The following is a 58114-nucleotide window of genomic DNA, read 5'->3' as shown; positions in this document are numbered from 1 at the left end:
GTCAAGCATATGCTGTTGTACTGAGCTCCACATAACTTGAATTTTAAAATTTGACATATGTTATCATTCTATTTCTCTATGTGGCATGTATCCATGATATTAACATTCTTGAGCCTTCTGAGTCATTGCATTGCAGGTGCATGAACTTTCTCCTGTCTGTTACATTTATTTTGATTTTGAAATGAATATGAGTATTTATCTGAATGCATGAATATGTACCATGTGGGTACCTGATACTCACAGTGATCAAAAGATGGTCTCAGTAACCCTGAACTTGGAATAATGGATAGATATGTTTCCTCATGTAAGTACTGGCAATTGAGCCCACCTCTATGCAAGACCAGCAAGAGCTCTTTACTAGCTTGGCATCTCTCTCGCATAATCTGTATTGATTATTTATGGTCAACACTTATGTGGGTAATGCTTTCATCTTTCCCTTTATAACTATTTAAACATGCACTACTTTTTAGTAAATTTTTACTTATGTTATAGTTTGAATTGTGGCACTTCAGCATTCTTGAGACATACAGAACTAAAATAAATGCTTAACTCCTTGTAGGAACGTCAGTAAAAACTTCTTATTTCTTTCTTTCTTGTTCTGCTGACATTTGCTTGGGAGACAGGGTCTTAATATGTACTATAGGCTTTTCTAGACCTGATTGCATAGACTAGGCTGGGATTTAACTCAGACACCAATATACCTGCCTCTGCCCCCTGAATCCTGCTGTTAAAGGCATGAGCCAATACACCATGATTGTCCATCTTATTTTTCTTTATATTTACTAATTGCTGATACAATTTCTCTTGTGTGTACTCTGTACTGTTGATCTGTTTACTTCTCTCTATATATTTGTTAATAAGCATTTCTCTTGCAAGGCGATATCCCATTCAAAGGGTACAGAAATGACAGAAGTGATCCTCCTATTCAGCTTCCTTCAAAAGGGACTTGTTGATTACATATAATTTGTATGTCATGAAGTAAGTGTGGGGAGCTTCAGAATTATATGACTATACTCTCAAAGAAGTATACATTTACAATCTTATAAGTATTATGGTTTCTCTTGTACACGTGGGATATTTTAGAATGCAGTGACCTATGATGATGTGAATGTCGACTTCACTTGGGAAGAGTGGACTTTACTGGATCCTTCCCAGAAGAATCTCTACAAAGATGTGATGCTGGAAACCTACAGGAACCTCACTATTATAGGTAAGATAGATTTTTCTTCACATATTAAAATGAGAGGACAACTGTTCTTAGGATTTGGATACTTCTGTGTAATTTGATTGAGAAATAATATTAGGTGAATAAATCAGTAATATTCTAAGTTTCATTGAAGATAGTAACATAAATTTTGGACAGTTTTAAAGAAAATAACCTATTTTCTGGTACTTTGTCTTACAATACAATTGGGAAGACCATAATACGGAAGAGCATCTTCAAAGTTCTAGAGGAGATGAAAGGTAATTTTCTTGTGCAAGTTGATACAAATGTGCCTCTCAAGAAATTAAAATGTATCCTGGAAGTTTTAACCAAAAGCAACAGTGTAAATAATCACAGATTAAAGTAGAGCAATGATTATTAAATTTTCAGAAAACCATATATCTCTACTTTAAGTTATTGAAATAAATTTACAAGGCATTCTTAAAAAAAAGACAAGGGAACAATGTCTTAGCAGATATCTCGATTTGAATCATAGCACCATGGGAAATATGCTATAGAACTGGCAATTAATTCATTTCATACTACTCATATTATAAAATTATACATAGTGAAGAGGTGATAATTATATTTTTAAAGCTTTTTAATAAGCAAATAGTGAATAGTAATGGTAATGTAGTTTGTAAACTTGTTGTGATTGTGCTGCTAAGAGAAGGGGCCGTTAGAGTCAAGAGTCTACTGTCAGTTATTGTGAAGAAACCTTAACAGTATAGGAAAATTTATTAATGCAATGCAGATGATGAAGCTCTGTCACTTTCCAATTTTCTTCAAATATATGAATAACTTCATATATAAAAATATTCTGTATATGTGAATCATGTAATAAAGGATATTCCCAACACAAGTATCTTCACAGATGCAAACCAACTCTTAATAAAGTGGAATAAGATGAGTGTGAACAATGATAAAACCTTAATATCTCATTCTTCTTTACAACTGAACAAAATTGTAAAATTAATTCATACAGATATAAAGATTAAACAGTGTATTAGATGTGATAATGTTTTTACATGTCCCATAATTTTTGCAGTCATGAACAAAATCAAACTGGAAAGAAACATACTATATACACTCAATGTATTAAAGATCTTTTATATCCCAGTACTCTTCAAATGTATGAAAAAGAAGATACTGGAGAGAAACCCTATGAATATAATCAATGTGGTAAAGCTTTTGAATTTCAAAGCCATCTTCAAGAACATAAAAGAAAGCATACTGGAGAGAAACCCTATGAAGGAAATCATGGTGATAAAGCCTTTTCATGTCAAAATAGTCTTCAAATGCATAAAAAAAACCTCATATTGGAGAGAAACCCTGTGAATGTAATCCATGTAGTAAAGCCTTTACACAATTCAGTAGTCTGCAAAAGCATACAAGAACCCATTCTGGAGAGAAACCCTATGAATGTAATTTGTGTGGTAAAGCCTTTGCACAATTCAGTTATCTTCAAAGGCATACAAGAACACATACTGGAGAGAAACCTTATGAATGTAAAGAATGTGGTAAAGCCTTTGCATATCACAATAATCTTCAGAGGCATAAAAGAACACATACTGGAGAGAAACACTATGAATGTAATCAGTGTGGTAAAGCCTTTACAAGTCATAACCATCTTAATACACATAAAAGAACACATACTGGAGAGAAACCACATGTTTGCAATCAGTGTGGTAAGGCCTTTGCCCTTCACAGTCATCTTCAAAGACATAAAAGGCCACCTCCTGGAGATAAACCATATGAATGTAATCAATGTGGTATAACCTTTGCATGTCACAAAGTTTTTCAAACACATAAAAGAAAACATACTGGAGAGAACCACTATGAATGTGATCAGTGTGGTAAAGCCTTTGTACAGCAAAGTCATCTTAAAGAATATAAAAGAAAGCATACTGGAGAGAAACCCTATGAATGTAATCACTGTGGTAAAGCCTTTGCCTGGCACAGTACTTTTCAAATGCATAAAAGAACACATACTGGAGAGAAACCCTATGAATGTATTCAGTGTGGTAAAGCCTTTGTAATTCACAATCGTCTTCAAATACATACAAGAACACATACTGGAGAGAAACCCTATGAATGTAATCAGTGTGGTAAAGCCTTTGCATTTCATCGTAATCTTCAAATGCATAAAAGAACACATACTGGAGAGAAGCCCTATGAATGTAAAGAATGTGGTAAAGCCTTTGCATATCACAATCATCTTCAAATGCATAAAGTAACACATACTGGAGAGAAACCGTATGAATGTAATCAGTGTGGTAAAACCTTTGCACATCACAGATATCTTCAAAGGCATAAAAGAACACATACTAGAGACAAACTCTATTAATGTAATTAGTGTGGTAAAGCCTTGGCATGTCATTACAATCTGCAAAGACATAAAAGAACATATACTGGAGAGAAAACATATGAATGTAATTAGTGTGGTAGAACCTCTGCACAACTCAATTGTCTTCAGTATGAAATTTCAATATGCACCTATATGAAAAAGTTATGGAGGCCATCTGCTTATAAAGTATTTGTTAAGCCTTTAGGCAACGCACATATAATCAGTTACAGAAGAGTGTGTTTTAAATAGAAAAGTATTTGACAATGTCAAAAAATGTTCAGGCATTATGGTGTCTGCTTTTATATTGTTTACAGCAAAACATTCATGGAAAATTTTATGAATTTATGAAACCTTTTGTATAGGGTAAATGAGGCAGCCACTTAAACAAACACTGACCCTGAAAATAGGGCCAGGGAATGACACACCTTTTGGCCCTGAAATCAGAGTGAAAAACATCCTGACATTAAAATCAGAGTCAAAGAAACACACTTTGTTCCTGAATCCAGAACCAGTTATAACAAATTGAGTTGTAGCTGAGAAGAAACGGACATCTCTGTTAGAAATTCTAATAAAGCACAACAGAAAATGAATTGACAGCTCTGCTGAGAAACTCCCTCAGGGGAGTGGAGAACAGCAGCAATGGACATCTCTCATGGGAAACTCTCTTAGCAGTGTGGAGCTGAGTTCAACTGTAAGGCCTCCCTGTTCGAGAGGAGCAGGATTAGTACCTTTTGCATGGACACTATTTTCCACTGAAGCACAGCATCAAGTGTAGTCTGACTTTTCAATATTCAGGTTACCTTTTCCCTCACAATAGGAGGTATCCAGGATATCTTCCCTTCATAGCTCTAGTTAATGGCTGACTTCTGACAGTTGGGGTATCTTTCCTTTCAGAAGTGTAAAAACTTGCACTATTTTTTATTTTTTTTTGATTTTTTGAGACAGTGTTTCTCTGTGTAGTTTTGGAACTTGAACTACAGATTTAAATGATAATGTAACCATTTTAGATATTGTCCTTCTCTTAAATTTCATTAAGTAACAAATTCAGGTATAAAAATTTATGTATTTGTATTATTTCCCTTTCTGTTGTGATATAATGTCCAGATTAACTTATAAACCAGTATAATTTGGCCATTAGTTTCAACAGGATACAGTATCAGCAAGAAAGTGTATGGCAGTAATTGTCAGACATGGCAGCTAAAGCAGGAGGCTATGAACTCACATCCTTAAACTGCAACCTGAAGCAGAGAATGGGACCTGGAAATGATGTGTGGATATAATTTCTTAAAGCCTAACCACACTCACATGTTTACTCCAGCAGGGCAGCATTTTCTAAAAAAATTTGAAATGTTACCACCAGCTTAGAAGGATTGATTTCTTTGGCTTCAAGCCTACATGCTAGATTTCTGTTACATAGACAAATTCATGATAAAGAAAACTTTGAAAGCCGTTAGATGCTTCAACACCTTTTATAGTAATTAATGCTTACAAGAGAAAAAAAACCCTTCATTTAAAATTGTTTCTTTAAACAGTTGTTGTACCTGTAATTATGTGATGTGTCTGTGTTTGTTTGGGTATGTGATCATGTGAACTGGTTCCTGAAAATGTTAGATCATTGAATCTCGGAGATGAATGACAGGAAGTTGTCAAAAATCAGACCTTGGTCCTGGGAATGAACATTTCTTAACTGTCCAGTCCTATCTCTAGTGCTGTCAATTTTTTAAAGTCTATTTATATCTTTTTGAAGTGTGGAAATGAGGACAAACTCATACAAGAGAAAAACCCTATGCGTGTAAAAAATTTGGTAAAGATGTCACAGTTTTCTTAAGCTTCAAGAAAAAAAGTCACGTTTCATTTATTTTTCATCACACAGTTGAAGGAAATAAATTAGTTACCATGTTCACTTAGGACTAATGGTGGAGATCACTGCATTGTGATTTCTATCTTGAAACTTTTGAGGTTGATACTAAAGTGTACTGTATGTGTGAAAAGTACATTTAGTGATGTTTATTTTGTTGCCTTTGTATTTTTTCTATGCCTTTTTTTCATTTTCTATTGTACGTTTCTTAGTGATAGGTATTTTTCTGCTGAAATGTATAGAATGGTATACCCATAATCTAAGTGGTCCACTGTTTACTTAAATATCATGCAGTGTGTGATCTTACTTTTCAAGTAAGGTTGTCTGTAAAATGGTGGTGGGTTTTTGTTGTTGGCTTTGTTTTTCATATGTTCACAAATTCCCTTGAGATATGTGCTTGTAATTCTGTTTGGCTTGAATGTGAGTAATGATTCAGGGATACATTTGAACTCATGATCCTTATGTGTCCACCTTCTGAGTACAAGTCCAAAGCTAGATGATGTACTCCCATCATGTATGCTTTTTTCAACCCAATTTAACAATGTTAATGTTAAAATGCTTAATGGAAGAGAATATAAGAAACATTAAGTACCTCATTTGTGTATTCAAAGCAGTATTTTCATTTATCTGATAAAGATGTAATAAAGTAGGATAATCAGCAATCCACCATGCACCTCATAGCATAGCTTGCTATATTATATATGAATATTTATATAATTTGATGTTTCATGATTGTCCCATCCACATGAGTTAACCATTTGGCATTTCATCTTCAAGTACTTCTTCCTTCATGAGAATTATCCAGAGATGCCAGGTAATGTAATATCACTAAGATTTCTCTTGTACGAACCATTTAATGGCGTGTGAAATGATTATGGGTCATAGACTCATGGCAGATATGTGAAGACCAGAAGACAGCTTTGTGGTCCTCTTAATAGGGTGATCATAGTCTAGCTTCCAGTACTGTACATCAAAGACTTTACCAATGAGCCATCTCACAGGTTCTCAAATAAGATTTGTAGAAATACTTCAACATTAAATTATTATCGTATTTTCAGATTGTCAACGTAATTTCATAGAGGGATAGAAGAACAAAGAACAATTTGAATAATAAATCTTCTTTGCATATTAAAGTATTTTTGCGACCATATATTTTTCAAAATTTATCATGGGGACTAAGCATTTTTTTATAATATTATCTCAGAACCACAATTGAATGCCAGAGGACTGCCTCAATTTGTAAAACTGTTTCTGCTAAGCCTGAGGACATGAGTTCTACCTCTGGGTGATCCATACTACTCCTAGAACTTTTTTTTTCTTATTTCTATACTTGAGCATTGACATATGCACACTCCTACATCAGGACATATATAAATTATTTTTAAACCTGAATACGTGTCATTGAGGTCATTTGCAACTAAATGGCTCCATAAGTTTCATCACTAGATCTCACATAGGGGAAGTAGATAAAAGACAAATGTAAGTTGTCCTCTCAGGGCTACATACATTTCCTCACACAGGTGTACACACACAAATGCAGTTCAAACATTTTTAAGTGGATGAAAATACCAGTAAAGAAAATAACCCAATTATTGAGAACATATAAAATGATTTGCCCATTTAAATTATAGAATTAAAAAAAATAATTCTGTTCTTCAAAACATTTGTTGTTCCTTTTTATGCATGTGTTATCCTTTCACTTTCTGATTCCATTGTAGGTCACTTAGAAACCCATATTTCTGGACTTAGAGGTACATGGATGTAATTCCAGCACAGGGAGAATATGTTCGGACAATCTCTGTGATTTGGAGGCCAACTTGGTCCCCATGGTAAATTCAAGGGCAGCCTATTTGGACACATCCTGTCTCAAAAAAATTCCAAAAGAAAAAGCATATCTCAAATTATGGGATTTTTCATGATATAATCTGGCTGGACTGTGACAGGTTTCAACAAAAGCTTTACTTATCTTTACTCACATCAAGAGAAATGTGTTAACAATGAAAAAAACAATATAGAGAGTCCATTCATAGAAGTATAGAAATCCATTGAATCCTTTGACAACCATCTAGAGGGGACTTCCTTCACCCTCAAGTCACAGGAGACAGAAAGAGCTGTAGGACATCTTCATCACCATAATTATGACATATTTGTGACCTGAAGATTTGGCTCAGTAGTACTGCTCCTATTGGGTACCCAAGCTTGATTCCAAGCACCTAAATCAGATTTTTCACATCTACCTGTATTTCCAAGGACTTGAGTGCATTCACTTTGCCTCTTAGGAAACCAGATGTGCAAATGGTAAAAAGACAGTTATGTATGTGATTCCATAGTGTAAGAAAGTCTTTATTTATGTGCCTGTTATCTTAGAAAAGTGTGAAATTTAATTTAAGTGCATAAGTTTTGCAAGTTAGTATACCATGTTCATACTAGGTACCAATGATGACCAGAATGTGGTGTCTGATCCCCTGTGACTGGGGGTATTGTCAGTTGTCAGCTGTTTTGTGAGTGCAGAGAATGAGAGTCAGGCCCTGTGCATTAACAAGTAGTGTTCTCAGTGCTGAGCCTTCTATCCAAGCCAATGAACATGCCATTAATATAGTAAGGTGTGGATGGATGATCTAAGTTCATCTTTACCTCAGCCCAGGTTACCCAGAAGAAATATAAGATTGATAGCACCCAAAACTATTTTAGAGTTGGTGCTCCAAGAATTTGTTTTTACTCTTCCAAAAAATGAGATTTTAATGGTTGGGGAGCAGAGTACACAGACATTTCAATTCTTGAAATATACTCAAACTCTTAAGAGTCATACATTGTGTTCATGTATCCAAAAGAGCCATGTGTTGTTTTTCTTTGAACTTATTCTAGTGATGGTCCATCCTAAACTTGGCAAGTTTTCCCTAAGACTTCACATAACAATCAAATGCTTACAATTATCAATTCCACTGACTCAGTTTTATGCCACATAGAGTTCAAATTCAAAATTTCTCATAGCACATTTTCACAAACGATAGAAAAATGGACTGCATAAACAGAGAAAGTTCTGACAAGGCAAGGACCAAGGAGTGTTTTTTTAGGAAACATTTCTACTAGAAATATACCTAAGGATATTCTGGAGACAAGTGTATGACCGAGAGAGTTCAAATTTTATTTAGAATCCTTTGTGCTGTAGGATATAAAACTAGCTCCCTATACCAAATGTTATGGGGACCCCTGAGACAGTCACATCCTCTCCAGATTCACTATCCTGATATTTTCTGATTGTATTAAAAAAACAAAAACTGTCAAGTGTTTTACCTTCATTAAAAATCATTTATACTTAAAATATGGGATGAAATGGGATTTCCCCCTCACCATTTAAAAATGTTTCTAGAGCTACTAAAAAACACATTTACAAAATAGTTGGTTAAAATATTCCTCTGGATTTTACAAGTAGCGAGGCAGGGATACTGACAGACATGATGGATGGTTAGTCAGACTTGGCTTCTTTCTCTTCTACTTCAGAGACTGGACTGTTTTTCAGTGTCTCCACTTTCCGCTGGCAGATCTGTAGTTGTTGGTCAGCCACTTTAGCCTGTTGCCTTTATTTTCCTCTTCCCTTTTTTGCACTCTTCTGTGTGATCGTTTATCCTTTCCCATGGACCTTTCCAGTGTTGCATCCACCATAGCAGAGTCAGGTTTGGATAAGAGTCTCATGGAGCATCACTTGGTCTCTGACTTCACCACTCCTTCCTCTTTGGCAGTGATTGCGGTGTCACTGGGTAGAAGGAACGTGTGATGTTGAACCTGTCATGGTGCTGCACTGCCTTAGCTGCCACCATATGAACTGCAGGGGCAGTGGGAGAACTGGTCCAAGAGTTTTCTAAAGCCAAATCTCCACAAAATGAGGGGGAAATGCAAAGAATACAAAGAGGAGAGGAACTGACAATAAAAGTCTTTAAAAGATGGTTGACCATTTAATCCAAGCCACAAGAGTGAGATTATATCCAATGTGGTAAATAGGCAGCAATTGGAGCACAGAAACTCACATGGCAGGTATTCCCCTCCCTGCGTTTATTCCTCCTGTAAGGAGAGAAAAGGAACTTGCAGGCATAAAGTCTGACTTGTCTGAATGGGATCATTTTCTGCTTCCCTGATGTCTGCAAAACATTCAGTTTGGAGCTCTGAATGATGGTGACTCTATAAGACATCCCTGTTATGGGGAGATCCTGAGACTTGAACTGAAGTCTGTCTAAGGCTAAGGCAATCAGGCATCTACAAAGAGCTGTGGCATTTTGAAGAATTTTTAGGGATGGAACTTCAGGTGTGAAAGCCCAACGTTGAAATGCCAGAGCAGTGCTTGAGGTGTACCTGAGGACAAGCTGGCATGGACTGTACTCAACAATCACTCAGCTGTTGGAGTGAGCTACCTCCATATGCTGGAAACCATGCTTGCTTATAACTCCAGTTCCAAGGGCTATGATTCCATCTTCTGGTCTCTGCAGTTACTGCACACAGACACAAGCAGGTAAATACTCCTATACATAAAACAAAGCTTAAAAAGTGAAATTCTTGCTGGAAGTTGGTGATGCACATCTTTAATCCCAGAACTTGGGAGGCAGAGGAAGGCAGATCTCTGTGAGTTCAAGGTCAGCATATTCTACAGAGTGAGTTCTAGGACAGCAAGTGCTACACAGAGAAACATGTTTTGAAAAACTAAAAAAAAAAAAAGAAATTAAAAGCCAGGTTCTGGTAGTTCAGGCCTTTAATCCCAGCACCCAAGAGGCAAAGGCAGGTGAATCTCTAAGTTCAAGGCAAGCCTGATATACAGAGTGAGTTCCAGGAGTGGCACTATAGCTACAGAAAACACACAAAAAACGAAATTCTGTACAGTAATGTCATAGCCTTGAGATAGACAGCAGTCAGGGCTTAGTTAAAATGAACTTGTTCTGGTCCTTCATAGAAACATTTGTGGTCTTCTGAACCAGCTTACTTGTAGGCAAAAGAAGCCTTATTCTCAGGTTAGAATAGCTTATAATAGCTGTTCATTTAAGACCACCATTCACAGTATGAATAGGTAACTTTCCCATGCCTGTTTTTGTATTTGTGTTCTGTCCTAAGTGGCTAAACTTGCATTCTCCTGGCCCTATTTAAATTGTTCAATGTGCTACCCCAGGCCAGAACTTAAGAGAGACTTAAGGATGACAGCACAAGTGGCATGTAAAATCTGTGCCAGACTGGCTTCTCTTTTGACATTAACCACCACTTGATGCCTGTTGTTATTTAAGATATTCTTGTTCATTAAACTTTTAGGTGTGTGGAAAAATTTATCCCTGGGGAGGCATATTCTCTAAGAGCAGTACTTCCAGCCTTGTAAAAAATTTCAGAGACAAACATTCTTATGTTGGATCAGGTAGCCATGAGTACAACATATTTCATTGTGTTGTCCTTATGATTAAACCACCTACAATTTTAGATTGAAGAACTCAATTACCACTGAGATTTTAAATTAAAAATTTGTATTATATAGTCAACTGTGGGTGTAGTTTTTCTGCCTGGCCAACAGTCAGGACAAATCTTTGTCACTCGCCAGTCCAACAGCCGCTCAGACCCAACCAAGTAAACACAAAGACTTATATTGCTTATAAACTGTATGGCCATGGCAGGCTTCTTGCTAACTGTTCTTATAGCTTAAATTAATCCATTTCCATAAATCTATAATATGCCTCATGGCTTACCGGCATCTTCACATGCTGCTTGTCCTGGCAGCAGCTGGCAGTGACTCCTTCTGCCTTCCTGTTCTTTCTTTTCTCCTCTCTGTTAGTCCTGCCTATACTTCCTGCCTAGCCACTGGCCAATCAGTGTTTTATTTGTTGACCAATCAGAGCAATTTGACATACAGACCATCCCACAGCAGTCAACTGTCCATTTGAATAAGAGAAAAGAGATTTTTGTGTGCCCATATACTAGAATAGAAAGAATAATTTATTGTGTACACTGCTGGGTTTAACATGGTAGGCAAAGAGCTGCAGAAGTCACAATTCTGAAATAGGACCTGATTGTGGCAGGATCAGTGATTTTTTAATTCCCCAGCATGTATTGATCCATGTCATGTAAGTGAAGGCAGGCTAGATTTTGGGTGTACAATATCGGAAGGTTAGCATGAGCCCATGAATATTGAATTTTGAACAAAGAACTCTCCTTTCCATATGCAGATATTTTCAATCCTGCTTGCCATGATTTTTTCCATTAGCTATAGCTGTGTGTGCCAGGTCACAGGTCTCAGCAGCTAACTTTGCACATAGGGGTGTGGCGATATGATATCTTATTAATACCATTCCCTCTACCAGAGAACTGTGTTCTCTTTTTGAAAGTCAGTAGAGCCTTGTGTTTTTTTCAATTCTGTTTATTTTTTAAAAAGACAATTATTTGTTTCACTGTTAAAATTTGATTTTGTTTAATGCATCTCTGCTCTAATCTCTTATTTTCTTCTATTCCCCATTTTTTTCAGGTCATTAATAATTTCTTTCCATTTTTCTCAAGTGAGTTATTTCTGTTTAGAGCAATGTCTCTTGTTACTTTGGCTTGCCTCATACTATGCAGTTGAGAATTGCTTCGAACATCTAATTCTGCTTCTGCTGCCAAGTGTGGGAAAGAAAGTTCTGCAAACTGCTTCAAGACTAGACCTAACTGGTCATTGTGAAGTAAAAATAGACTGGTAAATGAGTGTCCTCCAACATCTCTTGATTGTATTGCAAACTTCCATATGAAAAGGGACCTGTGTAAGAATTGAGTTCACTGACCAAATTTAAAACAGGTGTACTGTCCTTACAGAAAGGGATGGGCTAGAAGAAGCATCAAAGGTCTTTGCCTTTGACTGTAGCTCACATTAGAAATAAGTAGTGAGGTGATCAATTTTATGTATTTTAGATGATTATTAATTGTTCTGACTGGCCATTTGCATCCACAGAACAGGAAATCAAGAATCTGGATAAAGAACTGAACTTATCACAAAACCAAACTACCGTACTTACACTAGTTTGACCAAAATAGAACTGGATAATATGGTGTAGCCCTGCCTAAAGTACAATTATTTTACAAGTTTAAGATGAACAACCTGAGAGAAAATGCGTGACTAATACATATTGTGCTCTAACACAAACCCCTAGTCTCTGAAGCACATGGCCATGTAGCTTGTTTCAATTTTTTAAAATAATTTTTGGGGATTATATTATATCATTTGCATTATTGCTTTTCTACTTCTAAGCCATTCCATAGACACTTCATTGTTTTTTAATTCGTGATCTCCTTTTTCTTTAACAGCAGTTCTTGTTTTATATGACTTAGGTTTGGCTACAGAATTTCTGAGCTATGAAAGAAATGGTAGCCTGCACTAGCCAGTGACTGTGTAATAAAACGCACACCTCTTGGAAGAGGAACAGAAAGTGCTCTGAGAGACTGGAATAGTTTCTACTAAAATACATATTTCCCAGACTAGAGCCCTGTCTCTCCCTAGGGTAGAATCCAGAGCTGTGAAGCCCTGTGCTGCCTTGGTCATTTGATCTCTGCTCATCTAGTAGAGGAGCTGCTACTGTCCTGAAGCCCTGTTGCAGACAAGCTATTAGCAACTTTGGGCAAGCCTAGCAATCAGGAGCACCAGTGAGAGGTAGATTATGAGTTTTTTCCAGGGTTCTCCTCTAATTAAGATATATGGAACCATGAGGTAGACCATCAGCAATGCCATGGTGAGTAGAGGTACTTTGCCTTTCATGCAGGAGGAGCAGGATGTCTGAGCTGTCAGATCTTCTGGGAGTTGAATGGATCGTGTGACAGACTGCTTCTGTTGGAGAAGCAAAGAAAGAAAGGAAACTGTCACCATGAAGCATTCTCAAAAAAATAGAGGGTTGGCTGAATGAGAGTTTTACTAGCATGTGTGCATCCTATATTCAACTTTATCATGAAAAGGTAAAAACAAAAATTTGAGCTAGTGAGATGGCTCAGTATGTGGGTAAAGGTGCTTGGCCCCCAATCCTGCATCTGCAGGACCAGTGTGGTGGAGGGTGAGAACCAATTTCCATAAGTTGTCCTCTGACAGCTCTATGGACATTTTGACTTGAACCCTGTCCCTAATAAAATAAAAATGTCATGTCTTAAAATGTCACCACAAAACTCAGTATTTGCACAATCAATGCTAATTAAAATGGTTCAGCAAGGTGATGGTTGCACATGCTTTTAATTCCAGCTCAGGAGGAAGAGGCAGACAGATCTCTGAGTTTGCGGCCTGGTCTACAGTCCAAGTTCCAGGACAGTCAGGGATACATACAGATACTCTGTCTTGAAAAAAAAACCAAACCAAACCAAAAATTAAATCCATAAAAATAAATGTTTCCAAAGCATATCCTTAATAATTTCAGAGTGAAAATACCATGTTTTGTAACCAGAAACCACACCTAAATATCATGCATGAAGCCCTATAGGAAACTGGAGAATAGCAATATGGTAAGGCAGGACATAGTGTTCAGGGCCTCGATGACGCTCAACATCAGCACACCCTTGACACTGACTCATGATTTCACAGAGTCAAACCATGGGAAGGTTCTGCACTCTCACATGGAATATGGATGGCCTGGGTTACATCTCCACAGGCCTGTGAACACCCATGACCAACAAGCAGGGTTGAATATGGTAGCCCAAGACCTTAATCCCAGCCTTCAGGCAGAAAGAAGCAGATGGACCTCTGAGTTCCAGGCCTGTAAAGACTATGTTGAGAGACCCTGTCTGGAAAAGAAAAAGAAAACTGCATAATGGAATATTTGTCTTTTTGAAAGCAAATCAAGAAATTCTGCTCATCAAGAAACAACTGCCGGTTGCAGCTGCTGGCAAATGGCTGTAAATAAACCCTCAGACAGTAGTGAGAAAATGTCCAACTTAGAAAATATTTGAACAGAAAGGGCAGCAATGATATGAGAATATAATGACCAATAAGTGGAGCTGTGAAGACACTCGGAGGGTTTGAGCAGTCACTCTGCAATCCTAAGGACCTGAGTGTGAATCCTCAGCACCTACATAAAAACAAATCCTGGAATGTCGTGGAAGCCTCTAACCCCAGCAAGGGATGAAGGACATAAAAGTATCCTGAGAGCATATGGTTCAGTGAAACCCTGTCACAAAATGAAGATACATGTTATTTCTCTCTGGTATCCATGTTTGCACATAGGGTTATACAATCTGGCATGGTCACACCTGTGTCACACACACAACACACACACACACACACACACACACACACACACACACACACACACACACACGACAAGCAATGGGTAGAGGGCAATGCCCACAATCAACTGATGTGGCGATTGAAATTAGAGGAGAAACTGGAGCACCTGACCAAGAGGACTGCCCCAGTGTACCTGAGGGAAATGGGAAATGTTGTGGCAATTTGAAAAACCACTGGGTAGGTTTGGTGGCAGCCAAACATGGGTCCCTATGAGGCAGCTTCTGGGAGAAATGGAAACATAATACAGGCTGAGCAACCTTAATCCAAAACCTGAAATCTGGAGTTCGAGAAACTGAATTTCAGATACAAGTGTCCCTGTGCCTCATTATCGTAATTAATTGTCCTTTGTTTATGACTTCTCATCAGAAACTGCCTGCCCAGGCTCAGGAAACTGAAATTGAGGTCTCATCTGTGAGAGGAGATTGATCAGCCTGTTTGAGCCTCTTCTTGCTCCTCTGATTCCCCCCATGAGTAGTGCATGAACTCAAATCTTGGAGATGTTTCTAATTGGTAAAAAAAAATTCATCATCAGGGTAGGAGACTATCATGGAGACTCATTGGACCAGGATGCAAGAGTCTTTTGTGTGATTTAAAATCTTAACATTAACATAGGGGGTTTAAGCCAGAAGTATAGCTCATCAGGTATCTTCTAGTGGGATAAGAAAGCTGGGTCCCATTGGCATCTAAGTGAACTTGCAGAGTTGGGAATAGCCATGCAGACATTGTTCTAAACAGAGACCATTTTCCCATTACCAGTGGCAAAATGAGCCTCCCCTTATTTGGTTGTGGTAATCTGCAAGCTTGTCGTGGGTTTGGTCCAAGGGCTGACAATGGCACTTTAGCATCATCAGTTTAGTGGTACCCAGACAGGAATTATCATTGAGTTAAGGCATCAGTGATACAAGAGCCAACAGCAATTAACAGAAGCAGAAGGGCCAAAAGCCTTTGATGGTTGACAGACTTCCTTATCGAGAAGGAACTTGGAAATGAGAATGAGCATCAGTTATTATTATTATTATTATTATTATTATTATTATTATTATTATTGGTTTTTAAAGACGGTTTCTCTTTTTAGTTTTTGTGCCTGTCTTGAATATTGCTCTGTATATCAGGCTGTCCTTGAACTCACAGAAATCTGCCTGGCTCTGCCTCCTGAGTGCCAGGATTAAAGGTGAAGATCAATAATTACTTTATCTCAGGTTCCATATGACAAGAAATTACCTTTAGCTGTAACATTCCAAGGGGAGAGGTTGAACAAGGGCAATGTATTGGCTCATATAATTACTTCCTGCTGACACTGGCACATTATTGTAAGGGCCTTGGAAGGCTAGAATGTTAGTCAAAGGTAAGGAGGCAATTTAGAAACTTCTGGTTCATTGAACAGCTGAAGAAACAGCATTTGCATCAGTTGGATTAGTTTATATCAGCTTTCATGAAGTTCAGGGCTCATACTCATGTGGAGCAGGTTGTCATTAACAATTGATGCTTGGATGTGTCTGTCAGCAAAGTGCAAACCTGTGGAGACAGATATAAACTAGGAACAGAAGTTAAAATTTATGACCTTATTTGGAACTTTTAGACCCATATAATGCAAGCCTTTATGTCATCAGACCTTTATATTTCTCAGACCCTTGTCAGGACCATCCAACCTGTCAAACAATAGGAGAGTGTGGATTAAGAAAAGACAGAAAAAACAGAGACATACAAGAAACACAGGATAGATCTGGGAGGACTGAATAGGAGAGTGTGGATTAAGAAAAGACAGAAAAAACAGAGACATACAAGAAACACAGGCTAGATTTGGGAGGACTATCACTGAATACTGTTGTATCCAGTTTATTCTACCCAGTGCTTATATACAGTTGAGCAGTAGACAAGGGAGCATCTGCAAAGCATATTACATTGTTACAGACTTCTTTATCTGAAGGTTCTTTGGGTTCAAGGAGCCAAAGAATAGGAGAGTGTGGATTAAGAAAAGACAGAAAAAACAGAGACATACAAGAAACACAGGCTAGATTTGGGAGGACTATCACTGAATACTGTTGTATCCAGTTTATTCTACCCAGTGCTTATATACAGTTGAGCAGTAGACAAGGGAGCATCTGCAAAGCATATTACATTGTTACAGACTTCTTTATATGAAGGTTCTTTGGGTTCAAGGAGCAGTTAAGCCACTTCCCTGCAACACAGATCTTAAAAAGTTTTATTAATAAAAACGAAGAGCCAGATATTGGGGTAAAAGCTGAAAGATTAGAGAGGTAGAAAGCAAGCTACTACATCTTAGCCCTATGAAATCCTCTGCCAAAAGAGAGAGTTAGCTTCTCTATGCACCCTGCCTTATTACTTCCTCTCTTCAGAACCTCTCGAAATAGTTACTGAATCTCAGTATGCAGAAAAAGTGGTTCTACATATTGAAACTGCAGAATTTATCCCTGATGAGACAGAATTAACTTTGTTATTTATTCATTTACAAGATATAATCAGAAACAGGAAGTATCCCTTATATATAACTCACATCCAATACCATATGAGTCTGTCAGGCCCTTTAGCAGAAGAAAATGAGGAGATTGATCAACTATTGATAAGAAATGTACAGGAGGCCTCAGAGTTTCATAAAAAAATCATGTCAATAGTGAGGTTTTAAAAAAGGAATTTTCCATAACCTGGAAACAAGCTAAGGAAATTATATGGAAATATCCTACTTGTTCATTTTACAATCAGACTCCACTACCCAAAGGATGTAACCCAAAGGGCACTCAGAGGAATGAAATCTGGCAGATGGATGCATTTCATTTTGTAGAATTTGGAAAATTGAAACATGTGCACCACACCATTGATACCTACTCAGGATTTCCATGAGCAACTGCTCTGAGTTTCAAAAAGGTTGATTCTGTATTCCAGAAGTTGCTAGAAGTTATGGCCATCATGGGTATACCTATATATGTTAAACCTAACAATATCTAGCCTATGTCTTTGGTAAAATGAAACAGTTTTTTGCTTATTACAATATAAAACATATTACAGGTCTACCATGAAATGCTACAGGAGAAACAGTCATAGAAACATCAAATTGAACTCTAAAGGGTATGCTAAATAAACAAAAAGGAGCAAAAAAATCCCCCAGAAATAGATTACATAATGCTTTATTAACTTTGTATTTTCTCAATGCTAATGAGAAAGGAATAATAACTGCGGAGAGACATTGGACATTAAAAAAAAAAACTACAGAGTTAAATCAGCCTGTATATTTTAAGGATGTGCTGACCTCAGAATGGAAACCAGGATATGTGTTACGTTGGGGATGAGGTTTTGCTTTTGTTTCTATCAGAGAAGGTAAGCTATAAATACCATCAAAATTGATAAAGGGCTGGGCAGTGGTGGTGGTGGTAGTGGCGGCGGCGGCGGCGGCGGCGGTGGCGGCGGCGGCGCACGCCTTTAATCCCAGCACTCAGGAGGCAGAGCCAGGCGGATCTTTGTGAGTTCAAGGCCAGCCAGGTTTACAGAGCGAGATCCAGGAAGGGCATAAAGCCACACACAGAAACCCTGTCTCGAAAAAAAACAAAAAAAAATTATGTGATCAGGGATTTAGCTCAGTGGTAGAGTGCTTGCCTAGCATGCACAAGGCCCTGGGTTTGATCCTCAGCTCCAGAAAAAAAAATTGATAAAATTTCAATTTGAACAAGACAGACCTCTTAATTAGAAGAAGTGATAGTTTCTCAACCAGCATGACCATCCAATTGAAAGTAACTTGGCCTATTGGTATTACATCACACATAAAATTCATAAGTCTTCCTAAATGTTTGTTTTTGCTCTTCTCTACAAACACTTATCACAAATGGTGTTTATGTAGTCCCAGATCAATTAAAAATTAAAGCTGGCTTTGGAGTTAGATAATGACTCTCTCCTTCTTTAAAGCCAAGCATGTTGTTAAAAAGAAAATGCATAATCTCTGTATCATGTCAGAAGAATCAACTGATATGGGGCAGAAGAAAGCCAAAATTAAGGGACGATTCTGTTGCCACTGTTCTCATAATACTTTGATGCTATTTTGATTCTTTAAACTTTCCTTAAAGTATGAATTTTATATATGAATATGGCGATTTCTTAGAAAATTGGGAATCAATCTCCCCCAAACACAGCTATATAACTCTTGGGCATATACCCAAGGAATGCTCAATCATACCACAAGGGCACATGCTCAGCTATGTTCATAGCATTATTATTTGTAATAGCCAGAACCTGGAAACAACCTAGATGCCCTTCAACTGAAGAATGGATAAATAAAATGTGGTACATATACATAATGGAGTACTACTCAAGAGAGTAAAACAATGACATCATGAGGTTTGCAGGCAAATGGATGGATTTAGAAAAATAATCACCCTGAGTGAGGTAACCCATACTCAGAAAGACAAACTGGGTATGTATTCACTCATAGAAGGATAATAGATGTAAAACAAAGGATGACTAGAGTGCTACTCACAACTCCAGGGAGGCTACCTAGAAAATAGGACCCTAAGAAAGACACAAGGATCACCCAAAAACAGAGAAATGAATGAGGTCTACATGAGCAAAGTGAACGTGAGGGGAGTTAATGAAGGGCAAGTGTCGGGAGAAAGAAAGCTTAGGGGAGCAGGAGGTCCCAGCTGGATCAGGAACAGAGAGGGAGAACAAGGAAAAAAAGATCAAGATAAATGGAGACCCCATGGGAATAGGAAGAAGAAAAGTGCTAGAGACATCCCCAGAAATCAACAAAGATACCTCCACAATAAACTGCTGGAAATGGTCAAGAGAAAGCCCAAACTGACCTTCTGAGGTGATCAGATGGCTAAACACCCTAACTGTCATGCTAGAACTCTCCTCCAATGACTGATGGAAGTGGATGCAGACATCCATGGCCAGGCCCCAGGTGGAGCTCCAGGAGTCCAATCAGCAAGAGAGAAGAGGGATTGTATGAGCAAGAGATATTGAGACCATCATTGGAAAAAGCACAGGGACAAATAGCCAAACTAGTGGAAACACATGAACTATGAACCAATAGCTGAGGAGCCCCCAACTGGATCAGGCTCTCTGGATAAATGAGACAGTTGATTAGCTTGAACTATTTAGGAGGCCCCCAGGAAGTGGGACCAGAACCTGTCCTTAGTGCATGAGCTGGTTTTTTTGGAGCCCAGAGCCTATGCTTGGACTCTTTGCTCAGTCTGGGTGAAGGGAGGAGGGGACTGGACCTGCCTCAACTGAATCTACCAGGCTGAGCTGAATCCCCGGGGGAGTCCTTGCACTGGAGCAGATGGGGATGGGGGGTGGATTGGGAAGAGAGCGAGGGGGGGCCCATAGAAGGGAGGACAGGGGAATACATGGCTGATAGGTAAAATTAAATTAATTGTAAAATTAAAGAAAATGAAGTGCTTCTTCCATCAAAGTGCTAAAAGAAAAAAATCTGTTTTGCAAGCTTTGCTGACTCTGATGTCTGCCCCCAGCATGTAACAGGATCCTCTTAAATTCTGATTTTTTTTCCAGTGGAAAAACTTTTACAACTCCCAAACATATTCTGTTACAGTAGTTTATTTAAAAATTTAAATTGGGGCGGTTCACTTCCACTCAAACAAACAAATGTTTCAAATAAGAATAGCAAGACAGAGAAGAAAATATTAATAGCTGTACTCAATATATAATACATGAGTTATAGTAAGTCACCAAAATCGTTTATGTGCTTTTATTAAAATACAACAATGGGCACAGGTGGCATTTATTTGTTATTAGATTAGCCAGATAAGGATTAGAATTCTGAGATTGGAACAGGCAAACACAACTCTATATTTAGGATCAAACATGTTGATTTCTACCTTCCCTCTCCATCTTCTTTACTTTTAGCATCTGAAAGTGGCTAATCAATAAAGAATAGCTAGCTGGTGAGTCTTTCCAAATGGCAAAGGACAGGAGCCAAGGACAATATTTGGTAGTGGTCATGAAAAGAAGTGTTATTTTTTTTCAACCAAGTGAAGTGATTCTCTGCTCTAAAGTATCATTTTCAGCATTTTTGCAAGTTTAATATCTGATTCCTTTGTTCCCAGAAAAAGATGTTCTCCAGAAATAGATGTGCAGCTTAGGTCACATAAATGCTATCTTGTAACTCCACACACAAAAAGAAACATGAAAAAAAACAAAGTCCCACTGATGAAGGAAGTGATTTTGTAATTCATGCCTTGTGACAGCACCCATCTCCATGGTGTATCTCAACCCATCTTTCTCTAGGTAGAAGAAACTGGCATGCTGAGAGGCTAAACTGCCAAAGACATAACCAAGAATTTCCTGGGTGTGCCTGCTGTCCTGCCCTTGTTTTGCACTCTGTTCCTCAGACCTGCATTCTAAAGCCTTACCTGTGGCTATTTCAGACCTTATTCTCCTTGGATAACCTTTCATGTAGCTCAAAAGGGCCTGTTTCATGTCCTAGGAGGAGAAGAAAAAAAAATCAAAGTGACTTTCCACATCTGATAAGGTCTATTTACTTTGAAAGGAAGAAATTTATCAAAGATCCGTTTACAGAAACCTTCTTGAAGAGGCACAGAAGTTAGAGTGATACCGACAAGTTTTTACAGGGATCTACATACATCAGCCCTGGAGTTAATCTCCAACATAAGGTAACTAGTGGACACATTGCCAGTCATTACTTACACCCCCACTTACCTGGAATTTATGGTGCTACATTGCTCTCAGCTTTAAGGAGCCTCTTCTGACCTTCAAGGAAGGACATAGCATAAGATTGAAATTCATTGTCAAGGCAGTGAATTCAGACCCAGTTCCCCATATCTGAAAATTCCAATGGTCAGGAAATTCAAGGAAAAATACATTCATTGAAGTGAAGCTTGTATATAACATACTAGAAGAATTTAGCATGGTACTTGTTATGGCAAGACAATATCAGGGGACACTTAGTGACAGGATGAAGTGGTTTGTGAGTCTTTGGGTGTCTCTGGGTCTTTGTAAAACTGTGACAGGGAAACACAGGTTGGGTACAGGAGGAAGTAGAATCTCTTCTTCTGAGACAGATAAGGTGCTGTTCAGCATTTCATGAAACACATATCTCACTGACTTGTGAAAACCCCTCTGTCATATAGTGCTTTCTTAATATCTTTGTTACACTGAGTTATCAGGCAGAGCAACTTCGAATGGGAAAAATTGATCATAGCCCACAATTCCAGGTAATAGTTCCATTTTGGGAAAATCAGGATAGGAACTCAGCTAATCGTAGTGCTGTGAGATGGTCTGTATGTCAAATGTGTTCCTGATTGGTCAATAAATAAATCACTGATTGGCCAGTGGCCAGGCAGGAAGTATAGGTGGGACAAGGAGGAGAATAAAGCTGGGAAGTGGAAGGCTGAGTCAGAGAGACACTGCCAGCCACCACGATGACAAACAGCATGTGAAGATGCTGGTAAGCCACGAGCTATGTGGCAGGGTATAGATTAATGGAAATGGATTAATTTAAGCTGTAAGAAAAGTTAGCAAGAAGCCTGCCACGGCTATACAGTTTGTAAGCAATACAAGTCTCTATGTTTACTTGATCGGGTCTGAGCAGCTGTGGGACTGGCAGGTGAGAGAGATTTGTCCTGACTGTGGGCCAGGCAGGAAAACTCAAGGTAGATCATATCACATCCACAGCCAAGAGCAGAGATAAACAAATGTACCCATGCTGCCTGTTTGCTTATGCTTATGATCTAGCTTCTTCATACTTACACAGTATAGTGTGCAGACAATGCCCATTTTAGGGAGTCTTATCTCAATTAACAATTAATAAAATCCCACAGAGACAAGTTCAAAGAAAAATCTGATCTATATAATTCCTCATTGAGGGTCCCTTTTCCCAGGTGACTAGTTTGATTCAGTCTGATAATAAAAACTAAGAATCACACTGCCCCACCATCACTGCCAGGATTTGAGATTTCTGCCTGCATTCAGAGCTGTGTTCCTCAGCCTGTGTGGGTCACCACCCCATTTAGGGTCACATATCAGATATACTGCACATCAAATATTTGAATTACAATTCAAAACAGTAGCAAAATTAGGGCTGGAGAGATGGCTCAGAGGTTAAAAGCACGGCTTGCTCTTCCAAAGATCCTGAGTTCAATTCCCAGCAACCACATGGTGGCTCACAACCATCTGTAATGATATCCAGTGCCCTCTTCTGGCCTGCAGGGATATGTGCATACAGAATACTGTATACATAATAAATAAATAAAAATTTAAAAAAACAGTAGCAAAATTAAAGTTAAGAAACAACGAAACAGTTATGTTTAGGTCTCACCACAACACGAGGAACTACTGTTCATGCTATTTAAAGATTTAAAGGGTCAGAGAATTGGAAAAAAAATAGCCATTGATCTAGAGTGTCCAGTGGAACCCGAGTGTCTATGTTGTTAACTATGAAGGTGCTTGCAAAGGAATTTCCTGAATATCCTTTGCTCTAAGGGAAACTCATGTTCTGTGTGGAAGACTCCAGCTATCTGACCATCTTTACTACCTAGTAATAGCAGACCACTTTGAGCTACTGAACAGAGAGTACAACACCCACTACACACATGCTGATGACACAGATTTTAGTCACACTGGGCTCCATGACCATATCACGCTCCTATGGGTACTTGTTCCTAGACTGTATCAGCCTCTTCCTCTAGCATAACTCTGCCTAGCTGTTTCCTGTAGACTCTTTACCAAGAAGTTGTTTAACAAGTGTCCTTCTCAGTCAGCATTAAGTCTATAATGTCTTGTGGCTAAGGAGATAAGGAGATGTAGGTACTTTTTTTTTTAATTTTACATCTTATTTGTATTGTTTTTTTTCATTTTTCATTATTAAGAAATTTTCTCCTCACCCCACATACTGTCCACAGAGCCCCCTTCCTCCCTCTACCCACCCCCATCCCTCTCTCCCAAGCCACTGCACATCCCCACATCCCCCAAATCGAGGTCTCCCATGTGCAGTCAGCAGAGTCCAGAACACTGAGCCTAGGCAGGTCCAACCCCCTCCACATTAAACCAAGGCTGTTCAAGGTGTCACGACAGGCAATGGGTTCCAGAAGCCTGCCCATTGACTTCGTATAGATCCCTATCCCCTGTCTGGGTGCCTCTCAAACAGTTCGAGCCAAACAACCATCTTCTGTTTCCAGAGGACCTAGTTCAGTCTCATGGGGGCTCCACAGCCACCAGTCCACAGTTCATGAGTTTCCATAAGTGTGGCCAGTCACCTGAGTTGCAGGTACTTATGATGCACTTTAGCATATATGAATTTCTATGATATTATTACCTTGTGTACATGAAATTTCAGTAGGAGATAGACATTCAGTTCTACACAGGGAAAGAACTGAAGGATGTTCAATCAATAAGGGAGAGATCTCTGGCTTTGGATGAAGGGGATGCTGAAGGGCTTCTCTTGTATCCCAGCAGAGGCTCCTGCAAAAGACAACTTGTCATCTAGTGTAAGGAAAGTTCTTAGCAATCTCAGTTCCCATGACATCTGCAGCTCTTCCCTAGACATTCTAATGTATCCTGGAGAGCTCTGTGATGTCACTATGTTGTGGCAACACCCACTGTACTTGGGAAGTTTATTCAGTGCCTTCACCAGTTACTGATGAACATGATGGCATACTGAAGAGTCTAATTCTGAAAGAGAATGGAGATGTTAGAGAAACCAGAGAGTGACTGAAGAAAGCTGACCTTCAACCTCAATGTAAAACGTCAAGAAAGAAATGGTCAAGAGAATCATGTAATGAGTTCTGTGCAAGAAAATGGAATCTTCCTGGAAGAAGTGGGCTTGTGCTGAATCTTCCAGTAATGGGGAACAGAATGCTGGAGTCTCTGGGAACCAACAGAACTTCCCTCCTTGTCATGCTTCTTGAAATTCATGGATTCCAGGATATTAATTGTTCTGGCTCAGAAGCTGGGAACTGGTAAGGCCAATGCTTTATGCTGGGAACTCTTGGCTTTCATTCCTTTTGGTAGATAGGCATTGATGTGTGAACATGAGACCGACATTAAAGCAGGAGGGATTAATGAGATGTGCCCATTTCAGAACAGGACATCACTCTACGTCAACCACAGTGGCTAACTTTAGTTACTTCCCAGCTGCTCTGTGTTCCTCAGTTGTCAGTGAGGAGACTTGTTGAGTCTGGTGACCATGTTCTGCCCTTATATGTCTTCTCCATCAACAGTTATATGGTTAGAGTGACCCGTGAAGATATTTGGGGAACCTCTAAATGACTGGAGTGATTATGAACGATGGCAATTTTTTCCTGAATTGTTAATCCAAAGGCTTGTGGACTCTGCAGCCAAGTTGAATTCTGAGTCTGCAGCTGTGAATGAGCCTGAAGAGGCTATCTCCTTGGTTACTTGGGGCATGTGCAATGAGGGCAGAGAAAACCAGATAGCTGGGATAACCACATCCCTTCAAATAGAGGAGACAGCCAAGTTCCCCAGAGGGGGCATCTGAAGCACTGGACAAAATCATTTGCGGTGTCACCAAGTCACTTTTAAACAAGCTTTCTCAAACATTTGATTAGGACTCAGGGTGGTCTGTTTATTATATTTGCCTTGTGATACTGCAAGTTCATTTATGTTCATCTACCCACAAGGAGCACTAGAGAGCCACCATCCCACCAAACCTTCCTCACCAAGATGCAGGTGAAGCAGAAGATGCAGACTGACCACTCAGCTACAGGAGATGACCATTGAAAGAAAGTAGCACTGAGATCACCTGATCTTTATCACAGAAGAGAGAGTGAAGAATAGGTATTCATTCTTTCAAACCCTGTGGTTTCAATCTCAGGTTCACTCTGTCATCATTACTTCATTTTATATAAGGTCTGTGTTTCTGGTAGGCTGCATCTTTAGGGTATGCCTTCAGGGTATGCCAAAATCATGTCTCTGAACTCCTCCCAAAGGCAGAACCTCAAATGTGGACAGGAATGACATGAGGACAAAGACTATTCTCTTTCCTCTAAAAAGAAACAAAAACAGAGCCTGTGGCATGAGTCATAGTACTCATGGACTGAGGCAGTAGTATGAGTTCCCAGCCTGCATTTGAAGAGATTCTATCAAGTGCTGTCTAGTGTGAGATGTTAGTTGCTGTGAGTTTGAGTTAATTTTTTTGTTACTTACTTTAAAAGGCCTTGTACGTTTGATTCTCCAAGCAGCAGTTGGAGAGGCCTGGTCACACCTCTAAATGTGTCCATACAGGGACTCTGACTGATCCCTGCTCCTTTTGTTCCCCTCTGAGAGGACACACCTGCATTCATTTGTTCACCATCCAATTGATAGAGTTCTCCCACTCTCACTTAGTCTCTCTTTCTCTGCAACTAGAATTAAAGATGACTGTGAGCTTTTATGTGTATGCTGGAAATCAAATTCTTGCCTAGGTCCTCTTTACTAGCTAGCCTCTCTGGAGCTGAGTTGCAATCTGGTTATCCTTTGCTTTACATCTAGTATCCACCTATGAGTGAGGACATACTGTAGATTAACCAACCATCTTATTAAATAAGAAACACAGAGCCAATACAGAGATGAAGCCAAGAGGTCAGAGCAATAGCTAAGAGCTAAAAACCTTACCCTTCACTGTTGCTTTTGTTGTACCTCTCTGAAAAAGAGACCTACTTCCTGTGTCTGTCTTTTTTATAGAGTTTCTGTTCTGCCTTCTCATTGGTTGTAAACCCAAACACATGACCACCTAGTCACTGCCTGCCTATGCAGACCTCCAGGTCTTCTATGGTTGGTATTGAGATTAAAGGCGTGTGTCTCCAATGCTGGCTGTATCTTTGAACACACAGACATCTTCCTAGCTCTGCCTGCCAAGTGCTGGAATTAAAGGCATGTACCACCACTGCCCAGCTCTCGCTATGGCTTGCTAATCCCTCTGACCCCCAGGCAACTTTATTAACATACAAATCACATTTCAGCACAAATAAAATACTGTTATAACATACCATGTTTGTCTTTCTGAGTCTGAGTTACTCACTCAGGATAATATTTTCTAGTTCCATCCATTTGCCTGTAAACTTCATGATGTCATATTTTTTTCTCTGATCAATAGTACTCCATTATGTATATGTACCACATTTTCTTCATCCATTCTTCAGTTGAAGGGCATCTAGGCTGTTTCCAGGTTCTGGCTATTACAAATAATGCTGCTCTGTTCAAACATGTGTCCTTGTGGTATGATTGAGCATTCCTTGGGTATATGCCCAAGAGTTGTATAGCTGGGTCTTTAGGGAGATTGATTTCCAATTTTCTGAGAAAGCACCATACTGATTTCCAAAGCGGCTCTACAAGTTTGCACTCCCACCAACAGTATAGGAGTGTCCCCCTTGTTCCACATCCTCTCCAACATAATCTGTCTTCAGTGTTTTTGATCTTAGCCATATTTATTTTTGAAAATGATTCTATGGGACCAGTGGCAGACACTTGAAATGACTTTAAGAGGTATTGTATAGTTCTAATTCTCCAGTGCTCATTTCTTTTCTTTTTTTAAAATTATTAATTTATTTATTATGTATACAGTGTTCTGTCTACATGGCCAGAAGAGGGCACCAGATCTCATTACAGATGGTTGTGAACCACCATGTGGTTTCTGGGAACTGAACTCAGAACCTCTGGAAGAACAGCCAGTGCTCTTAACCTCTGAGGTACCTCTCCAGCCCTGCTCCTTTTCTTATATGTAATTCAGTTTTATTCTTTTTGTGTGTGTATGTGTGTGTGTGTATGTGTGTGTATGTGTGTGTGTGCATGTGTTTGTGAAGACTGTAGCATAGGCTTTAAAATTCGCAGTGATCTTCCTGCCTCTGAGTCCAGTTTGCTGGCATTATAAGAATGCACTGCTGCTTCCAGCTCAAAAAATAATTTTTATGATCTAAGTCGCCTTTTCTTATGGTGGACAGGGAGGCAAGGAGATGTTGTCAGGACCCCTGATACTGGCGTTGCAGATATTAGTGACCATCTAAATGTACTGGGAATGGAAGCTGGATGCTCTGAAAGAATCTTCAGTGCTCTTAACTGGTGATTCATTTTCCTACTTATGTTTTCTATTCTTGATTATGTTTCCTATCCAAGGTAAACCAGTCAGGGTTACATACTAGATGCTGATGAAAGTGTGGAATTCTCCAGAGAGAATTAACCTCAGGCGAAGATGAGATTGCTAATTGTTTATCCAGTACAACATGGTCAGCCCATTCTCTGTCTCTCTCCCTCTCATATATACATATCCAGCAAAAATGGATGCAGCAGGTGCTACTAATGTATTTCAGCCTAATTCACCTAACTTAATAAGTGAGAAATTGGAAAGGACTTGGGAAGTGATAGAATGAAGAGATAAAAGAGGAAAGTGATGTAATTGTTCTTGCATATTAATTTACGGAAAGAAATTTTAAATTAAAAAGGGGCTAGATTGACCACTCACCAATTGAGAGAACTGAGTGTTTTTATAGAGCACCCAGGTTCCATTCCCAGAACCCACTTGGTAGCTAACCATTTGTTATAATTTTAGTCCCAGGTGAATTCTTCCTTTTTCTGGTCTTGTTAGACACTACGCACAGACACATGCAGGCAAAACATTGTATACATAATTTTTTAAAAAGATAGAAAAAGGAAAGAATAAAATTTTTTACAGTGATGTCATAGCCCTTAGCCATAAAATAAGCCAGGGCTCATTCAAATGAACTCCTGCTGGTGTAGCATGGAAGCAGCTGTGACCCCCTGGTATGTCAGCCTGCTCAGAGGAAAAACAGTTTTGATCTAAGGTTGATAGAGATCATTATAATCGTCTATCAAGGAGCAAAGTAAACAGTGCTGTTAGGTGACTTTTCCATGAAGATATCTGTATTTGTGTTCTCTATCTTTTGTATCTGTGAGAATTGTGGCAATGGTACAGTTATCTTTTAGATCAAACATCAAGATTGACAGGTCACATTGGCCCCAAAGCAATCTACTTTTTACTGGATCATTTCCTTCATTTTCATCTAAGACCTTGTGGTACAAGATGAACATGCCAGAGACATTTCTTTCCATCATTTATATATGTTCCTGCACAACTTTGAGGTAGGAATATCCATAAATGTCTCTGCTTTTATAGTGTGATCATGATCAGAAGTGGATTTGTTAACTTAGCAAGCTTAAGAATATGCAGAGTGCTACAGGAATGTGTCCAGACTTCCTAATCAAAATCCACATGCTTCTTTTGTTAAGGAATAGCATTGTTTTGGAAATAACTCCCATGCTCTCCTTGCCTCCTGAAGTTAAGAAATCTTTCTCATTTTATCTGTCTTGTCTGGAGTGATCGCTATTCTTAATAGTCAAGCTGACTACCTCTTTAATTAATTAAAACCCAAAATATTTGTGTAAACATGTGAGGAATTTTTTTTAAAGGTTTTGAAGTTAAAGACACTTCTTTAATTTGGATCATTTTAGGTGATAGGATCCACTTTTAGCTGCTTGGTGGCAGTGCACACTTTTAACCCCAGGAAGCAGAAGCATTTGGATTTTTTGATTTTGAGGCCAGCCTGCTCAACAGAATGAGTTTCAGGGATACAATGATAAAACCTTTCTTGAAATCACCAAAAAAACCAAAGAATAAGATCCAACTTTAATATGGGTAGCAACTCTTGGTGTCAGCCTACATATATAAAGGATATTGAAGAAGGAAATTCTCTCTTCACCTGCTTGCCCTAGCTCTGGTTACCAATTATTTACTTTACTAGCAGTAGAGCCTACTTCCTTAAAATTGTGGTGTATACTCAAGACCAGCCCAGCTGAGATGTCCAGCCTCATGTACTGAACCACTACTGGACTTTTCAATTTTCCAATGGTAGACAGCCATTGTTAGACTAGCTCTACCACAGCTTGTGAGACATTCTAATAAATCCACTTTGTACACACATGGAGAGATTCATTCTACCAGTCCTGTTTGTTAATATTCTGATCCTGCCCCTTGTAGGCATTCAATGTCCTGACATAAAAGCTTATTCTTAAGAGAAATTTCCACCCATTTCCCTCTCTCTCTCTCTCCTGCTTTCCTCCCAGGAAGTGTGCAAACCTTTGCACTCCTCCCTCTCTTTCTCCCCTCACCCTTTTTTCCTCTTTCTCTTCCCCTTATCTATTCCTCCACTAAATAGACCTCTTCACTCAGTGCTGTCTGAATGTCGTCTTTGTCTGTCACCAGCAGCAGGACACCTTGGCTCTCTACCTGCCAGAGCCTTCTTTATACAATTCATAACACTGTTCATGTACAGAAGCTTGAATAATGCAGTGGGGTTTTTTTTGTTTTGTTTTTTCAACTGCCCTAGGAGTAAGATATGCTGACTATTAACAGTGCTTGCAAGCATATTCTTCCTAGCTTCATTATGCTTTAAATATTCAACTTTCTTTGAAGCTTACCCTTTATTATTATTCATTGGCCAACAGTGTGCTCTAATTTTCAGGAATAAAAATCCTAAAGCAATGAAGCCATATCAGATGAGAGAAAGACCTATTATCTTGTTTGTGATCTACTTCCTGCATTTCTTTCCTGGTTGTATGAAGTCCCTGTGACAACTAGGTAAAAAGTGGGTTCAGTTCACCTGACCTCAACTTGAAGTCACAAAACAAACATTTCCTTTTCTATCTTTTAATCTCTCTTTGGTTATTAATATTCTGGGCATCCTTCCACCTGTGTGACGTGGAATCACTCCACGCGACATAGTATAGTGGGCTGTACATGCTAGCCACACTGTGTCCAGGATGAAGAAGGGGAAGTGCCTACCAAGAGCAGAAAGACAGCAGGGTCTACTATTGGAGCCAAGGGTAAGTGCTATTGAAATGTAAATGTTTAGAAAAGGTCTGTGTCTGTGGTGGAAGGCAGGATCAGGAACCATTGTGCTGTGACTTTAAGCAGAGTGTAACCCTATGAGAGTTGCTCTTGTCACTCAGGCCTCACTAGCCAATCAGGCCCTCCAGGTGACCTGCCAGTCAGAAATGGTACAGGATTCTTCCAGCTGCTAGCTTCAAGCTTGACTTTGAAGAGAAACTGGCAGCAGCAGTTTTGTGTTGTGTGCTGTGCTGTGTGTGCTGGTACAGAGAGCTGAGCAAAGAGCCTGGGTAAGCTGGAAAACCACAGCATTGTGAGTAAGGTTCTGGAGCCAGAGTGGTGCGTCCTTCTCAGATCTGGGTGGGAAACTTCAGCCAGAATCCCTGTCTTGTGAGGTCCCATTTGGTCCTTGAAACTTCCTATTCCCAGGGCAGGCCTCTGGATAACTTTGCTCTGTGGGCCGAATCTGTTCACATAAGTGGGAGTAGGGAGGTGTGTACAGAAACATCTTTATAGTGAACTTTAACATGCTTTTGGTGCACTCATTGAAAGCAGGCCTACTTTGTCCAGTACCTTCTAGAGGTTCAGCACTTTGTATTTAACTTTCATGTGTAAGATCCATTTATAGTTAATTTTGTGGAGGTTGTAAAAGGCATCTCATGTGTTGCGTTGCACTCTACAAGTAAGATGTGAGAGAGAAGATTTGAAATGGTGATATAAGGATTTATTAATTCTTAGGAGATAGTAAGTCTCACAAAATAGAATTTAACTGAGGGAGTACTGCCTCAGAAAAAAAACCCTGCCAGGCAGTGGTTACGCACACCTTAAATGCCAGGACTCAGAAGGCAGAGCCAGGCAGATCTCTGTGAGTTTTAGACCAGCCTGGTCTGCATAGCAAGATCCAGGATAGGCACCAAAACTACATGGAGAAACCCTGTGTTAAAGAAAAGAAAACCACTCAAAGTTAAGAGTATTGTAGCCAGGCCTGTTAGAGATTAGGACAATAGGATACACATTTGTTTACCAGGATTGTCCATAATTTTGGCTGCAACCAAACAATTATAAAGGAGCCACCCCTGATTTAAAACAAACCACCAGGCCTAACACTGTATGAAAGAATGGGAATCTAACAAACTGCTCATTGAGGAATTACAGGGTCATAACCAACCTTAAGTCCTGGTATGCCAAAAAATTCCACTTTTCTTCTAAAGAAAAACCAAGGTCTGCCATATGGGCAATATGACACCAGGTGACAACTATTTGAAAAGTAAAACACTAGCAGTTCAGTGATGGTGCATGACTTTGCCCAGCACTCACTCAAGAGGCAGAGTCAGGTTCATCTCTGTGAGTTTGGGGCCAGCCTGGTTTGAAGAGTTATGTCTAGGACAGGCTCCAAAGCTACAGAGTTAAAATCTGTCTCAATGAAAAAAAAAAAAGAAAGAAAGAAACCTAGAACACTCTTACATTTCTTTAGGCCTTCAGGCAGGGATTAGGAAAATTCTTGGGAGAGCTAGTAACAGCCTGGGGCATAGGCCTTGGGAGCTTTCCCTAAAGGCATAACATATTGACAATAAAACAGAGCTCCTTCACTAAAATCAGGAATATGCTTTGAAGAGCAGGCAATGATTTTGAATCAGGGCCTTTGTGGTGGGGTTGCTTCAGGTCCCAAGAATCCAACTCTTTCACCAAATATGGCTATGGTTATCCATCCACACATCACTGTGGGCTTAGTCAGTAATATGCTTGAGATACCCTTTTTCCCCTTGTGCAGCATGGTTTGATTAGCCTCATCTCTGAGTCTACCCTGTTGTATGATACTTTCTGCTGACTTCCTAGAACTTCCCCATTTCCTTCCATTTTGCCCCTAGAAGTAGTGTGAAGGTGCTATTCTTCTTAAGAAGCATAGTTGACATGAGACATACCTTGTGCAAGACCTCTCCACCCCAGCTTTTATCTTTTCTACAGCATATTTTGCTTTCTTTCTCATCCCTTGTGATCGTCAACTCAGGACCCTGTCACTGAAGCATGTCCTGCTGTTTCACATCACTGGGTACTTAAGTAATAATTTTGGAAATATCTTTACTGTGTAAGTTTCCTATGTGTACAAGGGGGTAGACTTGCAGTCTTCTGTCGCTATTTAAGTTGTTCAATGTGCAACCTGGAGCCTGAACCTCTATGTCACAAGGTTCATAGAATATGTGGAATGCAAAATTTAATCACAGCTGGATAAAAGCAAGTTAGAACAAAAAATGGAACACCAAAGGTAATTTTGTTGGTAGGTAGAACCTGAGAATGTTGTATTTTGAAAGAATGTGGATGATATCAGGACTTTAGGTGGCAAAAATCATAGAAAGTTTCACAGAGAACTTTACTGACCTGTCTTGATGACCAGGAAGATACAAATGTTAAGAATAATAGCAGAAAGTGGAGATTGAGAGTATAGAATTTCAGTAGGAAATAGACTCAATAAAAATTAAGCAGCCAGGCAGTGATGGCCCATGCCTTTAATCACAATGCTTGGGAGGCAAAGGCAGGTGGATCTGTGTGAGTCTGAGGCTAGCCTGGGCTACAGAGTGAGTTCCAGGATAGGCACCAAAGCTACACAAAGAAACCCTGTCTCAGAAAACAAACAAAACCCCATAAATTATTATGCCTGGCAGTGGTGTTGCACACCTTTAATCCCAGCACTTATGAGGCAGAACCAGGTGGATCTCTGTGAGTTTGAGGTCAGCCTGGGCTACCTGGTGAGCTCCAAAAAACCAAAAAAATGAATGAATGAGTGAATGAATAAATAAATAAATAAATAAATAAATAAATAAATAAATAAATAAATAATAAATACATAAATAAGCTAGAGGCCATTTGTATGATATTTTGACTACAAAATTTTATTTGGGTTTAAGTCATGGAAGGGTTAAAGAAGGTAATTCCTACTCCTAGAAAGCAACTTCATACAAAACCTGCTGCACCTCAGGTCCAAGCATGTCAGTGTCCATCTGAATTAAGAAGTCAAGCTTTGCAGGATCACCCATCATCTACTTGTCCTGGAAACAAGAAAGAATCAATATTTAACATCATGGATTCTTAGTCTGGGGTTCAGATCAGCATTGTTGCAGAATTCTATGTTTAAGAGTCAGAAACCCAGTGAGGAGACTGTGAGAGTCCATCGCATGAAGTTGTGAGGATGAAGCCTGGTATTACTGGTTTTTGTTTTTTAACTCTTTACTCTTTTGGGGGCCTGCCACTCAGCTCTCAAATAAATCACACACAGGGAGGCTTATTCTTTTTTATAAGTGCCTGGCCTTAGTTTTGCTTGTATCTAGGCAGCTTTTCCTAACTTAAGTTCTCTCATGTACCTTACACGCCTGGGCTTTTATCATTCTCTATTCTGTATATCTTTCTTTACTTTTCACTCCATGGTTTGTAGTGTAGTAGGGTGGCTACCCCCTGGTGTCCTCTCTTTTTCTTGCTCCTTCGTTTTTTCTTTTCAGTTTTCTCTTCCAATTTGTTCTCTCTGCCAGACAGCCCTGCCTAACTTTTTCTGCCAAGCTACTGACTGTTAGACAAGTTGATATTTTAGACAGGCAAAGAATCACAGCCTCACAGAGTTAAACATATGCAACATAAAAGAATGCAAGTTACTTTTGTATCTTAAAATAATTGTTCCACAGCATAGACAAATATAACACATCTTAAAATAATATCTTGCAACAGCCTGGATTACATTTTGTGACCACATGATGTTGGGATACCTAAGGTATGGGACATCACCCATGGAGCACTAGCTGCATATATGGAGATGAAGTAAAGGGAGAATTATATGAGAAGTTGCATGAATAAGGCCATCTGAGCCTGTTGATAATAAATCCTCATGCATCTGAGATAGAGGTAGAGAATTTGATGTCTGTCCTGCTCTATTTCAGTATTGTCTTTGCCTAATCTTCCCTTGGTATGTCTCCATTTCTCTATGTTATATTTTAAATGGTATTCTGTGCCATTGTATTTTGGAAAGTTATAATCCATTTTCTGATTTCACAAATGTCACCATGAAGAGACCATATCATGTATGTCAGAAGAGGATTTGAATATTTGAAGTAGTGTAGGGGATGTTGCAAACTATGAGGATCATTGAAGTGATTAAATGCATTTTCTTCCTAGATGATCATGAGTCTATAGGTACCTGGTTTAGAATATTTTTGATTGAATGAAAAACCTCTCAGACACAAGAATCTATGTGAACATGTGTCTCCCCTTGGTGACTTTCTTTTGATTGCATCTTTAGTAGGAGGAGCCTTTTGGAAGAAAATTCCTCACTAGTTGTGTGATATGCATCTCTATAGCCTCAACTGATTTCCTGTTCTTTGTACTGAGTTGCCATTGAAACGAATCAGCCAGCTTCCTTTTATTGTCATGCCTTCACCACTATTAGAGATTCTATCTCTGTATCACATAAAGTTGAATAGAAGCAATTGCTATTCAGTGCTAAGGCAGTTTGTTAGCCTGATCTTTTAATTATGTTGGTTATTTTTAAATAAAAGGTTTGTCTGTGTAGCCCAGAGTGTCCTGAAAGGAGTTCTGTAACCCAGGCTGGCCTGGAACTCAGAAATCTCCCTGATTCTGTCTCCCAAGTCCACAGACTAATGTGAGTAATTAACATTCCTGGCTGTTTTGCTTTTATATTATTGAATGATGGGCTTGGGATGTAGGATTTTGTAAATGTCAAGCATATGCTGTTGTACTGAGCTCCACACATACCTTGAATTTTTAAATTTGACACAGGTTATCATTCTATTTCTCTATTTGGCATGCATTTATGATATTAACATTCTTGAGCCTTCTGAGTCATTGCATTGCAGCTGCATGAACTTCCTCCTGCCTGTTACATTTGTTTTGAATTTTGAAATGGATGAGTATTTTATCTGAATGCATGGATATGCACCATGTGGGTACTTGATCCTCACAGTGATCAAAAGATGGTCTCAGTAACCCTGAACTTGGAATAAAGGATAGTTGTGTTCCCTCATAGAAGTATTGGCAATTGAGCCCACCTCTATGCAAGACCAGCAAGAGCTCTTTACTAGCTTCCCTTCTCTCTTGTATAATCTGTGTTGATTATTTATGGTCAACATTTATATGGCTAATGCTTTCATGTTTCCCTTTATAACTATTTAAATATGCAGTAATTTTTGGTAAATTGTTACTATGTTATAGTTTGAATTGTGGCACTTCAGGATTCTTGAGGAATACAAAACTAAAGTAAATGCATAACTCTTTGTAGGAACTTCAGTAAAAACTTCCTAGTTCTTTCTTTCTTGTTCTGCTGAATTTTGCTTGGGAGACAGGGTCTCAACATGCACTATAGGATTTCCTAGACCTGACTGCATAGACTAGGCTGGGATTCAACTCAAATGCAGATATACCTGCCTCTGCCTTCTGAGTCCTGCCATTAAAGGAATGAGCCAATATACCCAGTTTGTCCATCTTATTTTTCCTTATAGTTAGTAATTGTTGATACAATTTCTCTGATGTGTACTCTATACTGTTGATCTGTTTACTTGTCTCTCTATATTTGTTAATAAGCATTGCTCTTGCAAGGTGATATCTCACTCAAAGGGTACAGAAATGACAGAAGTGATCCTCCTATTCAGCTTCCTTCAAAAGGGACTTGTTGATTACCTATAATTTGTATGTCATGAAGTAAGTGTGGGGAGCATCAGAATTACATATCTATACTCTCAAAGAAGTATACATTTACAATGATGTAAGTATTATGGTTTCTCTTGTACACATGTATGGGATATTTTAGAATGCAGTGACCTATGATGATGTTCATGTTGACTTCACTTGGGTGAGTGGACTTTACTGGATCCTTCCCAGAAGAATCTCTACAAAGATGTGATGATGGAAACCTACAGGAACCTCACTATTATAGGTAAGATAGATTTTTCTTCACATATTAAAATGAGAGGACAACTGTTCTTAGGTTTTGGATGCTTCTGTGTAATTTGATTGAGAAAGAATATTAGGTGAATAAATCAGTCATATTCTAAGTTTGACTGAATATAGTAACATAAATTTTGGACAGTTTTAAAGAAAATAACATATTTTCTGGTACTTTATCTTAGGATACAATTGGGAAGACCATAATACTGAAGAGCAACTTCAAAGTTCTAGAGGAGATGGAAGGTAATTTTCTTGTGCATGTTGATAAAAATGTGCTTCTACAGAAATTAAAATGTGTCCTGGAAGTTTTAACCACAAGCAACAGTGTAAAGGAGCACTGATTAAAGTATAGCAATGATTATTAAATTTTCAGAAAACCATATATCTCTACTTTAAGTTATTGAAATAAATTTACAAGGCATTCTTAAAAAAAAGACAAGGGAAAAATTCCTTAGCAGATACCTCAATTTGAATCATAGTACCATGGGAAATATGCTATAGAACTGGCAATTAATTCATTTCATACTACTCATATTATAAAATTATACATAGTGAAGAGGTGATAATTATATTTTTAGAGCTTTTTAATAAGCAAATAGTGAATAGTAATGGTAATGTAGTTTGTAAACTTGTTGTGATTGTGCTGCTAAGAGAAGGGGCCGTTAGAGTCAAGAGTCTACTGTCAGTTATTGTGAAGAAACCTTAACAGTATAGGAAAATTTATTAATGCAATGCAGATGATGAAGCTCTGTCACTTTCCAATTTTCTTCAAATATATGAATAACTTCATATATAAAAATATTCTGTATATGTGAATCATGTAATAAAGGATATTCCCAACACAAGTATCTTCACAGATGCAAACCAACTCTTAATAAAGTGGAATAAGATGAGTGTGAACAATGATAAAACCTTAATATCTCATTCTTCTTTACAACTGAACAAAATTGTAAAATTAATTCATACAGATATAAAGATTAAACAGTGTATTAGATGTGATAATGTTTTTACATGTCCCATAATTTTTGCAGTCATGAACAAAATCAAACTGGAAAGAAACATACTATATACACTCAATGTATTAAAGATCTTTTATATCCCAGTACTCTTCAAATGTATGAAAAAGAAGATACTGGAGAGAAACCCTATGAATATAATCAATGTGGTAAAGCTTTTGAATTTCAAAGCCATCTTCAAGAACATAAAAGAAAGCATACTGGAGAGAAACCCTATGAAGGAAATCATGGTGATAAAGCCTTTTCATGTCAAAATAGTCTTCAAATGCATAAAAAAAACCTCATATTGGAGAGAAACCCTGTGAATGTAATCCGTGTAGTAAAGCCTTTACACAATTCAGTAGTCTGCAAAAGCATACAAGAACCCATTCTGGAGAGAAACCCTATGAATGTAATTTGTGTGGTAAAGCCTTTGCACAATTCAGTTATCTTCAAAGGCATACAAGAACACATACTGGAGAGAAACCTTATGAATGTAAAGAATGTGGTAAAGCCTTTGCATATCACAATAATCTTCAGAGGCATAAAAGAACACATACTGGAGAGAAACACTATGAATGTAATCAGTGTGGTAAAGCCTTTACAAGTCATAACCATCTTAATACACATAAAAGAACACATACTGGAGAGAAACCACATGTTTGCAATCAGTGTGGTAAGGCCTTTGCCCTTCACAGTCATCTTCAAAGACATAAAAGGCCACCTCCTGGAGATAAACCATATGAATGTAATCAATGTGGTATAACCTTTGCATGTCACAAAGTTTTTCAAACACATAAAAGAAAACATACTGGAGAGAACCACTATGAATGTGATCAGTGTGGTAAAGCCTTTGTACAGCAAAGTCATCTTAAAGAATATAAAAGAAAGCATACTGGAGAGAAACCCTATGAATGTAATCACTGTGGTAAAGCCTTTGCCTGGCACAGTACTTTTCAAATGCATAAAAGAACACATACTGGAGAGAAACCCTATGAATGTATTCAGTGTGGTAAAGCCTTTGTAATTCACAATCGTCTTCAAATACATACAAGAACACATACTGGAGAGAAACCCTATGAATGTAATCAGTGTGGTAAAGCCTTTGCATTTCATCGTAATCTTCAAATGCATAAAAGAACACATACTGGAGAGAAGCCCTATGAATGTAAAGAATGTGGTAAAGCCTTTGCATATCACAATCATCTTCAAATGCATAAAGTAACACATACTGGAGAGAAACCGTATGAATGTAATCAGTGTGGTAAAACCTTTGCACATCACAGATATCTTCAAAGGCATAAAAGAACACATACTAGAGACAAACTCTATTAATGTAATTAGTGTGGTAAAGCCTTGGCATGTCATTACAATCTGCAAAGACATAAAAGAACATATACTGGAGAGAAAACATATGAATGTAATTAGTGTGGTAGAACCTCTGCACAACTCAATTGTCTTCAGTATGAAATTTCAATATGCACCTATATGAAAAAGTTATGGAGGCCATCTGCTTATAAAGTATTTGTTAAGCCTTTAGGCAACGCACATATAATCAGTTACAGAAGAGTGTGTTTTAAATAGAAAAGTATTTGACAATGTCAAAAAATGTTCAGGCATTATGGTGTCTGCTTTTATATTGTTTACAGCAAAACATTCATGGAAAATTTTATGAATTTATGAAACCTTTTGTATAGGGTAAATGAGGCAGCCACTTAAACAAACACTGACCCTGAAAATAGGGCCAGGGAATGACACACCTTTTGGCCCTGAAATCAGAGTGAAAAACATCCTGACATTAAAATCAGAGTCAAAGAAACACACTTTGTTCCTGAATCCAGAACCAGTTATAACAAATTGAGTTGTAGCTGAGAAGAAACGGACATCTCTGTTAGAAATTCTAATAAAGCACAACAGAAAATGAATTGACAGCTCTGCTGAGAAACTCCCTCAGGGGAGTGGAGAACAGCAGCAATGGACATCTCTCATGGGAAACTCTCTTAGCAGTGTGGAGCTGAGTTCAACTGTAAGGCCTCCCTGTTCGAGAGGAGCAGGATTAGTACCTTTTGCATGGACACTATTTTCCACTGAAGCACAGCATCAAGTGTAGTCTGACTTTTCAATATTCAGGTTACCTTTTCCCTCACAATAGGAGGTATCCAGGATATCTTCCCTTCATAGCTCTAGTTAATGGCTGACTTCTGACAGTTGGGGTATCTTTCCTTTCAGAAGTGTAAAAACTTGCACTATTTTTTATTTTTTTTTGATTTTTTGAGACAGTGTTTCTCTGTGTAGTTTTGGAACTTGAACTACAGATTTAAATGATAATGTAACCATTTTAGATATTGTCCTTCTCTTAAATTTCATTAAGTAACAAATTCAGGTATAAAAATTTATGTATTTGTATTATTTCCCTTTCTGTTGTGATATAATGTCCAGATTAACTTATAAACCAGTATAATTTGGCCATTAGTTTCAACAGGATACAGTATCAGCAAGAAAGTGTATGGCAGTAATTGTCAGACATGGCAGCTAAAGCAGGAGGCTATGAACTCACATCCTTAAACTGCAACCTGAAGCAGAGAATGGGACCTGGAAATGATGTGTGGATATAATTTCTTAAAGCCTAACCACACTCACATGTTTACTCCAGCAGGGCAGCATTTTCTAAAAAAATTTGAAATGTTACCACCAGCTTAGAAGGATTGATTTCTTTGGCTTCAAGCCTACATGCTAGATTTCTGTTACATAGACAAATTCATGATAAAGAAAACTTTGAAAGCCGTTAGATGCTTCAACACCTTTTATAGTAATTAATGCTTACAAGAGAAAAAAAACCCTTCATTTAAAATTGTTTCTTTAAACAGTTGTTGTACCTGTAATTATGTGATGTGTCTGTGTTTGTTTGGGTATGTGATCATGTGAACTGGTTCCTGAAAATGTTAGATCATTGAATCTCGGAGATGAATGACAGGAAGTTGTCAAAAATCAGACCTTGGTCCTGGGAATGAACATTTCTTAACTGTCCAGTCCTATCTCTAGTGCTGTCAATTTTTTAAAGTCTATTTATATCTTTTTGAAGTGTGGAAATGAGGACAAACTCATACAAGAGAAAAACCCTATGCGTGTAAAAAATTTGGTAAAGATGTCACAGTTTTCTTAAGCTTCAAGAAAAAAAGTCACGTTTCATTTATTTTTCATCACACAGTTGAAGGAAATAAATTAGTTACCATGTTCACTTAGGACTAATGGTGGAGATCACTGCATTGTGATTTCTATCTTGAAACTTTTGAGGTTGATACTAAAGTGTACTGTATGTGTGAAAAGTACATTTAGTGATGTTTATTTTGTTGCCTTTGTATTTTTTCTATGCCTTTTTTTCATTTTCTATTGTACGTTTCTTAGTGATAGGTATTTTTCTGCTGAAATGTATAGAATGGTATACCCATAATCTAAGTGGTCCACTGTTTACTTAAATATCATGCAGTGTGTGATCTTACTTTTCAAGTAAGGTTGTCTGTAAAATGGTGGTGGGTTTTTGTTGTTGGCTTTGTTTTTCATATGTTCACAAATTCCCTTGAGATATGTGCTTGTAATTCTGTTTGGCTTGAATGTGAGTAATGATTCAGGGATACATTTGAACTCATGATCCTTATGTGTCCACCTTCTGAGTACAAGTCCAAAGCTAGATGATGTACTCCCATCATGTATGCTTTTTTCAACCCAATTTAACAATGTTAATGTTAAAATGCTTAATGGAAGAGAATATAAGAAACATTAAGTACCTCATTTGTGTATTCAAAGCAGTATTTTCATTTATCTGATAAAGATGTAATAAAGTAGGATAATCAGCAATCCACCATGCACCTCATAGCATAGCTTGCTATATTATATATGAATATTTATATAATTTGATGTTTCATGATTGTCCCATCCACATGAGTTAACCATTTGGCATTTCATCTTCAAGTACTTCTTCCTTCATGAGAATTATCCAGAGATGCCAGGTAATGTAATATCACTAAGATTTCTCTTGTACGAACCATTTAATGGCGTGTGAAATGATTATGGGTCATAGACTCATGGCAGATATGTGAAGACCAGAAGACAGCTTTGTGGTCCTCTTAATAGGGTGATCATAGTCTAGCTTCCAGTACTGTACATCAAAGACTTTACCAATGAGCCATCTCACAGGTTCTCAAATAAGATTTGTAGAAATACTTCAACATTAAATTATTATCGTATTTTCAGATTGTCAACGTAATTTCATAGAGGGATAGAAGAACAAAGAACAATTTGAATAATAAATCTTCTTTGCATATTAAAGTATTTTTGCGACCATATATTTTTCAAAATTTATCATGGGGACTAAGCATTTTTTTATAATATTATCTCAGAACCACAATTGAATGCCAGAGGACTGCCTCAATTTGTAAAACTGTTTCTGCTAAGCCTGAGGACATGAGTTCTACCTCTGGGTGATCCATACTACTCCTAGAACTTTTTTTTTCTTATTTCTATACTTGAGCATTGACATATGCACACTCCTACATCAGGACATATATAAATTATTTTTAAACCTGAATACGTGTCATTGAGGTCATTTGCAACTAAATGGCTCCATAAGTTTCATCACTAGATCTCACATAGGGGAAGTAGATAAAAGACAAAAGTAAGTTGTCCTCTCAGGGCTACATACATTTCCTCACACAGGTGTACACACACAAATGCAGTTCAAACATTTTTAAGTGGATGAAAATACCAGTAAAGAAAATAACCCAATTATTGAGAACATATAAAATGATTTGCCCATTTAAATTATAGAATTAAAAAAAATAATTCTGTTCTTCAAAACATTTGTTGTTCCTTTTTATGCATGTGTTATCCTTTCACTTTCTGATTCCATTGTAGGTCACTTAGAAACCCATATTTCTGGACTTAGAGGTACATGGATGTAATTCCAGCACAGGGAGAATATGTTCGGACAATCTCTGTGATTTGGAGGCCAACTTGGTCCCCATGGTAAATTCAAGGGCAGCCTATTTGGACACATCCTGTCTCAAAAAAATTCCAAAAGAAAAAGCATATCTCAAATTATGGGATTTTTCATGATATAATCTGGCTGGACTGTGACAGGTTTCAACAAAAGCTTTACTTATCTTTACTCACATCAAGAGAAATGTGTTAACAATGAAAAAAACAATATAGAGAGTCCATTCATAGAAGTATAGAAATCCATTGAATCCTTTGACAACCATCTAGAGGGGACTTCCTTCACCCTCAAGTCACAGGAGACAGAAAGAGCTGTAGGACATCTTCATCACCATAATTATGACATATTTGTGACCTGAAGATTTGGCTCAGTAGTACTGCTCCTATTGGGTACCCAAGCTTGATTCCAAGCACCTAAATCAGATTTTTCACATCTACCTGTATTTCCAAGGACTTGAGTGCATTCACTTTGCCTCTTAGGAAACCAGATGTGCAAATGGTAAAAAGACAGTTATGTATGTGATTCCATAGTGTAAGAAAGTCTTTATTTATGTGCCTGTTATCTTAGAAAAGTGTGAAATTTAATTTAAGTGCATAAGTTTTGCAAGTTAGTATACCATGTTCATACTAGGTACCAATGATGACCAGAATGTGGTGTCTGATCCCCTGTGACTGGGGGTATTGTCAGTTGTCAGCTGTTTTGTGAGTGCAGAGAATGAGAGTCAGGCCCTGTGCATTAACAAGTAGTGTTCTCAGTGCTGAGCCTTCTATCCAAGCCAATGAACATGCCATTAATATAGTAAGGTGTGGATGGATGATCTAAGTTCATCTTTACCTCAGCCCAGGTTACCCAGAAGAAATATAAGATTGATAGCACCCAAAACTACTTTAGAGTTGGTGCTCCAAGAATTTGTTTTTACTCTTCCAAAAAATGAGATTTTAATGGTTGGGGAGCAGAGTACACAGACATTTCAATTCTTGAAATATACTCAAACTCTTAAGAGTCATACATTGTGTTCATGTATCCAAAAGAGCCATGTGTTGTTTTTCTTTGAACTTATTCTAGTGATGGTCCATCCTAAACTTGGCAAGTTTTCCCTAAGACTTCACATAACAATCAAATGCTTACAATTATCAATTCCACTGACTCAGTTTTATGCCACATAGAGTTCAAATTCAAAATTTCTCATAGCACATTTTCACAAACGATAGAAAAATGGACTGCATAAACAGAGAAAGTTCTGACAAGGCAAGGACCAAGGAGTGTTTTTTTAGGAAACATTTCTACTAGAAATATACCTAAGGATATTCTGGAGACAAGTGTATGACCGAGAGAGTTCAAATTTTATTTAGAATCCTTTGTGCTGTAGGATATAAAACTAGCTCCCTATACCAAATGTTATGGGGACCCCTGAGACAGTCACATCCTCTCCAGATTCACTATCCTGATATTTTCTGATTGTATTAAAAAAACAAAAACTGTCAAGTGTTTTACCTTCATTAAAAATCATTTATACTTAAAATATGGGATGAAATGGGATTTCCCCCTCACCATTTAAAAATGTTTCTAGAGCTACTAAAAAACACATTTACAAAATAGTTGGTTAAAATATTCCTCTGGATTTTACAAGTAGCGAGGCAGGGATACTGACAGACATGATGGATGGTTAGTCAGACTTGGCTTCTTTCTCTTCTACTTCAGAGACTGGACTGTTTTTCAGTGTCTCCACTTTCCGCTGGCAGATCTGTAGTTGTTGGTCAGCCACTTTAGCCTGTTGCCTTTATTTTCCTCTTCCCTTTTTTGCACTCTTCTGTGTGATCGTTTATCCTTTCCCATGGACCTTTCCAGTGTTGCATCCACCATAGCAGAGTCAGGTTTGGATAAGAGTCTCATGGAGCATCACTTGGTCTCTGACTTCACCACTCCTTCCTCTTTGGCAGTGATTGCGGTGTCACTGGGTAGAAGGAACGTGTGATGTTGAACCTGTCATGGTGCTGCACTGCCTTAGCTGCCACCATATGAACTGCAGGGGCAGTGGGAGAACTGGTCCAAGAGTTTTCTAAAGCCAAATCTCCACAAAATGAGGGGGAAATGCAAAGAATACAAAGAGGAGAGGAACTGACAATAAAAGTCTTTAAAAGATGGTTGACCATTTAATCCAAGCCACAAGAGTGAGATTATATCCAATGTGGTAAATAGGCAGCAATTGGAGCACAGAAACTCACATGGCAGGTATTCCCCTCCCTGCGTTTATTCCTCCTGTAAGGAGAGAAAAGGAACTTGCAGGCATAAAGTCTGACTTGTCTGAATGGGATCATTTTCTGCTTCCCTGATGTCTGCAAAACATTCAGTTTGGAGCTCTGAATGATGGTGACTCTATAAGACATCCCTGTTATGGGGAGATCCTGAGACTTGAACTGAAGTCTGTCTAAGGCTAAGGCAATCAGGCATCTACAAAGAGCTGTGGCATTTTGAAGAATTTTTAGGGATGGAACTTCAGGTGTGAAAGCCCAACGTTGAAATGCCAGAGCAGTGCTTGAGGTGTACCTGAGGACAAGCTGGCATGGACTGTACTCAACAATCACTCAGCTGTTGGAGTGAGCTACCTCCATATGCTGGAAACCATGCTTGCTTATAACTCCAGTTCCAAGGGCTATGATTCCATCTTCTGGTCTCTGCAGTTACTGCACACAGACACAAGCAGGTAAATACTCCTATACATAAAACAAAGCTTAAAAAGTGAAATTCTTGCTGGAAGTTGGTGATGCACATCTTTAATCCCAGAACTTGGGAGGCAGAGGAAGGCAGATCTCTGTGAGTTCAAGGTCAGCATATTCTACAGAGTGAGTTCTAGGACAGCAAGTGCTACACAGAGAAACATGTTTTGAAAAACTAAAAAAAAAAAAAGAAATTAAAAGCCAGGTTCTGGTAGTTCAGGCCTTTAATCCCAGCACCCAAGAGGCAAAGGCAGGTGAATCTCTAAGTTCAAGGCAAGCCTGATATACAGAGTGAGTTCCAGGAGTGGCACTATAGCTACAGAAAACACACAAAAAACGAAATTCTGTACAGTAATGTCATAGCCTTGAGATAGACAGCAGTCAGGGCTTAGTTAAAATGAACTTGTTCTGGTCCTTCATAGAAACATTTGTGGTCTTCTGAACCAGCTTACTTGTAGGCAAAAGAAGCCTTATTCTCAGGTTAGAATAGCTTATAATAGCTGTTCATTTAAGACCACCATTCACAGTATGAATAGGTAACTTTCCCATGCCTGTTTTTGTATTTGTGTTCTGTCCTAAGTGGCTAAACTTGCATTCTCCTGGCCCTATTTAAATTGTTCAATGTGCTACCCCAGGCCAGAACTTAAGAGAGACTTAAGGATGACAGCACAAGTGGCATGTAAAATCTGTGCCAGACTGGCTTCTCTTTTGACATTAACCACCACTTGATGCCTGTTGTTATTTAAGATATTCTTGTTCATTAAACTTTTAGGTGTGTGGAAAAATTTATCCCTGGGGAGGCATATTCTCTAAGAGCAGTACTTCCAGCCTTGTAAAAAATTTCAGAGACAAACATTCTTATGTTGGATCAGGTAGCCATGAGTACAACATATTTCATTGTGTTGTCCTTATGATTAAACCACCTACAATTTTAGATTGAAGAACTCAATTACCACTGAGATTTTAAATTAAAAATTTGTATTATATAGTCAACTGTGGGTGTAGTTTTTCTGCCTGGCCAACAGTCAGGACAAATCTTTGTCACTCGCCAGTCCAACAGCCGCTCAGACCCAACCAAGTAAACACAAAGACTTATATTGCTTATAAACTGTATGGCCATGGCAGGCTTCTTGCTAACTGTTCTTATAGCTTAAATTAATCCATTTCCATAAATCTATAATATGCCTCATGGCTTACCGGCATCTTCACATGCTGCTTGTCCTGGCAGCAGCTGGCAGTGACTCCTTCTGCCTTCCTGTTCTTTCTTTTCTCCTCTCTGTTAGTCCTGCCTATACTTCCTGCCTAGCCACTGGCCAATCAGTGTTTTATTTGTTGACCAATCAGAGCAATTTGACATACAGACCATCCCACAGCAGTCAACTGTCCATTTGAATAAGAGAAAAGAGATTTTTGTGTGCCCATATACTAGAATAGAAAGAATAATTTATTGTGTACACTGCTGGGTTTAACATGGTAGGCAAAGAGCTGCAGAAGTCACAATTCTGAAATAGGACCTGATTGTGGCAGGATCAGTGATTTTTTAATTCCCCAGCATGTATTGATCCATGTCATGTAAGTGAAGGCAGGCTAGATTTTGGGTGTACAATATCGGAAGGTTAGCATGAGCCCATGAATATTGAATTTTGAACAAAGAACTCTCCTTTCCATATGCAGATATTTTCAATCCTGCTTGCCATGATTTTTTCCATTAGCTATAGCTGTGTGTGCCAGGTCACAGGTCTCAGCAGCTAACTTTGCACATAGGGGTGTGGCGATATGATATCTTATTAATACCATTCCCTCTACCAGAGAACTGTGTTCTCTTTTTGAAAGTCAGTAGAGCCTTGTGTTTTTTTCAATTCTGTTTATTTTTTAAAAAGACAATTATTTGTTTCACTGTTAAAATTTGATTTTGTTTAATGCATCTCTGCTCTAATCTCTTATTTTCTTCTATTCCCCATTTTTTTCAGGTCATTAATAATTTCTTTCCATTTTTCTCAAGTGAGTTATTTCTGTTTAGAGCAATGTCTCTTGTTACTTTGGCTTGCCTCATACTATGCAGTTGAGAATTGCTTCGAACATCTAATTCTGCTTCTGCTGCCAAGTGTGGGAAAGAAAGTTCTGCAAACTGCTTCAAGACTAGACCTAACTGGTCATTGTGAAGTAAAAATAGACTGGTAAATGAGTGTCCTCCAACATCTCTTGATTGTATTGCAAACTTCCATATGAAAAGGGACCTGTGTAAGAATTGAGTTCACTGACCAAATTTAAAACAGGTGTACTGTCCTTACAGAAAGGGATGGGCTAGAAGAAGCATCAAAGGTCTTTGCCTTTGACTGTAGCTCACATTAGAAATAAGTAGTGAGGTGATCAATTTTATGTATTTTAGATGATTATTAATTGTTCTGACTGGCCATTTGCATCCACAGAACAGGAAATCAAGAATCTGGATAAAGAACTGAACTTATCACAAAACCAAACTACCGTACTTACACTAGTTTGACCAAAATAGAACTGGATAATATGGTGTAGCCCTGCCTAAAGTACAATTATTTTACAAGTTTAAGATGAACAACCTGAGAGAAAATGCGTGACTAATACATATTGTGCTCTAACACAAACCCCTAGTCTCTGAAGCACATGGCCATGTAGCTTGTTTCAATTTTTTAAAATAATTTTTGGGGATTATATTATATCATTTGCATTATTGCTTTTCTACTTCTAAGCCATTCCATAGACACTTCATTGTTTTTTAATTCATGATCTCCTTTTTCTTTAACAGCAGTTCTTGTTTTATATGACTTAGGTTTGGCTACAGAATTTCTGAGCTATGAAAGAAATGGTAGCCTGCACTAGCCAGTGACTGTGTAATAAAACGCACACCTCTTGGAAGAGGAACAGAAAGTGCTCTGAGAGACTGGAATAGTTTCTACTAAAATACATATTTCCCAGACTAGAGCCCTGTCTCTCCCTAGGGTAGAATCCAGAGCTGTGAAGCCCTGTGCTGCCTTGGTCATTTGATCTCTGCTCATCTAGTAGAGGAGCTGCTACTGTCCTGAAGCCCTGTTGCAGACAAGCTATTAGCAACTTTGGGCAAGCCTAGCAATCAGGAGCACCAGTGAGAGGTAGATTATGAGTTTTTTCCAGGGTTCTCCTCTAATTAAGATATATGGAACCATGAGGTAGACCATCAGCAATGCCATGGTGAGTAGAGGTACTTTGCCTTTCATGCAGGAGGAGCAGGATGTCTGAGCTGTCAGATCTTCTGGGAGTTGAATGGATCGTGTGACAGACTGCTTCTGTTGGAGAAGCAAAGAAAGAAAGGAAACTGTCACCATGAAGCATTCTCAAAAAAATAGAGGGTTGGCTGAATGAGAGTTTTACTAGCATGTGTGCATCCTATATTCAACTTTATCATGAAAAGGTAAAAACAAAAATTTGAGCTAGTGAGATGGCTCAGTATGTGGGTAAAGGTGCTTGGCCCCCAATCCTGCATCTGCAGGACCAGTGTGGTGGAGGGTGAGAACCAATTTCCATAAGTTGTCCTCTGACAGCTCTATGGACATTTTGACTTGAACCCTGTCCCTAATAAAATAAAAATGTCATGTCTTAAAATGTCACCACAAAACTCAGTATTTGCACAATCAATGCTAATTAAAATGGTTCAGCAAGGTGATGGTTGCACATGCTTTTAATTCCAGCTCAGGAGGAAGAGGCAGACAGATCTCTGAGTTTGCGGCCTGGTCTACAGTCCAAGTTCCAGGACAGTCAGGGATACATACAGATACTCTGTCTTGAAAAAAAAACCAAACCAAACCAAAAATTAAATCCATAAAAATAAATGTTTCCAAAGCATATCCTTAATAATTTCAGAGTGAAAATACCATGTTTTGTAACCAGAAACCACACCTAAATATCATGCATGAAGCCCTATAGGAAACTGGAGAATAGCAATATGGTAAGGCAGGACATAGTGTTCAGGGCCTCGATGACGCTCAACATCAGCACACCCTTGACACTGACTCATGATTTCACAGAGTCAAACCATGGGAAGGTTCTGCACTCTCACATGGAATATGGATGGCCTGGGTTACATCTCCACAGGCCTGTGAACACCCATGACCAACAAGCAGGGTTGAATATGGTAGCCCAAGACCTTAATCCCAGCCTTCAGGCAGAAAGAAGCAGATGGACCTCTGAGTTCCAGGCCTGTAAAGACTATGTTGAGAGACCCTGTCTGGAAAAGAAAAAGAAAACTGCATAATGGAATATTTGTCTTTTTGAAAGCAAATCAAGAAATTCTGCTCATCAAGAAACAACTGCCGGTTGCAGCTGCTGGCAAATGGCTGTAAATAAACCCTCAGACAGTAGTGAGAAAATGTCCAACTTAGAAAATATTTGAACAGAAAGGGCAGCAATGATATGAGAATATAATGACCAATAAGTGGAGCTGTGAAGACACTCGGAGGGTTTGAGCAGTCACTCTGCAATCCTAAGGACCTGAGTGTGAATCCTCAGCACCTACATAAAAACAAATCCTGGAATGTCGTGGAAGCCTCTAACCCCAGCAAGGGATGAAGGACATAAAAGTATCCTGAGAGCATATGGTTCAGTGAAACCCTGTCACAAAATGAAGATACATGTTATTTCTCTCTGGTATCCATGTTTGCACATAGGGTTATACAATCTGGCATGGTCACACCTGTGTCACACACACAACACACACACACACACACACACACACACACACACACACACACACACACACACGACAAGCAATGGGTAGAGGGCAATGCCCACAATCAACTGATGTGGCGATTGAAATTAGAGGAGAAACTGGAGCACCTGACCAAGAGGACTGCCCCAGTGTACCTGAGGGAAATGGGAAATGTTGTGGCAATTTGAAAAACCACTGGGTAGGTTTGGTGGCAGCCAAACATGGGTCCCTATGAGGCAGCTTCTGGGAGAAATGGAAACATAATACAGGCTGAGCAACCTTAATCCAAAACCTGAAATCTGGAGTTCGAGAAACTGAATTTCAGATACAAGTGTCCCTGTGCCTCATTATCGTAATTAATTGTCCTTTGTTTATGACTTCTCATCAGAAACTGCCTGCCCAGGCTCAGGAAACTGAAATTGAGGTCTCATCTGTGAGAGGAGATTGATCAGCCTGTTTGAGCCTCTTCTTGCTCCTCTGATTCCCCCCATGAGTAGTGCATGAACTCAAATCTTGGAGATGTTTCTAATTGGTAAAAAAAAATTCATCATCAGGGTAGGAGACTATCATGGAGACTCATTGGACCAGGATGCAAGAGTCTTTTGTGTGATTTAAAATCTTAACATTAACATAGGGGGTTTAAGCCAGAAGTATAGCTCATCAGGTATCTTCTAGTGGGATAAGAAAGCTGGGTCCCATTGGCATCTAAGTGAACTTGCAGAGTTGGGAATAGCCATGCAGACATTGTTCTAAACAGAGACCATTTTCCCATTACCAGTGGCAAAATGAGCCTCCCCTTATTTGGTTGTGGTAATCTGCAAGCTTGTCGTGGGTTTGGTCCAAGGGCTGACAATGGCACTTTAGCATCATCAGTTTAGTGGTACCCAGACAGGAATTATCATTGAGTTAAGGCATCAGTGATACAAGAGCCAACAGCAATTAACAGAAGCAGAAGGGCCAAAAGCCTTTGATGGTTGACAGACTTCCTTATCGAGAAGGAACTTGGAAATGAGAATGAGCATCAGTTATTATTATTATTATTATTATTATTATTATTATTATTATTATTGGTTTTTAAAGACGGTTTCTCTTTTTAGTTTTTGTGCCTGTCTTGAATATTGCTCTGTATATCAGGCTGTCCTTGAACTCACAGAAATCTGCCTGGCTCTGCCTCCTGAGTGCCAGGATTAAAGGTGAAGATCAATAATTACTTTATCTCAGGTTCCATATGACAAGAAATTACCTTTAGCTGTAACATTCCAAGGGGAGAGGTTGAACAAGGGCAATGTATTGGCTCATATAATTACTTCCTGCTGACACTGGCACATTATTGTAAGGGCCTTGGAAGGCTAGAATGTTAGTCAAAGGTAAGGAGGCAATTTAGAAACTTCTGGTTCATTGAACAGCTGAAGAAACAGCATTTGCATCAGTTGGATTAGTTTATATCAGCTTTCATGAAGTTCAGGGCTCATACTCATGTGGAGCAGGTTGTCATTAACAATTGATGCTTGGATGTGTCTGTCAGCAAAGTGCAAACCTGTGGAGACAGATATAAACTAGGAACAGAAGTTAAAATTTATGACCTTATTTGGAACTTTTAGACCCATATAATGCAAGCCTTTATGTCATCAGACCTTTATATTTCTCAGACCCTTGTCAGGACCATCCAACCTGTCAAACAATAGGAGAGTGTGGATTAAGAAAAGACAGAAAAAACAGAGACATACAAGAAACACAGGATAGATCTGGGAGGACTGAATAGGAGAGTGTGGATTAAGAAAAGACAGAAAAAACAGAGACATACAAGAAACACAGGATAGATTTGGGAGGACTATCACTGAATACTGTTGTATCCAGTTTATTCTACCCAGTGCTTATATACAGTTGAGCAGTAGACAAGGGAGCATCTGCAAAGCATATTACATTGTTACAGACTTCTTTATCTGAAGGTTCTTTGGGTTCAAGGAGCCAAAGAATAGGAGAGTGTGGATTAAGAAAAGACAGAAAAAACAGAGACATACAAGAAACACAGGCTAGATTTGGGAGGACTATCACTGAATACTGTTGTATCCAGTTTATTCTACCCAGTGCTTATATACAGTTGAGCAGTAGACAAGGGAGCATCTGCAAAGCATATTACATTGTTACAGACTTCTTTATATGAAGGTTCTTTGGGTTCAAGGAGCAGTTAAGCCACTTCCCTGCAACACAGATCTTAAAAAGTTTTATTAATAAAAACGAAGAGCCAGATATTGGGGTAAAAGCTGAAAGATTAGAGAGGTAGAAAGCAAGCTACTACATCTTAGCCCTATGAAATCCTCTGCCAAAAGAGAGAGTTAGCTTCTCTATGCACCCTGCCTTATTACTTCCTCTCTTCAGAACCTCTCGAAATAGTTACTGAATCTCAGTATGCAGAAAAAGTGGTTCTACATATTGAAACTGCAGAATTTATCCCTGATGAGACAGAATTAACTTTGTTATTTATTCATTTACAAGATATAATCAGAAACAGGAAGTATCCCTTATATATAACTCACATCCAATACCATATGAGTCTGTCAGGCCCTTTAGCAGAAGAAAATGAGGAGATTGATCAACTATTGATAAGAAATGTACAGGAGGCCTCAGAGTTTCATAAAAAAATCATGTCAATAGTGAGGTTTTAAAAAAGGAATTTTCCATAACCTGGAAACAAGCTAAGGAAATTATATGGAAATATCCTACTTGTTCATTTTACAATCAGACTCCACTACCCAAAGGATGTAACCCAAAGGGCACTCAGAGGAATGAAATCTGGCAGATGGATGCATTTCATTTTGTAGAATTTGGAAAATTGAAACATGTGCACCACACCATTGATACCTACTCAGGATTTCCATGAGCAACTGCTCTGAGTTTCAAAAAGGTTGATTCTGTATTCCAGAAGTTGCTAGAAGTTATGGCCATCATGGGTATACCTATATATGTTAAACCTAACAATATCTAGCCTATGTCTTTGGTAAAATGAAACAGTTTTTTGCTTATTACAATATAAAACATATTACAGGTCTACCATGAAATGCTACAGGAGAAACAGTCATAGAAACATCAAATTGAACTCTAAAGGGTATGCTAAATAAACAAAAAGGAGCAAAAAAATCCCCCAGAAATAGATTACATAATGCTTTATTAACTTTGTATTTTCTCAATGCTAATGAGAAAGGAATAATAACTGCGGAGAGACATTGGACATTAAAAAAAAAAACTACAGAGTTAAATCAGCCTGTATATTTTAAGGATGTGCTGACCTCAGAATGGAAACCAGGATATGTGTTACGTTGGGGATGAGGTTTTGCTTTTGTTTCTATCAGAGAAGGTAAGCTATAAATACCATCAAAATTGATAAAGGGCTGGGCAGTGGTGGTGGTGGTAGTGGCGGCGGCGGCGGCGGCGGCGGTGGCGGCGGCGGCGCACGCCTTTAATCCCAGCACTCAGGAGGCAGAGCCAGGCGGATCTTTGTGAGTTCAAGGCCAGCCAGGTTTACAGAGCGAGATCCAGGAAGGGCATAAAGCCACACACAGAAACCCTGTCTCGAAAAAAAACAAAAAAAAATTATGTGATCAGGGATTTAGCTCAGTGGTAGAGTGCTTGCCTAGCATGCACAAGGCCCTGGGTTTGATCCTCAGCTCCAGAAAAAAAAATTGATAAAATTTCAATTTGAACAAGACAGACCTCTTAATTAGAAGAAGTGATAGTTTCTCAACCAGCATGACCATCCAATTGAAAGTAACTTGGCCTATTGGTATTACATCACACATAAAATTCATAAGTCTTCCTAAATGTTTGTTTTTGCTCTTCTCTACAAACACTTATCACAAATGGTGTTTATGTAGTCCCAGATCAATTAAAAATTAAAGCTGGCTTTGGAGTTAGATAATGACTCTCTCCTTCTTTAAAGCCAAGCATGTTGTTAAAAAGAAAATGCATAATCTCTGTATCATGTCAGAAGAATCAACTGATATGGGGCAGAAGAAAGCCAAAATTAAGGGACGATTCTGTTGCCACTGTTCTCATAATACTTTGATGCTATTTTGATTCTTTAAACTTTCCTTAAAGTATGAATTTTATATATGAATATGGCGATTTCTTAGAAAATTGGGAATCAATCTCCCCCAAACACAGCTATATAACTCTTGGGCATATACCCAAGGAATGCTCAATCATACCACAAGGGCACATGCTCAGCTATGTTCATAGCATTATTATTTGTAATAGCCAGAACCTGGAAACAACCTAGATGCCCTTCAACTGAAGAATGGATAAATAAAATGTGGTACATATACATAATGGAGTACTACTCAAGAGAGTAAAACAATGACATCATGAGGTTTGCAGGCAAATGGATGGATTTAGAAAAATAATCACCCTGAGTGAGGTAACCCATACTCAGAAAGACAAACTGGGTATGTATTCACTCATAGAAGGATAATAGATGTAAAACAAAGGATGACTAGAGTGCTACTCACAACTCCAGGGAGGCTACCTAGAAAATAGGACCCTAAGAAAGACACAAGGATCACCCAAAAACAGAGAAATGAATGAGGTCTACATGAGCAAAGTGAACGTGAGGGGAGTTAATGAAGGGCAAGTGTCGGGAGAAAGAAAGCTTAGGGGAGCAGGAGGTCCCAGCTGGATCAGGAACAGAGAGGGAGAACAAGGAAAAAAAGATCAAGATAAATGGAGACCCCATGGGAATAGGAAGAAGAAAAGTGCTAGAGACATCCCCAGAAATCAACAAAGATACCTCCACAATAAACTGCTGGAAATGGTCAAGAGAAAGCCCAAACTGACCTTCTGAGGTGATCAGATGGCTAAACACCCTAACTGTCATGCTAGAACTCTCCTCCAATGACTGATGGAAGTGGATGCAGACATCCATGGCCAGGCCCCAGGTGGAGCTCCAGGAGTCCAATCAGCAAGAGAGAAGAGGGATTGTATGAGCAAGAGATATTGAGACCATCATTGGAAAAAGCACAGGGACAAATAGCCAAACTAGTGGAAACACATGAACTATGAACCAATAGCTGAGGAGCCCCCAACTGGATCAGGCTCTCTGGATAAATGAGACAGTTGATTAGCTTGAACTATTTAGGAGGCCCCCAGGAAGTGGGACCAGAACCTGTCCTTAGTGCATGAGCTGGTTTTTTTGGAGCCCAGAGCCTATGCTTGGACTCTTTGCTCAGTCTGGGTGAAGGGAGGAGGGGACTGGACCTGCCTCAACTGAATCTACCAGGCTGAGCTGAATCCCCGGGGGAGTCCTTGCACTGGAGCAGATGGGGATGGGGGGTGGATTGGGAAGAGAGCGAGGGGGGGCCCATAGAAGGGAGGACAGGGGAATACATGGCTGATAGGTAAAATTAAATTAATTGTAAAATTAAAGAAAATGAAGTGCTTCTTCCATCAAAGTGCTAAAAGAAAAAAATCTGTTTTGCAAGCTTTGCTGACTCTGATGTCTGCCCCCAGCATGTAACAGGATCCTCTTAAATTCTGATTTTTTTTCCAGTGGAAAAACTTTTACAACTCCCAAACATATTCTGTTACAGTAGTTTATTTAAAAATTTAAATTGGGGCGGTTCACTTCCACTCAAACAAACAAATGTTTCAAATAAGAATAGCAAGACAGAGAAGAAAATATTAATAGCTGTACTCAATATATAATACATGAGTTATAGTAAGTCACCAAAATCGTTTATGTGCTTTTATTAAAATACAACAATGGGCACAGGTGGCATTTATTTGTTATTAGATTAGCCAGATAAGGATTAGAATTCTGAGATTGGAACAGGCAAACACAACTCTATATTTAGGATCAAACATGTTGATTTCTACCTTCCCTCTCCATCTTCTTTACTTTTAGCATCTGAAAGTGGCTAATCAATAAAGAATAGCTAGCTGGTGAGTCTTTCCAAATGGCAAAGGACAGGAGCCAAGGACAATATTTGGTAGTGGTCATGAAAAGAAGTGTTATTTTTTTTCAACCAAGTGAAGTGATTCTCTGCTCTAAAGTATCATTTTCAGCATTTTTGCAAGTTTAATATCTGATTCCTTTGTTCCCAGAAAAAGATGTTCTCCAGAAATAGATGTGCAGCTTAGGTCACATAAATGCTATCTTGTAACTCCACACACAAAAAGAAACATGAAAAAAAACAAAGTCCCACTGATGAAGGAAGTGATTTTGTAATTCATGCCTTGTGACAGCACCCATCTCCATGGTGTATCTCAACCCATCTTTCTCTAGGTAGAAGAAACTGGCATGCTGAGAGGCTAAACTGCCAAAGACATAACCAAGAATTTCCTGGGTGTGCCTGCTGTCCTGCCCTTGTTTTGCACTCTGTTCCTCAGACCTGCATTCTAAAGCCTTACCTGTGGCTATTTCAGACCTTATTCTCCTTGGATAACCTTTCATGTAGCTCAAAAGGGCCTGTTTCATGTCCTAGGAGGAGAAGAAAAAAAAATCAAAGTGACTTTCCACATCTGATAAGGTCTATTTACTTTGAAAGGAAGAAATTTATCAAAGATCCGTTTACAGAAACCTTCTTGAAGAGGCACAGAAGTTAGAGTGATACCGACAAGTTTTTACAGGGATCTACATACATCAGCCCTGGAGTTAATCTCCAACATAAGGTAACTAGTGGACACATTGCCAGTCATTACTTACACCCCCACTTACCTGGAATTTATGGTGCTACATTGCTCTCAGCTTTAAGGAGCCTCTTCTGACCTTCAAGGAAGGACATAGCATAAGATTGAAATTCATTGTCAAGGCAGTGAATTCAGACCCAGTTCCCCATATCTGAAAATTCCAATGGTCAGGAAATTCAAGGAAAAATACATTCATTGAAGTGAAGCTTGTATATAACATACTAGAAGAATTTAGCATGGTACTTGTTATGGCAAGACAATATCAGGGGACACTTAGTGACAGGATGAAGTGGTTTGTGAGTCTTTGGGTGTCTCTGGGTCTTTGTAAAACTGTGACAGGGAAACACAGGTTGGGTACAGGAGGAAGTAGAATCTCTTCTTCTGAGACAGATAAGGTGCTGTTCAGCATTTCATGAAACACATATCTCACTGACTTGTGAAAACCCCTCTGTCATATAGTGCTTTCTTAATATCTTTGTTACACTGAGTTATCAGGCAGAGCAACTTCGAATGGGAAAAATTGATCATAGCCCACAATTCCAGGTAATAGTTCCATTTTGGGAAAATCAGGATAGGAACTCAGCTAATCGTAGTGCTGTGAGATGGTCTGTATGTCAAATGTGTTCCTGATTGGTCAATAAATAAATCACTGATTGGCCAGTGGCCAGGCAGGAAGTATAGGTGGGACAAGGAGGAGAATAAAGCTGGGAAGTGGAAGGCTGAGTCAGAGAGACACTGCCAGCCACCACGATGACAAACAGCATGTGAAGATGCTGGTAAGCCACGAGCTATGTGGCAGGGTATAGATTAATGGAAATGGATTAATTTAAGCTGTAAGAAAAGTTAGCAAGAAGCCTGCCACGGCTATACAGTTTGTAAGCAATACAAGTCTCTATGTTTACTTGATCGGGTCTGAGCAGCTGTGGGACTGGCAGGTGAGAGAGATTTGTCCTGACTGTGGGCCAGGCAGGAAAACTCAAGGTAGATCATATCACATCCACAGCCAAGAGCAGAGATAAACAAATGTACCCATGCTGCCTGTTTGCTTATGCTTATGATCTAGCTTCTTCATACTTACACAGTATAGTGTGCAGACAATGCCCATTTTAGGGAGTCTTATCTCAATTAACAATTAATAAAATCCCACAGAGACAAGTTCAAAGAAAAATCTGATCTATATAATTCCTCATTGAGGGTCCCTTTTCCCAGGTGACTAGTTTGATTCAGTCTGATAATAAAAACTAAGAATCACACTGCCCCACCATCACTGCCAGGATTTGAGATTTCTGCCTGCATTCAGAGCTGTGTTCCTCAGCCTGTGTGGGTCACCACCCCATTTAGGGTCACATATCAGATATACTGCACATCAAATATTTGAATTACAATTCAAAACAGTAGCAAAATTAGGGCTGGAGAGATGGCTCAGAGGTTAAAAGCACGGCTTGCTCTTCCAAAGATCCTGAGTTCAATTCCCAGCAACCACATGGTGGCTCACAACCATCTGTAATGATATCCAGTGCCCTCTTCTGGCCTGCAGGGATATGTGCATACAGAATACTGTATACATAATAAATAAATAA

At 38.7% G+C, this 58114-nt stretch overlaps 1 protein-coding gene, 2 long non-coding RNA genes and 1 pseudogene across 3 annotated transcripts in view; 2 read left to right on the top strand and 2 right to left on the bottom strand.

Annotated features, from left to right (window-relative positions):
- Positions 1-1089: 1089 nt before the first annotated feature.
- Positions 1090-3716, top strand: LOC131901105 (zinc finger protein 431-like; the record flags this gene model as incomplete). Its single annotated transcript, XM_059252385.1, has 4 exons — positions 1090-1215; positions 1409-1464; positions 2409-2519; positions 2555-3716. Coding segments are annotated over 4 exons (1290 nt in total), but the record flags the coding sequence as incomplete, so codon positions are not given.
- Positions 3717-12844: 9128 nt separating this feature from the next.
- On the bottom strand, positions 12845-24181 carry LOC131901109 (uncharacterized). Its single transcript, XR_009376362.1, has 4 exons — positions 23967-24181; positions 21353-21403; positions 21046-21115; positions 12845-13225 (listed from the first exon to the last, which is right to left on the bottom strand). It is a non-coding gene; the product is annotated as an uncharacterized LOC131901109 (long non-coding RNA).
- A 12119-nt stretch (positions 24182-36300) lies between these two features.
- LOC131901104 (zinc finger protein 431-like) lies at positions 36301-38926 on the top strand (annotated as a pseudogene).
- A 9120-nt stretch (positions 38927-48046) lies between these two features.
- The window catches only part of LOC131901108 (uncharacterized), an 11345-nt gene continuing 1277 nt past the window's right edge, over positions 48047-58114 (bottom strand). The window contains exons 2-4 of the long non-coding RNA XR_009376361.1: positions 56563-56613; positions 56256-56325; positions 48047-48435 (exon numbers count right to left, since the gene is read on the bottom strand). This is a non-coding gene — a long non-coding RNA (uncharacterized LOC131901108). The remainder of the gene's footprint in view (positions 48436-56255; positions 56326-56562; positions 56614-58114) is intronic.

This window comes from Peromyscus eremicus, unplaced genomic scaffold (genome assembly GCF_949786415.1).
Source record: "Peromyscus eremicus unplaced genomic scaffold, PerEre_H2_v1 PerEre#2#chrX_unloc_2, whole genome shotgun sequence".
NCBI lineage: Eukaryota > Metazoa > Chordata > Mammalia > Rodentia > Cricetidae > Peromyscus > Peromyscus eremicus.
The sequence above is the reverse complement of the archived record's forward strand: the minus strand, read 5'-3'. Positions and strand labels throughout refer to the sequence as shown.